This window comes from Achroia grisella, unplaced genomic scaffold (genome assembly GCF_030625045.1).
Source record: "Achroia grisella isolate CSIRO2021 unplaced genomic scaffold, CSIRO_AGI_Agris_v1 utg544, whole genome shotgun sequence".
NCBI classification, from domain to species: Eukaryota; Metazoa; Arthropoda; class Insecta; order Lepidoptera; family Pyralidae; genus Achroia; species Achroia grisella.
In genome coordinates, this window is record NW_026712929.1 from 322,423 (window position 1) to 394,511 (window position 72,089).

General features: G+C 30.9%; 2 protein-coding genes across 3 annotated transcripts; both read left to right on the forward strand.

Moving 5' to 3' along the window:
* Nucleotides 1–26,875: 26,875 nt before the first annotated feature.
* On the forward strand, nucleotides 26,876–31,748 carry LOC131847948 (odorant receptor 94a-like). Its single transcript, XM_059197677.1, has 9 exons — nucleotides 26,876–27,058; nucleotides 27,543–27,672; nucleotides 28,262–28,466; nucleotides 29,401–29,523; nucleotides 29,804–29,926; nucleotides 30,010–30,109; nucleotides 30,717–30,821; nucleotides 30,966–31,121; nucleotides 31,698–31,748. The coding sequence occupies exons 1-9, from the start codon at nucleotides 26,876–26,878 to the stop codon at nucleotides 31,746–31,748; spliced, it is 1,176 nt and encodes a 391-aa protein (XP_059053660.1).
* A 1,899-nt stretch (nucleotides 31,749–33,647) lies between these two features.
* Nucleotides 33,648–39,510, forward strand: LOC131847941 (trans-Golgi network integral membrane protein TGN38-like). Of its 2 annotated transcripts, none has more exons than XM_059197669.1 (4): nucleotides 33,648–34,965; nucleotides 36,766–36,939; nucleotides 37,302–37,435; nucleotides 38,164–39,510. In XM_059197669.1, exons 1-4 carry the CDS (start codon nucleotides 33,786–33,788, stop codon nucleotides 38,299–38,301), a joined length of 1,626 nt encoding a protein of 541 aa, XP_059053652.1. In that variant the 5' UTR covers nucleotides 33,648–33,785; the 3' UTR covers nucleotides 38,302–39,510. The 2 variants fall into 2 exon arrangements, with proteins under 2 accessions (XP_059053652.1, XP_059053653.1); XM_059197670.1 differs by having other exon boundaries at nucleotides 37,302–37,423.
* Nucleotides 39,511–72,089: the final 32,579 nt, after the last annotated feature.

Here is a 72,089-nt window from a genome sequence, read left to right on the forward strand (position 1 = left end):
TTAAATTCGTTAGGAAATAACTAACACAGCGCTATTCAGGCAGACTGTTATGTCATTGTAGAACAACAGCGGCTAACAAATTTAATGGATAGCTGAAATGAAAGGGCGGTTCCCCTTGGAATGTTTAACGACTTTAACTAAAAGGTAGATTTGACGTTGCATTAACAAACAATGGCTGCTGAAACTAAAACTAGATTCGCCTTTATCTTCGCAATTGTTATAAAACACAAAGCGTTTAACTGGCTAAAAGCTTTCTCAAGACGTTCACTACGACAGTTTGCGGTAACAATACGTACCTACTAAAACATATATTAGTTTTTAATATTCTTATTTTCATTTTAATAAATTAAAATAGCCTTAACATTATTGCAGTAAAGATAATCAAGTATTATAGAAATATTTAAAGAATAAAAATTTATATGGGAAAGTATCCGACGATGAACAACAAGAATTCAATTATAAATTCTAAATCGTTTATTTATATATTGTTATTTTTCACCACTATCATCCAACAACTAATGCAACTGAAAAGAACTGGCTAGAACCTGAACGATGTATATTTTTATTAATCATTTAAATTTTTTTTAAATACTCTTATGTAATAATAATTAAAATAATTACGGCTTGTATTACAACTACAAAAATATTTTAAAATTCCAACTACAATTCTTGGGAGAAGTTGCACTATTTAATGCCAACATATGCATCATTACTATGACAATATTTCAGATGGAATTTTAATAATGTTGTTCTTTACTTACTTTATATTGCTCAATGCATCTTACTTGCATTGCATGGAAATACTTGTAAAGCAGATTTATTACTTGAAACTAGACTAAGGCATCATATGCATTTCAAAGTTTGCTTCCTAAGTAGTTAGCGTTTAGTGTATTAACATTTAAGTACCGATCAGTACTTCATCGAACCGAATATTACAAGACAGCAGAAGTCTACAGCTATTAGACGATACTAATAGCTGAAGACTTTTGCTGCAACAACTACCGGCGTATCAGCTTCTTCATAAATTAATTAGTCATTTTATCACATTACAAACACGAATAAACATATTATCGAAATTTTGCTTTTATCTAAAGAAATCACTCTGTGTTTAAATATATTTATGAAGCTGGCTGTATTATACAATTACTAAAGCATGAGTAATATTAGAAATATTTCTAGGTTTAAATAATTTTGTTATTAGGATCACGAGTTTCTGTTTTATTCATAGGACAAACCTTCAACGATTGCACAGCTAACCCGTGAAAGTAACACATTGAACAGTCAATTATATTAAGAATATTGTTTATTTTTTTGTATATATAATAATAACTTTGTTCATTCCCTTATCAGTGGCGTCACCTAGCCGTCTTTGACGCCAAAAAGTCTGGTATCTTAATGTAATTCAACACGCGATTTCAAAGGCGTTGTTCACTGCGCGTCCCTAATTTGTTGCAAGAAGGGGGATACTCTTTGTACACCAACGAGGTCGTTGATTTAACGAGATATAGCATGACTAGAACATATGCCAGATAGTGATTTTTTGTGTTGGTTAGTGTTTTAAGTATAAAAATGCTAGAATATCGTCTAATTTTTCAAGTTTCTAGCAGCATGGTACCAACCATTTATAAAACATAGAAGTTATTGATATATACATATATATATATATATATAGTAAGTTACGAATATATTATATATATATATAATATATTCGTAACTTACTTAGCTTTAGAGAAAGTTACCGGCGTGAGGTAGAACTTGTTAGGTGACACATGAAGTCATCTCGTTACAGTACTCGTACAGTCCGGTGGAAACTTTCAGATAAACATAGGCTTATTATTATATTTTACCTGCCGGATCCTGTATTTATGTCTCCCTGCAATGTGACAAACACAACAAAATATATAAAAACAGAAGTGTATTACTTTTGACCTTAATTTCACTATTTTTAGTATTATTTTTGGTACCTGAAAATTTATTAACACTATCCCTACTATGTAGTTCGACTAGCTAAGTCAGTTGTTTACTGGCAAGAAACTCAATGGGAACATTTTTTTAATTAATCTATTAAAGACTCAATATAATATATGTGATGGTTAATGACGATACAAATCGCTGGAGCTAGAAGTTGGAAAAAATGTATACGTACTCTCATTTGTGTTTTTAAAAATCTGCGCGAGTAACAAACATGTCTTTTCGTACTCTAAACGCAACGCATAAGTGGTATCATAGGCGTTACATGATATCTATATATACCTACTGTGTAGTATATATAGCTACAAACGATATACATATATAGTTTCTGTTCATGTATGTATGCGACAATCACCACTTACCATCATGTGGACCATTAGATTGTTTGTTATTATAAATACATAAAAAGACATAACATATATTACCACAACATATATTTTTAATTAGATCTGTACAATGATAGTTAACATAAAGTAAGTTGCATTTCCAAGTGCGTGTCTGATTGAATGGCGTTCGTGAGATATACGAGTCTGGCCAGCTACGATTAATTCCTACGGCTCATCAATCATCCCCGTTAGATTCATAGCAGAGCTCGTTTACTTGGCAAAGCTCATTTAGTCTCCTTGGTGATACATATTCATTATTATGTTTGATTGGAAATGGAGATAATATTGAATTAATTTGCAATTTAAGTTTATTGAAATGCCAGGAAATCTGTCACGCATTTTGTATACTTTTTGTTGCGAACGGAAAGGTAAATAACATGTTACTACTTATAAAAATGCAGAAACTATATCTATATCTATATATATATATGTATATATATATTATATACATAGTTTAATTTATATAAATAAATATAAAATTGAATTTATTTACTTTTTCTACGGCTTGAGTCGCGAGCATAAGCTACTATTCTTATAAATATCATTATCCAATATAGAAATAAGAAACAATATCACGTAAATATGATTTATGATCGCTTGATAAATGACTTCACATTATAACTTAAACCATAAACGTCGTTATAAATAAATTAATTTTAAAGTTCTTTGAAATTTTATAATTTGACCGCCGCAAAATATCCAAGAACTTTAAATTAATTACTTTCACCTTCAATGTAAACCCAGCCTTTTCGGCAATATAACGGAGTCTTATTAAATGGAGTAAAATATGATACTAATGCTTGTCTCAAGTGCGCTAACCAGCGATGGAATGGAAGCTAGTAGCGTGTCAGTCAGGTAATTTGGAAGCCGCTTTTGAAATACACTTGTAAGTTATAAGAGGAAGCGTAATAGTAGCTATACCAGAGTAAGTTAGATTTATTATGTTACATAATAATCATTATAATAAATCCTCTTGACGGATAATTCTGTGAGTAGTTTTTGCTTATAACTATTTTCAGTACTTTTACGTTTTTATTTTCATTTCATATTTTTTTATTTTCTAAGTCGTAATGTGTATTGAGACTAAATATTACCTTAAAACCAAACCTTATAAATTATTGATCTTCTAGATTTATTGACTTTAATTTAATAAGTTGTGACTTAAATAATGCAATTATTTTAATAAAAAATATTAATTAATTTAATTTAATCGAAAATATTAATTCTATGTAGAGTATAATTAAAAATAATGAATAGTTTATAAATACAAGTCTGTATAACTATGTCTTGATAAAAATAATTAATAGTTTATTAAGACACAGTTATACAGACTTGTACTTAATAAACTATTTATTATTTTAAACTATTTTTTACTTATATCCTTCGACCTCGATAGCAGCGCCCTTAAATACGTTGAGTTGAAATATGTGGGAAGTAATTAATGCTGTATTCGCCGTTGCTTATGCCTTAAACGGACCTTATAGTCCTAAGTGCTGTGGGTGCAGGAAGCCACAGACGCTTCAGTATGGGCACGACATGGTGTGCCTTCTGCGTGGCATGTTACATGAACTTACATGCCCACACACCTCTGCACTAATTGAATCCACGTCTAGTACAATGTGTATTTAGCGTGCAACCTATATGCTGCTACGAACTCTGTGAATAAATAAAAATGTTGTTATTGAATATCCATATCCAAGCTGAAAAGACATATCAAATAAATTAATTGTTATTCTTAAAAATAACTAAACTTTAGATATAAATAATTTTTTTTTATTTATTCACATAAATGAACTAAATATAAAGGCAAAATAATTTTATTTGCTACATTTATCTAAAATACATTTTATACGATTTCTTGACAAATTGTTTGAATATTACAATTTAAATACACTAACAATTTTTTAACAATAAACGGCTAAGTTTAAGTAGGTTTCTATTCCCACAGAATATCTAGCGAGCTCATAATAATAATTCCTCTACATTTATCATAGGTATTTGTAAACAGAAACCAGTATAAGTAATAAATAGATTTTCAAACCCCATTCGAATATTACTTTTACTTTTCTATTTATAACAATTAGAAATTTATATATTAATATGAACAAAAATAAATAACAATATTCTAAATCAATAACTAGGTATAACTACAACAATTTTAACCTTATTAATCAGTCATAGTATAAGGAAAAAAAAATTCATGTTTATATTTCTATTTTATTAAGATTGTACCTACTAACGTTAAACCGCAACAAATTAATACTAATAGCAAGTGGAACATAAAATTAAACAACGCTATATAAATTCAAATGTAGGCGTTGTATTACACCCTTACACAAATATTAGAAGGCTAGAAAATCAAATTACGGAAGTGTGGACGCTAAACTATGTGCCATAAATTCTAAGGATAGACGTTTACATATGCAGTTAGCTGTTGAGTTTATAGCAGATAGAACTTTCGGAGCTTTAATAAAATTACAGTTTAACATGACTAACATATATATCATTATTTTTATTATATATATATAGTAGCGTATTAATACCACCTCCCTCTTTTGAACATGTAAAGTTCTTCTTTCGTTATACCACACTCTTTAACTTGTGGTAATCTTTAAATAAAACTAATCAAATTGAAGAACAAACAACAAGTGTATTATAACAAACAATTTACTAGTGTAAAAGATGGAGAATTAGTAGTAAAACCATAGGGATTTATTTAACAACATCTTACTGAGTTAAGCAATGTCGCATATGTACTAAATAAAATAAAGTAGATCTTAATTTTTTATTATTAAATCAAAGATCATAGAGTCAAAATAGTCTATTGCTCAAAACGTTTATGTTTTAATAAATGATTGTTATTATAACGTAAAAGTTATTAATTAATCACTGCTCATTTTGCCGACGACATACCCTCGAGCGCATAATTTGGTAGCGACGCAAAATGATCATATTTTCGTAAGTGCTACGAGTAGCAGTTAATATACTTTGTGGTTAACTTTATTTATCGAGTAACACTTGAAATGGGGTTGTAGTCTAGTTCTGTCTATTTTATGGGTGTTAATATCACTAGTTCATAATAGAAATATATGTATATATTTAAAATAAATGTTAACTACATTCCCTGCTACTTGAATGTTTTTAAGTTTTTTTGATCATGTTATTTAGTTATTTATCTAGGTAAAGAAATATAACTAAATTATCGAACGATTTTTATCTAAGTCAATCTCAATCACTCAGTTTTGTCCATTCCAGCTGCCAAGCACCTTTATACCTATAGCTATTTCAGCTGCCAAGCACCTTTTTCGGTTATAAGGTGAAAAAAACGCAGTGAAATTACAGGATAACAGGCGTGATATCTTAGTCATTCAATGAACCATTAGTCTGTTTGCTATTACATTTACATAAAAAAAACTAAAATAATTAAAATATTTATTTTACTGAGTCATATCGGGTACACAGCAGGTTTTATGTTAACGATTCATTTCTACGTTTACAGTATAATCAAATTGGAAACATTGTAAGTAATCAAGCTTATATATATCTATGACACTAGAGTTCATTATATTTTTATCAGAACCTAAATAGATATAACAGTATAGTAGTACATGGTAGTACTAGTAGTCAATTAGGTACTTACCTTTATATTGAAAGTGTCTTGCCTCATAGCTATTAACCATTTACAATTTGTTTACAACTCTATTCAACTACTGTATTTGTGGAAATACGGTTAAATAGGTACCCACATTTCACCTGTAAGCCACAGAAATTCGAGTAAGATCGCGGAATCCGATTTGTGTGAATGTGACTAATTATTTACCTTTAGATATGTACCTACCTAAGTCACTATGTGATCAAAATGTACTCAACCGCAAATCTAGAGAAGTGAATTTTGTTCATTTCGTAATGGGCGTTCTTTAGGCTGGTACTACATACTTATTTACATGTAATTCTAAAATTAGGTAAATAACTTTTCCATTTGAAAATTTCACTTATAAAAATCAACGAAAAACATTTTATTATCAGTATATATTTTTTTAACATTTCATTTCATTCAATTATTTATTTATGTAAAGTATTAAACAGCTGGACATATTTTATTGTTGTTAAAAGTGTATGTTATCACACTTTTAATCTTTTATTAACAAAAAAATATAATATCTGTAATTAATAGGTACTGTAAGAACAAAAATGGAAGTAAAATTTTTAATACTTAATAACATTTTTTTGTCTCCACATTATAGAGAATGACCGAAACTTATGATATACCTAACATAAAATGACCATAGGTTATGAATATTAACGTTATTGTGTGAACAATTACAATCACATTATATATATTGAAACACTAAAAGCAATCTCTCATGATTTAAAATTCCTATGAACTCTATTTTCTATGTTATATCTTGCACTTAAAATCAGAACACAGCTTGCAAACTAAGATGATAAATAAATAAATAAATAATGAATACATACTAAATATACACGTTTCATATATATATTTTTATGTTATTGTATTTCATTTTATATAGCAAGAATTTTGACTAGAGCTGTTAGATAAATGTTCAAATCTAACATTAGCCTATATAAAAAAATATATATTCCTAAAACTGTTTTTATAAAGGCCTATGAACTCCCTCTCTAAAGCTGAGATTCAGCCTTTATTTCCCTACTAAGGCTTTCAGCGAGTATTGAAACATTTGCGTTGAATACATTATCGGTATCGATTAAACCGTCTACTGTATTAAATTCATTAGTCACGTTGTACCCAAATTATGTATTACAACTAAATATATTACCTACTGTAAATTATCAAGACTCTATTGATCTAATCCGGTTTGTTAACCTTAATAATACAGTGAATAGTCGTATTGTTAATAGGAATTATAGGCATGCCATACAACGATAATGTGGTTGATTTTTTTATAATTGGTATCTCTATTGGCGAAGATTATTAATTGTCATAGGACCATTCAATATTATCAGTAATATGTAAAATAACACCGTTAATCTTCCTAAAGTAAATGAATTAAATTATTAACATACCATAATTATATTATCTTCTTATAATATACTTAAAAATTAAAATAACTATATCCTAACTTATATATAACAGGTAAACTGAGTTTAAAAGCAAAAGTGAAATCGCCGTCACAATTAAATTAAAATGCGATTATAATACACACTGTTATACTCATAATAGTTGACTAATTATATCTATCAATTAAGTGATTATTATTTCAATATAGAAATTGCATAACAAAGTAACGGTTGCAAATTGAGAAATTCAATAACTCCCACTCTTTAGATGCGTTAATTTAAGTGTAGTCACGTAGGACGTCCTACAGGCTTTGCCAAAATTATATAGGATGAGACATTTTCCTAACTCCAAAGAACAAATCCTTATTTATATGAATCGTTCGTGCTCGCACTAACTACCTTGTTCTAATCCTATTACAAAGCGCAACTGGCCACCAGAGGTCGCCCCGAACTTATATTACTTATGTAAACTGGATATTTTTCCGCAAACTCCCACAAAGGTACCATAACGAAGTGAAATAGCCAAATAAGAAGGTCTTAATGTCGCAGTTAGTTGAGAATTCTCCCTTGTGAATACCGAGTCATTAGCGCTATGTTATTGCGAATTACCCGTAAGACTCGGCAGGGTCGCAAGCAGTCACGTTTAATCTGAATTTCGAGTTGTATATATGAAATTTTACGGAACGGTTCAAGCGGCTTACGTATGCAAAATTAAATTACACTAATAAATTTCGTAACATTTTCATGTAAGTACAAGAATACAGCCAACGTAACGTCTACACGGAAACACAGGACTTACATGAATATATTTTAGTAGTTAAGGAGTACGGAAAGGATCTAAGTATTTAGTTAAAATTACCAGTACTATCCAGCAGTAAATTAATTTTCATTTAAAATCAAATAATACTCAAAATTATCCAAAGTTAGTTTACGTACATATATACTATAAAAATGTTAAGAGAAATTGTTAAATTATGAAGAATTGTTTGTAGTCACGGCTATTAGACCTTTTGAGACCTTTAGAGAGTGGTTGGAAGGATTGGCCGACAACCGTGGTTACCTTCCATCACTATTACGGGACCACCACGGGCTCACCTATTTATAGTAGAGTAATAAGTATTGCTAATACTTGATGGTAAATTGAAAGCGATATTGATATGACAGTGATTATCGTTATTATAAACTTTTGAGATTCAATCTTGTTTATCTATTAAACTAAAAAGTTTCTTACAGTCTATTTAATATCTATATTCTGAAAGCACAGCTAAAATTGAGATAATCTAAGTCTAAGACAAAATAAGCTTTTCAAGTATTATTTTCATTTACAGGAAGAATCTGTCACTAACTATATCTTATATACCATAAGGATATATAACTAATAGCAAAAAGATCTTCATTTTATATAATCTATATATATTGAACATTAAACCTTTTTTGAACGCACATCCATAAAATCGAATTCCAGTGAAAGCAAGTTCGAATTATAAAATCCTATAGCATCGGACGAGGGTCTTAAAATCCATCACGCACGACGCCGATCTTATTTAGATAAGTAGCAGGCGACTGTCGGAAACCCACCCTGCTTAGTTCGCTTGACTGATTGCTGCTAATGAATGTCACACTTTAATCTTTCCGCTAAATCCTCACTCTTAACACTATTTTTTCCACTAATTTAATGGCTAAAAGGCACTACCTTTTTTTCTTTGTTATGTTTCTTTACCATCACTATTGTTTCAATTGGGTTGCGTGCTTAACAAAACGTTGACCTTGATTCGCTTAATGCTGTTGTCTTCCAAATAGGAGAATTATATGAGGTATTGTTGTGACGGTTTCTAGAACAAGTAATAGAAAATTACTTCAAATAAATAAGGTCAAAACAAGTCAAAATATCTGGTTTCTAAGCAGTTCATAAATATCAAAGTTATATATACAACTTAAATACCATAAGTACAGAATATATGTAATTTCAATTAAAACTGTTATTCTCTCAAGAACAAATTTTGGGAACGATTTTTTTTTTTTTTTTTATAACACAGGGGACAAACGAGCATGCGGCTCACCTGATGGTAAGTGATTACCGCCGCCCATGAGCACCCGCAACACCAGGGGAATTGCAAGTACGTTGTCGGCCTTTTAAAAAGGAATAAGCTCTTTTCTTGAAGGTTTCAATATCGTATCGGGTCGGAAATACCATTGCTGGAAGGTGATTCCACAATGTGGTTGTGCGGGGCAAAAAGTTTCTAGAAAACCGTACTGTGGAAGACCGCCATTCATCCAGATGATCAGGATGGTATTTCAGTTTCTGGCGGGTGGTACGGTGTTGAAACTCAGCAGCTGGTATTAATCCGAACAATTCCTCAGAACACTCCCCGTGATATATGCGGTAGAAAATGCACAGAGATGCAATATCTCGCCGCAAAGCCAATGGGTCGAGTCTGTCACATAGACGTTGATTACCAATGATTCTGGCTGCTCGGTTCTGAATGCGGTCAAATGGAAGTAGCTGGTATTGTGGTGCTCCCGTCCAGAGATGAGAACAGTATTCCATATGCGGCCGGATCTGCGCCTTATATAATTGCAAGCGATGGGCCGCCGTGAAATACCGTCTCACTCTACTGAGCACACCAAGCTTTTTTGAGGCTATTTTAGCCTTGTCCTCCAAATGACCGCAAAACTAAACGTCACTGGATATATCAACGCCAAGGACCTCGAGATTTGGCTTCACATCAAGGAGAGTATCTTGAAACTGAGGAGATACGATAAATGGAATCTTTTTAGCGGTAAACGTGCAAACTTGTGTCTTCTTGGGGTTGAATTGAACACAATTTTTCAGACCCCAAACCGAAACTTGATGGAGTGAAGTTTCGATTTCAGACACAAGTTTGTTCCGGTACTCTATAACTTTTGCCTGCGACATATTAGCATGACCGCTGTACAAGGCATCTCCGGTACTGTCATCCGCATAGCAATGAATGTTGTTGACTTGTAACATGTCATTGATATGCAGAAGGAACAGAGTCGGAGATAGCACACAGCCTTGTGGAACACCAGCATTCACAGAGTGTGGGTCGGAGCAAGCACCATCGACAACGATCTTGATGCTCCGATCAGTGAGAAAGCTGGCGACCCATTTGCATAACTTCGCAGGCAACCCAAAGGATGGTAGCTTTGAAAGAAGAGCCTTGTGCCAAACCCGATCAAAGGCCTTCGCAATATCCAGACTAACAGATAGGGCCTCCCCCTTACTCTCTATTGAGAGGCTATTGCCTCTGCCCATTGAAGTGTCAAATACGCTAGAAGATCACCAGCCGACCGACCCTGGCGAAAGCCATACTGACGATCAGAAATCAACTGGTTCACTTCTAGGTATCGTAGGAGTTGACGGTTGACAATCGACTCCATGATCTTTGAGAATAAGGAGGTGATGGCTATGGGCCTATAGTTAGCTGGATCTGAGCGTTCTCCCTTCTTAGGGATCGGATGAACCAAAGCCGTCTTCCAAAGTTTCGGGACTACACCTGTAGAGTAGCAGTACCGGAAAAGACGCGTTAGTACCGGAGCCAACTCAGGTGCACACGTCCTGAGCACAATAGCAGGAATACCGTCAGGCCCACTCGACTTGTGGATATCTAGGGAGAAAAGAGACTTATGTACCAGCTTTTGGGTAAATTTTACCTCTGGCATAGAAGTCTCACACCGCGAGATGACCGGCGGTGATTGCTCCCTATCGTCCAGTGTCGAGTTGGATGCAAAAAGAGACCCAAGGAGATCGGCCTTCTCTTTAGCATATTGGGCCAACGAGTTATCCTCTCTGCGCAGTGGTGGAAAAGATGGCTGACAGAAATTTCCCTGAGCAGCCTTGGCAAGAGACCAAAAAGCCCGGGATCCAGATGGAAGACTGTTCAGTCTCCTACCAATTCTGCTGATGTGCTCCGACTTTGCTGTGGCTATAACTCTTTTGAAGGACCTGGAAGCGGAGTTATACTTCCTTTTATGGGCACTGGTATCTGGATCACTCGACTTCACAGCTGCAATCCAGGCACGGAAGCATTCCTGCTTATGGCGCGACGCCGATCTACAGGATCCGCCATACCAGGACTGAGATCTACCACCGACAGGTACCAGGGAATTAGGAATAAACATCTCCATTCCCTGAAGAACTACATCGGTGACAGATTTAGCTATTGCATCAGGATCGTCCAGTGCGAAGCAAACTCGCCCCCATGAGTAAGATGCAAAAAAGCTTCGCATCTCATCCCAATCTGCCGACTTAAAATGCCAAACGCGACTTCGACCAATAGATCGCGGCAAAGAAGGACGCGTGAGAGGCACTTCGCTCCGTATCAGACAATGATCAGAGGATCCCAGTAGGGCTTCCACAGAGATCTGATATCCGTCCGGATGAGAAGTCAGCAGAAGGTCCAACAGTGAAGGTATATGGTCAACAACATCAGGAATTCGCGTAGGCGAGGATACCAGTTGCGTCAAACCATATGCCAAAGCAAAGCCATAAACAGATCTCCCTGTATAGTCGGTGGTACGTGAACCGAGTCATTCAGCGTGATGGGCGTTGAAGTCACCTAGAATCACGACCTCAGCGGAGGGATTCTGCTTGCTGCCGCTTATACAGACAGACAGAACAATTCCCGACAGTCTGATACGACGCATACGACGGACGATTAGGAAAGTAATGTAAGGTAAAATACATTTTATTAATAGACACAGCCTCACCTTTAATTCATATCGACGATAAACAAACAATCTTATACCGATGACCAGTAGAATATTCAGAACTGTAATATTATATTCTGCATCATGTAGGCCACTGATTTACTACCCCAATATAAAGGTTATAAATTCAAATTTGACCGACAATTATAACATTGTGAATGTCAATTTAAATTTCTGGCTAACTGTCCCGGCCGCTGATGGAAAATACTGATAATAACCAAATAAATACGAGAGACTTCGCCTGCTCGCTCGGCCTATGTTACATTAGATTATTTGGCCAGGTAATAGTGATTATGATTGGATGACGAGGAAGGCGGGTCAGTTAGACTAATGTAGCTAATTTCGCAAGTAAAACCACGTTGGTTTCCAGGAAAAATCGGGTGTAAGTAGGTTCATAGCAATTAGGCACTATATCCCATTACTTACAATCCTTTTTCTTTTTTTGAAAGTATACAGTAAAAGTGTGTAGTATCAGCTAAAATTAAAATTGGTTAGTTAATGACACATTCACAAAATTACCACATTTCAATAAACAACATTACGACAATAAGGATGTACCTATACAGACATAATTTATTACTATCTTTTAATAATCAAGCATAGTAAGTAATTGGTCAAAAGTACTTAATTACGTAAGTTACTCGTATATAGTAAGTTTCGTCCTGGCTAACAAAGATACTGTAATTAATTAGTGATATTAGTATTCTTTATTAACAGAAAATATAATATATGTTTTTGTAGTGCGTATACCTTTGACGCTTAAATTATTTACCGGTCGTATCATATACCTGCGACATGAATACTCCATTACCTATTATGCCACTTCAATGCAATAGATACTTTTTATTGGTACTTTGACATTGTTTATTTTATTCCGTAGGTACCTAGTATATGTGTTCATATTTAAATTTTGTTTCTACTAAATAATGTGTATAGATATACTAAAATGTGACGGAATGGAAATATTAAAATGGAATAACTTAGAAGCTTTTTTAATTTGTTAGTAATTTAGAACGCATCTGTAATATGTATGTATTGTTTATGAACTAGGTGGTATGTTTGGACATATTTATCATTTTGTATACATACTCGTGTATAATAGTATATATGTGGTTTATTTTTATTAAGTCAATATTTGATTTGTTTTTATCGCCTGATTATCTTCGATAGATGTCATCTATAGATATACTTATACGTGGACAATGTTGCGTGAACCAATAGTTTTGATTATAAAATAACATTCCTTTATTTTACACGGGCCCTTTGTGTCATGTTGCGTTGAATGCTTACAGTTTACAACTGAACGCATAATAAAATGTTAGAAACATACTAACTACAATTACCCACAACATATTGGGCGGTAGTGAGTTAAAAGTTCGACAGTAAAGGTTTGAACATAATAAAATGAATTTTACCTCACTCTAAAAACTAGCAAGCTCTGTTTTATCTCCAGTTTAGTTTGTTTGCTTTATGAACTGTTTCATTTTTTACAATTCTAAAAGCGAACAACGGAACAGAGTGTCACACGAGTTTCCCAGTTTCTGTTTCAACCATTATTCTTTTGCATAAACGAACGACGTGAAGCATGGCTTCGTAGTAATTATTAAATTGTTTCTACAAAATACGAAACAAATATTTTGTCGAAATGCCGGCGATTTTTAACAGTATGCGTATTACACCAATTACTATTTAACAAGTCGAAAAATATTACAAATTTAACTACATTTAATGAAATTAGTCATAACTATCCCTATTATTATAATTATACTAGTTGTTTAAAGGTATTATTTAATTGAAACAACTTACCTATACCTACTTTTCTTCAACTAATATCTTAGTTGTATAGTAGTTAATTTGCAGTTATTTCGTACAATCAAAATCATATAGACCAGTTAGTGCTAAACCGTTAGAAGAACAAGAAGTCAGGAGACATAATTAGAAAGTTATGTTTGTTATCGAATATTTCAATGCATTTTATTAAGTAATAAGCACGCTTGCTTTAAATATCCCTCAAGGTGGGGTTGCTTGAATCTAGAAGGATAAAATCTTTAATTTTGTGTGATTTATGTTAGTAAATACCATTGTCTTTATTCATCCGTGAAACAACGCCGTTGCTTAAAGTCACAATGTTTAAATTAGTTTAATCGCTTAACAATAGTAGGTAAAACCGATAAAAAAATCCATGAGAGGCAATGCTCATGGATTTTTTACTTACGAAATACCAGACTTACTTTTTATCTTCTTTATGAAACTTTTTTAGTGTACTACTTGATATGGGAAAATAGAAATTGCAATTCTATACCGGAACATCTGGATTTTTAAAAATGTGCTAAAGAACATAGGTATTTAACATCTATATTTACTATGAATAGATTCTGTACAAATTGTTTCGTAAGAATTTATATCGTCCCCATAACCTGTCCCAGTCAGTAAACTGCACTTCGGTTTGAAATACTAGGTATTAGAAGTGAAATAAATAGTCAACAGTCTATGCGAGTGATAACGTTTAAAGAGTACTATCAGAATTACATTGAATTTGTGAAATAATGATCATATTATTGATTATATCTATCTATCTACCTGCATTAAGCGGAGTACTGAGTTTTAACATTTCGGCGTATAAAATAAATTATGATTGAGCAATTAACTTCAGAATTCAAAACTGTAAATGCCAATTTACCTCAAGTTAATCAATTTCTTCAACAATTGCCATAAAGCTAAATAAAGCTCAGCAGTTCATAAATATGATAGCTCTAGAAGGTAAACTTCCAGCTCTCAAGGGCGTAATAAAATACAGCAAAGAAAAAGGGGTAATAAAATTTGACTTAGTGATCATCTTGCCGCTCGTAAACATAACAATGTGATTGTTGTTGATATATAATAGTCGTTACACAAGTGTTTGTGTTTATGGATAGAAACAAAGGTCGTAACAACAATCATTCGTATTTCTTAGTGATACTGGCACAAAACTATACTTACTTTAATCGCCGTTTAATAATTGAAAAATAATATACTATAAACATCTTGTGAAGCATTATATTGTACCTTTAATATTATAAATATTATAATTTACAAAAACTAGTCGTCTTTTTCCGATCAAGCACATTAGTGAAACAAGAGTAGGTTGAATAGAACTAATTAGAAGATTCTAGATTGGAGTAATATTAAATTACAAAACTGCAATAGATTATAAATATGATTAATAATAATTGTAACTTCTCAGAAATTCAGCATTTTTATATTATTAGTTAATATGACTAGTCAGTAAATCTGGAAATTAGTAGTTACTTTTGCAATTGCCTTTATACAAGTAAAAAAACACACCGAAATCTCACATATTTCATTATTAATATTATTACGACATTCATTAGGGCATTTTACATTTTAGTGAAAAATAATAACATTACTTGTGTATCGATTAAAACGGTACATTGTGACTGAAAAACAATGACTTATTCAAATTCAAATTCAAATTCAAAAATCATTTATTCATGTAGGACATTTTAGCCGCTTATGAACGTCAAATTTTTACATTCTAATTTTATTTTTTTTCCCTACCGTCCAGTTCGGTATATAGATCCAATTGAGATGAACTGGCAAGAAACTCAATAGAATTACTTTTTTTTGAAAGCCAGTTTATTTACAATGTATATTTATATAGGTGTCTATGTCTAACATTAAATGAAAATTCAGTGCATGAACAACTATTGCCATGCACACTCGTCATTCAAGTAATCGTTTAGTGAGTAATAAGCTTTGCTCAGTAAATATGATTTAACAGATGTTTTGAATTTATTTAAGGGTAATTCCAACATATCCTTTGGTATTTTATTGTAAATTTTTATACCTATTCCCATAAAAGACCTATTAACTTTTTCTAAACGATACTTGGGGACAGCAAGTTTGTCTTTAAATCTAGTATTAATATTACTTAATTTGTTTAGAAATCGATTAAAAGCTAGGGTGACTAAGGGATATTTAATTTTACAGTTAAACGTTTTGATATCGTATTAAATCGAATTACTTTACCCACAAAATGTATTTCAACAGTCACCAAATCTCTGATTTCATGTAAGAGTTAAATTGGCAAACAAAATCAAAGGCATTTGTTCGGTTTTCGGTGTACATTGGATTCCTACGGGAACTGTTGTGTTAATTATTGGGCACCAGCCGCGACTAGAGTTACAAAAGAGGTATCTAATAGGTAGAGAACTGAACATAATTGCAATGTAAATAAACTTTTTAATAGTATGTTTTGTCAGTTAGGTATTATTATATCATACTAATAATTAGAAAAATAACGTGTCCATTTATGTGTCTATGTCATTATAGCTATTATAGCTCTCAAATTTATGGACTTTGATGCTATATTTTTTTTCCAAACTGACTGTATTGTAATGGTTCCTATTTATGATTCATGAAGATCTGAGAATCATCTATAGTTTTTGGTGATATTAACACATTTTCTTGTCGACACTTCAGAAACTTGTAATGACGGAATTTTTATAATTTTTATTGTTATTGCAGGTCATTACTTCTATTTCCTTTTTTAATATTATGAAATTATAGTTATTACGAATCGATTGAGTACCTATTAATTAATAGGTAATAGTTGTGTTGATTAGTTGACTTGTTAAACTAATCAACACAGTTTAACAAGTCAAAATATTTCTATTTTGTTCTATCAACAAACAATTTATAAGTAACAAGTGATTACATCGTGTCCTTATAAGTAACAAAAATTTAATAGTAAAATTAGAGAGAATATAGAGAATATAGATTAGAGAGAATAAATGTGAAATTTAATTCATAAAATTATCAATAAAAAAAATCATTAATTTAATAAATGTCCGGCAATAATAATTTTAATCTTTTAATTGTGCTGTATAAAGGTATAATCAGTAAGAGAAGATAAAACAAAGACTAAAGATAAAAAATACATGAAGAAAGGGTCAAAAATAAATAAAAACAAACTATGTGAAGAGGTTGTTTTCGGTAACTATTAGTCTAATATAATTATATGGGTACTGCACTACATTAGTTAGGTACTGACTGCTCGTCCAAGCATAATTAACTGATAATCAATACTTGCTACGAGTGTGTTTACTAATAATTAAATATTTAAACAGACTCTGTCAATGCTGGATTATTGGTTTTACCTAGTTACTCTCTGTATTTATAACCGTGGTGTTTACTTACCGTTTGCAACGGAAATACTATCCAATAATAGCAATATATTAGATATATATAATTATTTTTATACTGAATGACTTTTTATTTATTATAGAGAATTATTTATTTTATTTAAACACATTTACAGTAACTCTATTAAAATGATAGATACATTAACACTATATATTTTTCTAATTTTATGATAGGCGAACACATTTGTAGGAACCTAAATTTTATAATTTTATTTTATTTTTATATTTTATTTCAATGGAAATACCATAAACATTTGTAAACAAAAACTGAAGAACGTAGAATGTCGTTCCACCTGAATTTTCCTCCAAAGAAATATGTAGAAAGCACCGTCTCAAAAGGTAGATTTGTCGCTAGAATTCCAACTGCTGGTTTAATTAGCCAGTTTAATGAATGTCGGGGCACGTACGCTGTAAACGCGGCCCATTACCTGCGTAATTCACGCAATGATAACAATGAAGGGGCGCTCCTGACGCTTTGTAGCCAACAAAGATTCGCCGTAGATTTGAAAGAATAATATTAACTTGTTTGGTTTCTTCATTATTTGTTTATATTGTAATATATAGCTTAAAGTGTATAAATTTGTCTGCGTGGGCACCTATTTCATCTGCCAAGTAACTCCTTTTGAAAGCAATATTTATATATTTATTACAAGATGTGGCAGTATAATTACAGGACACTGTAGCATGATAATAATATCTTAATCCTTTAGAATTACATTACGAGAGTTATATGATGACGTGATACTTATTTTTGTAAACGTGACGGTTAGCACTTCACACTTTGGAACGTTGCTGACTTTACTGGAACTTCAAGGAACTTTTAAGGAGACTTTCCAGTAAAAATAATGTACTGTCTTTCTACACTAATCATCCGTTACTAAATTAGATACTACAGATACTACAATGGTCGTAAATGACGCGAACTCGTTTTAAGAATCGTAAAAGAGTCCTCGGTGAATTAAACCATTGTTCAAGATCCAATTGTAGTAGGAAGAGATTTCCCATCACTTCTTCATCTAAATTACGTAATAATAAAATCATGTAATGTACTTTTTAATTAAGATACATACTTATACAAAGAAAATATTATATTATAAAACTTTTTAAAAATATAATAGGTGCTAGTAGAATGCCGTGCGAACTCTTGGAATGACGCACTTACACTTAAAAGTGAGCAAACTTTTAGAAGATTACTCTGTTATGAGTGGAAATAAAATTTTCAGACTTCAGTTATATTAATTTTTATACTAAAACTAAACAAAAAGCCGCGTAGTTTAAAATAAAAAGTAATGTATGTTAAAAAATCTTGTATGTGTAAATTTCGTTTTTAAATTTAATTTTATAATTATTGAAATGTAGCATTCCTATATTAATATATGAGATAGTATTTTTAGTTTATAATACACAAAAGTAATATTTCATTAAATCTAAACCAAACAGATTGTTCTAGCCGCCTAACTATTAATCAACCACTGTAGTGTTAAACAACACATTAGTTTTGAAACGTCTTACCAAAACACTCACATACAGTAACCATGAATATTTAAACCATGTTTCGGATTGAAACTTTTTAGAAGCGCCTAATGAATGCCGATGGAGGAAAACAAAAGTTACAATTCGGCTTTGTGGAAGTTTATATAAAATTTTTATTGATGACAAGAAATAGAAACAACGTTTATCAGATTTTGTTCTTAATGTTTCTTTAAAAGCTTTTATATTTTTACTTATGCTAATCCAAAAGTCGAGAGTAATAATATGGCAAAAATATGACAGTCAGAGACACGGGTCTCGCTAAAATGGTATAAGCGGGCAAACTTGAAACATAATTTAGCCGTTTCCACTTCGCTCTCACCTAAGGGGCTCGCTTTTGCTTTCCTAAAACAACTTTATTATGAGGAAATTGGCCTAATTGATAAGATAGAAATCTCTTCTTTTTTAATAAAATTTGGAACTGATCTTTTATTTATCTTATGCATTTTAGTAAAAAAATTATGATACTGTAGAGCAGCGAATATAAATAATTTAAAACTCGGCATCGAATTCAGTAGTTATAAGCTCGAATAAATATAGACAATAATAATTTGGATATGAATTTTACACGAAAAATAAACAGTAGAGAAATGAAAATTGACATTGCATTATTATTAACAACACAAATAGATACATCTGTGAATTTTCACTGTGAACATCCCTTTTTCCGTTTATTCCCGTAACCATTTCTGGAATTAAAAAAAGTACTTATTCTATATCCAGGTCTTGACTTGATTATTTGTATGCTCAATTTTGTTCATGATTCTATTTGTATTTCTTTAGTAGTTGATGAGTGATTCAGTCTGGGAACTTATTGTTATTGTAGGTAGAGTAATATAACTTGTGGTTCTGTGTATTAATGTACCAGTATATGTATACAATATATTACATTAAATTTTCCTGCAAGTATGATTAGTAAATATTTCGTTTAGGCACTATTTTAATGACATAATTCAATAGTATATATTATTTGTCGTTAATTAGCGGATTATAGAATGAAGAACTTCTCAATTCCAATTTATATAATGTATAGTAATATTATTTCTTAATACATAAACTCAGTAACGTTTTTAAAGACTGTTTTTATTGTGTAAAATCGTAACGGAAAAGTATTTTTCAGATTCACGAGAATATAGAAAGATATATCCCACGGGCCGCCACGGGGTAACAAAAGTATTAGGTACAGGATCGCCCGTGCCATGCCAACTCTCAGTAAGTGCAACCAAGGGTCCAATTCAGTTAAAATATTACTGTTAACTCGTACGCAAAGTAGAGCTATCAGTTCCAATTCGCATGGTAAATAATTATTTCAATTGATCGTTTTGCTTAGTTAATGGTAAGTTGAAAACGCTCTTGGATTAAATAGATTGAAAAATTCATTTCACTCATTAATATTCTGACGAGCAATCGGCTGAAAGATTTTTGTTTATGTTGCAAAAAGTTTATCAAACTCTTTACAATAAATAGACAATGGATGGATTCGAAAGCATCATTCTCTGAAATAATAATTTCATTATCTCACAGTGAAATATAAAGTTAGACAATGATATGTTTTTTTTTATATTATGATATTATTAATCAGAGACATCATATATTCACGACCACATCTCATCTCCAAAACAGCACTTCATTCACTTTGAAGAGGAAGAAGGCTCTTAGACTGTAATTTATATATATACCATCTGACGACCTCGGTGGTCTAGCACACACATCCGATGGGCGCGGGTTCGATTCCTCGCACGGCACGAACATTTGTATTCATGAGTATGATTGTTTGTATCGGTCTGGGTATTTTCTATGTATAATATGTATGTATTTACGAAAAAAAAATCTATGTATTTGTATCAGTTGTCTAGTACCTACCTAGCTTTAGCTAGCTTAACTTGGTTCTACATGGCGCTGTGTGAATTGTCCTGAGATAATGATTATTATTATTATTACTATACCAAAAACTTTGTCGATTTTTAATCATCATAGTTTACTCTAAAGTCTATTTAGTACAAGTCGACATACGAATTTAGTTAAAAAGTGTATTCAAAAGCTGTAAGAGACATATCATATGGCTTGGTATATCTATATTGTAATGAGACTATGGCATAGAATATTTTATTCCTAAAACTCTGTCGTTTGTTCTAAGGTTACCTTAAAACAAACGACAGAGTTTTAGGAGGATAAAAAAATTATTCAGATACAGTAGCTCAAAAAGAACTAAGAATTACTTACCTATGTGTTTTTCAGAGTAAATACATAAAATATTTTCTGTCATATTCATTAAATATATTTTGTTTATAATTAAATTATATTTAATTATATTTTGTTAACCTTATATGTTCCTCTTACATGTAAATTAATATTTATCTAACTGTAATTTCTGTTATAAATAATATGTAGGCACTTACAGTAAGGTAATGTATTTCACTATTAAACTGGATGGTCTATTCTTGAACGTATACCAAAACAACGAAACGAATTATATACAACGTTTTAATTTCATATATTGTGATTAATGAAAAAACTAACTAGGTTTACTACCATAAGTCAACTACGACTAAGACGTTGTAAGTATAAATCTGGGCGTGACCAAAAAATACTTATGTATCAATTTACATTTCTGCCTGACTCTCCGGTGATGGCCGATACCAAACTAAAAAATAATCCAATACATGGCATTTGGCTCCTATTGTTATGACATGACGGTATGCATTTTTATGTGTAGTATTAGATAATTCTTTTGGTAACCCAGACTCTCAAATAAATAGAACTACCTCATACAGTAACAAATAAATGTTCACAAATAATTGTACAAGTAATAAAATATATAAGAGGGAGCGAGAGAGTTAATTTATGAAGACAAAACAGTAAAAGTTAACACCGCCTTTTAAGAAATAGTAATTTTTGTACGAGTATATGATAAATAAATGTTATACAATCATATTTAATTTTAATTTAAATACGAGTGGATATTCGGTTTGGAAAGGTTTTTGCAATTAGAAAGTGGTAGTAATGATCCTTAAAACTTACTCACAGTAACGTATGCTACTCCTATATATTAAATATATCAATACTGATATAATCCTATTATAATTGTCATTGACTTGAATAGGTACATTAGACGTATAATCGCCCCGATTAAGATCCTATTATAATGACAAAGCCGGATAAAGCTCTCTTAGGGAACCTTTGTATTACATGTTGTCAATAATAATTTAGCCGACCAAATATAGGTATATAATTTTAAGTAACGTAAGTAAAAGTATACTTAACTAGCGAGCTGTCCCGACTTCGCCCAAGCCATAAAAAAGCAATACGTCATAGCTTATTTTAATAGAAAAACGAACCTTTGAAATTGTAATAGAAATTTTCACATGCGTTGGTAGTGGTTCCTCGGAGTGCTCTCCACATGCGCACAAACTCACAAACGTTCACTCTCATTTATTTATTTATTCAAAATAAATAGATAAGACTTTCTCTTAATAGTAGAAGTATAGATTAAAAATATTTCGCATATAAATCCCGTTATTGTATTAAAAATACACCATATTTTAATCAAAGCAAATCCGGTTAGGACTTTGTATTTATTATCAGTAAAAATATTTACATTCTATAATTTGTATTTTTTCTCATCCTATCCGTAATTTGTTTGATTTTTTTTAACCATTACTTTGGTCTTAAATGTTTGCATGTATTAATTATATCGTGTGTTTATCTAAACACTGCTATACCACAAATATAGGGCAGTGGAAGGGTAGAGATTTGGAAATGTTGTTGTTGTTTTATTAACGAAATCGGAATGGGAAATACATTTACGTACATCGCATAACTTTTTATCGAGGTAGATTTTGAACAAAGTGATCTCCGTGGGCACCTCAGTATTACTTACTAAAGTCGCGTAGCAGATTGCTTTTGTAACTTGTAAGAATGAGATATGTAATAAATGAATAGGCATAATATATTCTCCGGAATTAGGTATACCAAGAGTATCACATGATGACATCATATATGAGGTTCTGGTTAATTGTATAGGCTATAGTTGTTATTTATGTTCAGATCAGATCTCAACTTATTTTCCATTCGAATTACATGAAAAAGAATCTGTAAATTGATATAGACACGAAGACAGGAATTAAGAATATCCACTAAGAAGTTTTTAAAAAATGAGCATTGCTAGTAAAAACTACTAAAACTATTAATTAATATTAGAAACCGCCAAAAACTTGAAGGTAAATACTAGTATTAATATAATCATTTTATTTTTTTTACAAGTGATGTTCTATGTTTTTTGCCGTAGAATATTAACGTCTGACATCGTATAAAACAAAGACAAATAGCATAGTTGTTGTACAACGTAACTTTAGTGGTTTTAACAGGCTATCCACACAATATGAGTTAGCGGAGTCGTTAACAACAGACCCGTTGTGAGATTTAAGTGAGCAATAACATATCGCTAACGACTGCTCATTTTGTAATCTACGAAGTAAACGTGACGAGGGCGCTACGCTGGCAACTTAAGACTCTTGAGACACTTCTCATCCCCTCTATCGCCTTTACTTGTATCATTTTAGTAGGGTTACCATTCCACTGTATTTACTTTAAACATCAGTTTAAGTATTTACTTTAATCAGGATAAGACTAATTACTGGTATTAGTCTTATTCTATTAAAATTACTCTTACGTCATTCACTTTAATTTTGCCAAATAAAAGGTTGTTTATGACGGCTTCGATGGTCTAGCGGTTTAACACAGCGCTTTATTTCTGATGGGCACGGGTTCGAGTCCTCGCACGGTGCAAAAATTTGTATTAATTAATGAATATGATTGTTTATATAGGTCTGGGTGTTTTCTATGTATGGTATGTATGTACTAACAAAAAAAATCTAATTATTTATATCAGTTATCTAGTACTCATAACTCTGTTTACCGTGGGACTAGATGGCGTGTTAATTGTTCCGGGTTGTTTATTATTATTATTATATATACATTAATATTTATTTATAGAAATAATATAATATTTCCTTTATGTTACCTTTTGATTTATTTGGTTTAATTATCGTAGTAAAACTGTGTCATCATCTTTTAGGGCAGGCGCGTCGATCCTGTGTACATACATCATTAAAAATAGTATAAATAAATATAGGCTACCTCTAATATATTTTTTTCTGGATGGAAGCAATGTTGAATGACTAGTGCACGAATAAATATTGAGTTTGCATCAAACACAAACAATATTCGAAGAAGCCTGTATAATGGAAAATAATATATGTAAATTTCGTATAGCAATAACATTATCATCACAGAATTTACTGTGCTGTGCCTACGCACAGTAAATTCTATAGTCTACACTACACTAATTTGACTTGAGAGCTGGAGCCAGAGTGAGAGCAACGAGCTCTCTCTCTGGCCTGCATCTCTGATGACTATTTTTATAAAACTGAGATCTCTACATTCATTCGGTTATTCGTGCCGAGAGTTTTACGTTGAAATTTTGATCTTTTTCTGTGACTATTGGTCTGTTATTTACCTCTCTTCTGCATTATGTTATTTTAGCCATTATAGACAGGAATGTACACATATTTAGTAATAGTGCAGTTTAGTTTTCAAGACAAATTGTGATTTTGCAATGTCTATAACTATGTAAGCCATAGAGTAAAATACCTATTAAGGCTATTTGAACCAAAATAGATACAAAGCAAAGGTTTCAGGACCGACTACTTGCTTCAAACTTATGGAAACTGATGGTCAAATCATGTTTAGATAACTAAAACAACATTCATCCTATACTAGAATAGAATCTTAATAAAAAGACTGCATAGTAGGTGTATATAGTAGTATTTAAACAATTTACATCTGACAAATAAATAATAACTATCTTTTAAGGGTCAAGCTTATATTTTTTTTTATTTTATTTATTCATTTATTTCAGGCAACTAGGCCCATATTATAAATACCTTATAGACTAACATACATATAATATAATATTTAAAAACTAATACAATAATATTGTCTGTGTGATCACGGCACTGAAGACGGCAATCTGCCACGGTAGCGCCGATACACCACACCTTTCGGCCAGTAGTCCTCTTTCATGAAGGTGGGCAGCAAGTCGGTGGGGACCAGGGCCACAAACGCTTTGAAACTCGCGTTGTGACTCGACTTCAGCCTGCGTCACCCTCAATGTCAGGTTACTCTTGGTACGAATATAATCGACAATGTCCTGCTCCTTAGTGGCGTAATGTAGACGGGACAGGTACATTGTCGTGGTCGGTGTAGCAGCACGCAGCAGAAAGTTGGGCCCAGTGAGTGCAGTGCCACAATGATTCCTATTGCCCCTGTTTGTGCGCCTCTTCTTTTGTACCACGACGAAGCCATCATCGTCGCGGTTCCCAGTGGCAGCACGCATAGGGTCAATGTTCAGTGCCGTTTTTGGCACACGCCGCTGTACTGAAGCAGCCGGTTTGCTAGCGACGACGGCGGCAAAATCTCGACGCTGTGGTTGCACCGAGAATTTTGTTAGCGCTGCTTCCACATGCAGCGGTATCGGCGCTCGCGAGCTGCGGGCGGGGAGCACGGGGGGCGCGGCGGCCAGCGGTGACACCACATCTGGTGACGTCAGTGTCGACGCCGAAACCGCTGACTCCGCCGTGAACGCATCGCGGCATGCCCCACGGCGCGTGTTGATGTTCGTAGCGTCAAGTGACCTAGTTTCTTTTCGCGAGTCGCGCAAACTGTCCACTTCCTTGCGCAACTCACTAATTATGTGCTCTGACGCATTGAAACGTAGCGTCACATCTGCCATACTCTTTTTTAAGGACACGATATCCTTGAGTAGGCTGGTAACATCGACGTGATCAAATGTGACTGGAGGAAGTTTGTTTAAATCCTTCGCCACAAAAGTCGGCACGTCGTCTGGATCGGTCTCCTTCAGCAGCGTTATAATGTCCTGTACGCTTTTTTGTGTCCCGTCACGTCTACGAGACACCATCTGATCAGTCTTATTTAGGGACTCGAAGAGCAGAGCCTTCGCTCTCGCGATGTCGTCCTGGCTGAAGTTGGACACACAGATCTGGACTGCACTTACTTCGTCCATTACGTCCAGCTTCTGCTGCAGGAACGCAAGGAGTTCGTTGGCCACAAGTTTGTCACACATGGCTGGAACTTCGACTAGCACGGCTTATGCCGCGCTGAGCAATTACGATATTAAATAAAATAATTATAATACGTGCACATCGGATCGCGCTTACACTGAGACTGACTGAGAATGACAACCCTATAAGTTATTAAAGTAAAACAATTATATGTTAATAAAGGACTTAGGTATTATAGCAGTATGCGACACTGATATAATTATATGTCATGATTGCCTGTCTATATATAAATATCTAATTACACTAATGAGTGACAGGGAAACTTGAATGAGGGTTGATATGTGTGGTAAACAGTGGGCGTTCATTTATAAATAAGTAATTCAGATATCGAAATTAATAAACACATTTTTGCTAAATTTAATTGAAATAAAATTTAACCTATATACAAAACGAAAGAAGTAATAATAATGTAGATTACTAATTTTCAATAACAAAACTAAATTACTTTTCACCTCTCAGTGTTAATATTTTAGTTAGTGTTACTATTTTACGAGTATGACGGATGAGCCAATCAATACTCAATAAACTCAACTATATTGTATTCCAACAACATACGTATAATTTAATGTAAATAAACAATTCATTCATTCAATCTTCAACGAATTTTTTTATATTAGGTACAATTGTACAACTAAAAATCCTTCAAACATAGTATAATAATTTAAATACCACCTATAAATAATTATACATCTTGCATAATAGTTCTATTAGACAAGCTTAATTGATTCCCTTGGAAAATAGTGAGAAGGTAAAAGTGACAACACTGCAATTTACTTAAGGAATATAAAACTACGCAGTAATAAGTCGTTGTCGATATTAACTTCAGTTGATTATTATTTACTGCTACAATAACTACACCACAGCTCCAAAAATGGAAAACCAGTTATCTTATGCTAGTTTAATACCACATGTGAGAATAATGAGAATGCTAGGTTTTTACCAATTAGATACGAAAGCACCAAAGGTGTATCGAATCATGCATTACATTTATATGCGTTTGATTCTTTCATTATTTGTATTGTATTGTATTCAGCAATTTTTGAAACTCTTGGAAGTGAGTTAATTTGTATTTAAAATAGAGTATTGAAGCTATTTCTAAAGATTTTTAACCTTTTGTTAGGCGGGAATTTTAGAAAATTTCTTCTTATAAACATACAATTCCTCCATATTCAGTTCAAAGAACTACCTGACCATGAAGCCAGGCTATAAACTTGGGTTGATTGTTATCCCATTACCAATGGGAACCAATAAGAAAGTATGAAATTATAATTGAAAGCATATTGCTATTATTATAATTTCAAGAATTAATAATATTATACATTTTATTATTCTCGTAAAAATAATTTCATAAAGAATTTTCATTCATTGATTATTTCCATTTTTTATAGTCCTCATTTACGTGGGTATATAAATAATAAGGACCCTTGTCCGAACTAAACATGTTTCTAGATCAATCAGTAAATTTTTTATTTTGGTATTTATATATTTACAATGCTGTATTTTGTTACATTTTTTGTTACTGTTGTATAAATTTTCAGGTGCGTGACGATGCCGACAAAGTAATGAGTACAATGTTTTTATTTTTAACATACACTGACTGTATCTTTAAAGCCGTCGTTGTAATGATGAAAACAGATGAAATCGAAGAGCTTTTTGATGTTATGAAAGGTAACTAACTACTTTGTAAATGGAAAATGCTGTTGATTCCATTTAGCCAACATGCTCTTAGGCGGTTTCATTTTTAACAAAATATTATAGAAAATGTACCTATTATTATTATGTAAGTGTTACATGTAAATATATAATATAAAAGCTGTTCCCGCGACATGGAATTTAACTTTATTTTTCTAAAATAAAACTAATATTCTAAAATAAAAGTAGTCTAAGTTACTCCATATTACATCAGCTACCTGCCAAAAAATCGGTCCAGCCATTTCGGAGATTAGCCGGAACAAACTGACAGACAAAAATTGTAAAAAATGTTATTTTGGTGTATGTACCGTATTCATATTCATATGCATGTAGTAAAAAACGGTTATTTCAATATTACAAACAGACACTCCAATTTTATTTATATGTATAGACTGTAGGTATGTACGCTTATACAGTTTTACATTCCATTATTCATAGTTTTTTCTTCATTTCTTTATTGTATAAACACAGCAATTATCATTGGAACAGCTTATTTATACTACATTTTTATTCTTATTAATTTGAATATCGAATAATCTAATTACTTCTATTTAACTTTTATCAGGATCTCTATATAATCAAGGTGATCCCGAACATCGACCAATCTTACTAGAAGCTGGAAGACAGGCACTTATTGTTCTGCGAACGTTTAACTACATGTGTATTATTACCTGTTGTCTTTGGGTTCTACATCCAACCATAAAGCACATTCAAGGAAAAATAATTGAATTTCCAGTATGGCTGCCGTTTGAATACAACTCAAACCCACGGTAAATATTTATCTTTGTTTTGGAGATGTATGTGCAGGTTTTGGTTTATATTTCAAGGAGCTTCGAAAATTACTTTTCCCTCAAATAGCCTAAATAATACCAAAGTCTGTTTAACTATGACGGATTATTGGATCTTCAATATTCGCATAATATAGTCCTATAACATGCCAATTTATTTAGAAAATATTAGCCCCATACTAACATTTTCCTAGTATTAAATAAAATGCTTTTATGATCAATCAATACCTATGATACGTGAAATAAATAGAAATAGAAATAATCTTTATTCAAATAAACTCAATACAAGCACTTTTGAATAGTAAAAGAAAGAAGAAGCAAGAAACTTGTGTGTTGCTCTTTTGAAGAGATGATTTTTTTATATAAAAATTACATAATACAATCTCATGTAATTAATAGTAATAATAGTAGTAACTAATTGTTAAAATACTTTCATAAAGTCGTAACAACCAAGTAATTTACTCTGTATCTAGTACTTAAAAGAGGTGGTAAATAACTGAAATAGAGTTTATAAATACGTAACATATTCTACAAGTACAGCTTGTCAATTTCAAGTGCATGTAAGTTATCAGGTTAATTTGTAAAGCCGACGCCTCACGCACTGTGACATCACATCACGAATTGGTCACGCTACTTTCGTATATTCAAAATATATATTTATTAAATATTGCAATATTCTAGCTATACTAATATACTTTTCTTTATAACAAGTTGTGCCCGCGGTTTCACCCGCGTAAAATTTCAATATCAAATATAGCCTACGTCTTATTTTGATGCATAAGCTATATTACTGTAAAGTTTCATCGAAATCGGTTCAGTAGTTTTTGCGAGAATGAGTAACAAACATCCATACTTATAAACTTTCGTATTTATAATATTATTAAGATTAAGATGAATGAATGTTCTATGTCGATAGATACTACTTCGCTGCTCTTTACATTATTACTCAGACAACGTGGGAGGGCTACGCGAATAGTACGATTGATGTCCTTATAGTCTTTTTATTGGTGCAGTGTAAAGCACAGATATCTATTATCAGGTAACCATTTTTGTATAATGATAATAAGTACCTAAATACTACTTAATCTCAAAATAAGCAGAACTTGCGCTATAGAATTGATAGAAATTCCTTATTTCTAAAATATAAATTAAAATGATTTCTTCTCTAGGTACAAAACATAGTATATAAAATATTATAATTTTTTTGTTGTTTTAATTACAATTATTAATTACCATTATATTACAGGTACATAGCAAAACAATTTATATAATTGATTTTCAGAAAAATTTAATGAATCTCATATATTAACCTTTTTCAGAGTAGAACTCCAAAGCCTAGTGTTGAGAAGTCAAGAGGAAGCAATGGAATTATCCAGCGATTTCGTCTCTATTGCTGAGAGACGTATTAAGAAAATATTAATACATCACAGTCAAATTGTGAAGTAATATTTGTTGTAGTAATTCTATTTACATACACAACAACTATCTAATAAATAAAGTTAAAAAACATATACTTATATTTCAGAATGGCCGAAAAGATTCAAGATATATTTGGTTATGCTGTCTTTTATCAGCTATTGGTAGCGGGCTGGATACTATGCACATCGGCTTATAGAATGGCCAGTGTAAGTAAATTTGAGCGCTGAGTGCCTACTTCACGTGGCACTTAGACACGGGAGATCGTGAAGGACACAACTCTTTGAAATCCAGCCCTATTTAAAACCGAGTTTAGGTCTTGATCAGAGCACCAGTTTATAAATATAACGCCTAACCCAATATCATCAGAAACTGCATTTTTTTTATTAATTTTGAGCTCTCCTCTATTTCTGTACGCGGGATAGGTCACGATTGTTTTGTAAAGTTTTATAGCAGGTACTTACTGCTTTAACAATTTTTAATAGTCCAACTGTCGTACTGATTTATGTGCATATATCGGTAGAAATCTTTAAGCAACACCATAGCCATAGTAACAAATAAAAGGGAGAAAACATTCTGCTGTAGATAACAATTTTTTATTTTTTCGATTTAATTCACTTTATAGCTTTAATATTCCAGATTCAAAGCAGTAGATATGGAGGGCCAAAAATATACTATGAGTTTACAAAAAAGTTCGAGAGTCCAATGATTAGGTATACAGAAGCTAATAATTGTAATTACCTGCTGGCTAGTGGTTTTTCCTATGAATGCCTATTAGTACTCGAAGTGACCGAGTGAATATAATTTCGATTTCAGGTTACACCCGTATCCGTGGAGTTTTTGTCTATGCTGATGTACATAAGTTGTATCTTATTACAAGTATTCATTTACTGTTATTTTGGAAGTGAAGTTACATATGAGGTGGGTGGGAAGAAGTTGCTATTATTTTTAAGATTAGCGAAATCGGTGTGGTCGTTTTAAAATGATGCTGTCTGACATACATTTAGCTATTGTTTGTTGTAATAAATATTATGTATAATAATAAACTTCGGAAATCGTTTACAGAGTGAAATATTAACGGGATCTGTGTACTCTATGAACTGGCTGGATTTACCAGTAAAACTACGACGGACCATTATCATTTTCATGGAGAGAATCAAACGTCCCATTACACCAATGGCTTGTTACATTGTACCATTTTCCAATGCCACATTCGTATCGGTAAATCTTAGATGTATCTATATTGTTTTTTTTAGATTTAGTTAGATATATCGGATAATTGATGTCATTTTTACGTATTTAGATCATAAATCAGTGGTTAATTTTAACTTATAATAAGAGCTACCTATAAGTTAATAAATAATAGGTATATCTAATAATACAGAAACTGAAGAATCTGAAAGCTGAACTGCTGTGACATTATCACAAGTATTGCATCAAATTTGGTATTTTACTTCTTTTAAAGGAATTTTGCTATAGGGAGAGATTTGGAGGGCAATCAAATTGACTATCTACCTGATGGTAAGTGGTAACCGTTACCCATATACTCAAGTTAATTACCTTATGAGGTCAGTGATATGTACAATTCAAGCTGCCATTCCTGGAGACTAAGAAATGACATCTCCTTATCCAGTTATCCCTAACACATACCTACATCACATAACTACTAAAACGTAACTCAGTAAAGCCACGCAATAGTAAAGACGATAATAAAAACATAAATAATAAAAAAAATATATCTTTCCTATTTATAACATTAGTAAGGATGATAATGAATTGAATTGTATTTTGTTACAGATTGTACGAAGTTCTTATACTTTTTACGCATTTTTGAAGAACTCAAACTAGCGCACTTATTTCTTTGCCCACACACATATTTACCACACCTACTACCGTTTAGTATCACTCACTTTCATGAGCAGTTTTAAAACCCACTATACCTACTAAAATTTATATAAGTAATAGTGTCTTCGTAATATTAAAGAATTAAAGAATAGTCAATAAACAATATAGTAGCGACGGTATTGGACATTTTTAAACATAATTCTGTATTTGACAAAATTTACAACAAATAATTATAAACTAAAAACATACACCTAAATATACCTAAATATTGATGAAGCGACCATGTAAATAGCCTCTACAGGATGAAACTTAACCGGACCTAACAGGGCGTTTTTCCACAAACTTGTAGAGTCTCCAATTGTGCGGCAACTAATAGCCAAAATGTTTGTTCTTAAGATATACCTATTTATTAATAATGTCAAAATACGGCGTATATTCTTTTTTTTATTATATAAAAGAATGTTACCTTTATTACCGGCCAGTTAGGTATAGGTAATATTTCAGAACCCCAGTGCGTATATGGACCGGTATATTCAGTCAATAGGAGAACGTTAAGTTATATGCATCTGAAACTAGTTAGTACCTATGTGGAAAATAAATTAAAATGTAAACGTTATATTTTCTTTAGATTTTACAAAAATACGGAATTACCTACATTTATTTTGTTACAAGTTTTATCAATTTAAAAAAATAATTCTCACATTTCACAACAAAAACCTAATTAATAGTGAAATATTGTGAATGATAGAAATCGAAAAGGTTATGGTAGTAGAGGTTTTAAGGACTTTAAAAGTCAAAGGATGGATAAATTTAAGTAAGAAGGCTAAATTAAATATAGATATGTACCTGAATACTAATTAAAAAGCAGTGGTGCATGTGAGTATCTAATATAGGTATAGCCACAATTAAAATAGATATTTCATAATAAAATAAAATTAATAAAATACAACAAAATATACCTAACAAATAAAATTATCTCATATATAAATTCTTATGTAGCTATACGAAATTTATTAAACTGTTTCAATACTTTTGTTGTTGTTTGTATTTTTTTTTGTGGCCATGTAAAAATACAGAAATTGTTTTTTATAGCTTCGCTAATAAATAAATAGTTCACCAGCGCAGTGTGCCATTCGTATCTAGCTACTCCGACGAGACACCAGTGGATGACATGACAGGATAAGTATCAAATTAGTTTAGTTAGCAAATCGTAACGTATTCCTAAATAATTGATGGTTTCCAGGGCAGATGACGACCTAACCCACAAAAACCTTTCCCCCTCCCACTCTTTCGAACAGTTGTACAATAACTCAAAGGTGACTGACGTAGTGATCTATCAACGCACAGCCCAAACCACTGGACGGATCGGGCTGAAATTTGGCATGCAGGTAGATCTAATGACGTAGGAATCCGCTAAGAAAGGATTTTGATAAATTCCACCCCTAAGGGGATAAATTAACGCGAGCGAAGTCGAGCAAAAGCTAGTACATATAGGTATTTATATAATTATAAAAAAATGTATTGGTACGAAATACCTGATTATTACAATATTTAAATACTTTGATGAGTTTTAATTAGAAGGCCCAAATTTAGCGCAAATTGATATTTCTACGGCGAAAACGTCTAAGTTTTCACCGTAGAAATATGCATAACAGGTGACAATCTTACAAAAGAATCTTATTAATATATGTACTTGCGATTTCTTTTAACTGCATAAGTTAAAATGCTTGTTTTAGTTATTATTTCATTTTATTGAAGATATTTTTTTAATAGTTCCTTTTCTTAGATACAGTAGTCAAGTAGTCTTCTTTGAAAAATGAATGTCAACATCAACATAAAGTGTCAAAATATGTTGTGTATTAGTAAGACTGACAGACTGACAGTGAAAGTCAGTCACTCGCTGTCTGTCGCAATTTGTTTTACATTTACAGTTTCATTTCGTTTTTGATGAAAGTCATAATACACTTTCCAGAATCCTGATTAGCTAGTCAGTTTATTTGATAATATATATAGTTTGTTTGAAAAGTATAGTGTACAAAAATGTTACGATATGTGCTACCTTTGTTAATCATAAACTCATATTTTGGAAGCTTGGGTGCACCACCCAATAACTTGGCTACTTTACTAACCGCTCTTGCAAAACGTTGTCAAAATAGTTTCGTGGTAACACACATTGAAAATCAAATTGAAGAATGCAATGAGTTGAATCCTAGTATGAAAAGGAAATTCGAATGTTTGATATTCTATGATATAAACAATCAGTTGTGTACAGCGGTCTCTCAGTTGAAACTAAACATTACTGAAGATTATACGGAAAAAATAAATAAAAAGCATGATGTCAAAAGTCTTTGCGAGGCAGCTAGTGGCTGGACTTTCTCAAATTTATCTGAAAAGTACTTGGCAGATGTAAAACTGGTTTTTCAAAATTCCTTCAAATGTGCATCTTTATGTGAAGTTGAAGATTTTAACAGTGATGACTCAATTTTCTATTGTAAATATTACAATTGGGGATGGGAAATGTTGAATCCTCAGCCAAAGTCTACACCACAAGTAAGCAGTGTGGTTATACCAGTTGTGAGTGATACCTCAGCAACTGGTGTCAAAACGGATGAAACACAAGTTAACAATAGTGATGAAAAAGATAAAGATATTGTTCCTAATTTGAAGCAGAGTGATATAAAAACTGAATTAACCTCAGTGAAAACTAGTTCCATAAAAACAAATGATGTAAATGCTGATTCTATTGGTCCAATTTCCACTCTTAACAAAGAGACACCTGAGGTTATATCTAACGCACCTGAAAAAGTTAGCGAAATAAACAATGTACAGCCTATTAGCAACATTAAGAAAGTAGATGCAAATGCAAAAGGTTCTGATGAAAATGTTATCAGTCCTAATGAAAATGTTAAAAGTCCTGATGAAAATGTGAAAGTTTCAAGCGAAAATGTGAAGGGTTCAGCTGAAAATGTGAAACCTACCAGTGAAAATGTGAAAAGTACCAGTGAAAATATAAAAAATCCTGGTGAAAATATCAAAAGTACTGGTGTAGATCTGCCTGTAAACATACCAATAAGTGTATCTGGTGATCAGCTTAATAATGTAGTGATACCTCAGCCTGATGTGAAGAAAGAGGAAGGTGCGAACAACTTGCTAAATCAAATTGAAATTCCTAAGGATATAAAACAAAGTGATGCTGATGATTATCAGGGCAATGAGTTAGGTAAGTAATTAATGATGAAACTCATTATACATGGCACATGTATGCACATGTGCATGTATAATGAGTTGGACTCACTTTTGTAATGCTACAAAAGTGAGTCCAACTTTTTTTATGTCATTGGAATGGCAAACAAGTTACCCTACCAGATGGTAAGGGTACGCCTTATATGTTACCATCCATACCATGCCAGGTATTAATTCCTGGATTGCCTCTTATCCCATAATTTCACTGCCTAACTTTGATTTGAAAGTAAGCAATTTTCAAATCAAGGTTAGGCAGCTTATATAGGTAAAACTGAAGTAAGACTACAGATTACTTCCGGTAAATAGTTGCTTACATAATCAATATTATAAATGTCTTAAATAATATTACTTTGCAGTATTTAAAATAAACATACAACTATGCCTTATCTCAGTTTATTTACAGTTGAACATTAAATAAGTGTAATAAATTTTGTTTGATACTGATATTGCTACTGCATTGACTTCTGAATATTATTGTATCAGTATAAAATCCAAGTTACAGAATGATATTTTTAAAAACATATATAATATAATATAAAAAATATAAAATCAACTGTATGTGAGTGACCTTTGATAATACCATAAAAAGACATCATTAATTACATGTCATCAATTTCCGCACAATTTAAATTTCTTTATTATTCAATTCTTTTTAACATATTCATCATATTATTTCCAATTGCTGCCCTACCTGCTGTAGTTAGTACAGGCTGTTTCATATTCATGCATAATAAAATATAATTATATGTTAAATACAATTATATGTTTCTAAATGATTTAAGTATAAAGGTATAAATTATCTTATCTAAAACAGTTAACATATCTTATAATCAGACTTTATTCTTAGAAATGCCCACTAATTTTATGTATAATGTTAGTTTTAAAACTTGATTTATATTAAGTACATTAAATTTCTACACAAAAATTTGCGAAATCACAGCTATGATCAGGAGCATCCTAGATTACCCCATGTATAAACAAGTTGACAGGGAGATTAATAACAATTAGAGGATCTCCTTAGCATTCCATGGATTCATTGTATGACAAAGAGGGATACTGTACAGGTCTCAGGACCCTCGTTTAGGTTTAAGAGGCCCCTTTGCCGATGTCTGTCAACACTTACCATCACCACTTGAGCTTCTCTTCCTACCCAGCCAAATCTATTAAGAGCCTGCTAGTGCTACTTTAGATACACATTCTGGTATAGAACTTACTGCAGACCTAAACAGTCTAATCTTTAGATCTAAGATTGTAGAGAGATTTCACTGGAATATCTCTCACTCCCACTTCAACTATATATAAATTAACCACATTACATTTTTTTTAAATTTATAATTGTATGAACATTTTATAAAGTAAGGCAGTGTTTTAATTGAATTTTGTTTTATTTTCTTTGTGAATGAAGACAAATAAAGCATTATAGAGAAGGGTTGAGACTCATTTTTTACAGAGGTACTTATATATTTACACTTACACATAGTTTGAATGCAAACTTTGTTATCATATTTAATTCTAAAAAATAATACAAAATTACATAATGCTACTAGTATTACCACTAAAACATTGGTACTATTTTCAAAGTATCTTACTTTTATTACTATTTTAGGTATTATTTTATGACATAAGTTTTATTATAATATATTTTAGTGGTGTTTTCTATACCTTATACCAATGAAAAATATCATAGAATACTATAGTATTTAGCAAATCAATTTTAAATAAGTTTTAAGAGTGGAAGTTATTTTGTATATTATCATAATAATTTAATATTTTGCAGATTCTGAAGAAGGCAAAGAAGGTCTTTCAGATACTCTAGGCAATGACGATGGAGATGATCCTGATTTGTCAGATTTGGATGTTAAACCTGTTCTGGATGAAAGCAAGAATATACCTAAAAGAATACAATCTTCAATTCAATCAAATTCTTTTAATGCTGATATTTCTCAAAGAGGTCATAAATATTTATATTTATTAAATAATTTTATAAATATAAGATCTAATCTCGTATTATTTCGCAATAAAATCAGATTTTTTAAATTTATTTTTCATACAAACCTTGTCATGACAATTAAGTAAAGAACAAAAAAACACATTCAGTAATTTATTTATACAGATTAAAAGAGTAGTTCTCAACTCACCTGTATTTATTTTGTTTGTTACACAATATTTTTACAGACTCTTAAACTATTGTGTAACTCATTTTCTTTTAAAGTATTTAACTTTTCAATCATAAAGATAGTTTCCTGTAATTGAATAAAGATATTTTCGATAATCCGACAATGATTTCAAATTTTTTTAATTTGCTATTTTCAGAATTTTATCCCAACACAATCCAGGAGGACTTCACTGAGGATGACGATCATTTCTTTCCATTCTTCTTGACCGCTATTATTCTAGTAGTTTTGCTGTATGTTTTATATCACAACAAGAATAAAGTAAGCAAAGTGGTAAGCATTTATTGTTAAATGCTATTTTCATATTGTATTATCTATCATATTTTTTAGCAAATATAGTTGAATTAATTGTCCAAATTGATCTATAAAATTTACATAGATAAAAATGTGTTTTACATACTCATAGCATACTCACATAGCCTTGGCATACTAATTATATTAGTAAAAGAATATTCTAAAACTTGTGTGGGTAAACACCATAGAATTCTATTTCGAATATGAAGTGAGCATCTCCTTTGCCCGATTTTCAAACATGAAGCAGTAATTGCAGCAAGTAATTGTTTTATATGTAAAATAATTTACAGAAAACCTACAAGCACAGTACATTTGAATGTATGTACATTGTGTTGGTCATATCTAAGTGATACTCGCCGTTTTCCATTGTATCACATCAGCATTTATTAGCTCTTTCGTTATTGTATATATTGTATATCTTGCGACAGTGTCTGCTTACTTTAGAATAAGTAATTTCACAAATATACAGAGATAACAAAATTCATCGGTTGTCCTCGAATTGTTTATGTAACATACATTCAAACTGTGTACATCTGTACAAACTTTCACATTTAAATAAACATACTATTACTAAAAAAAAAAAATTTTCGTTACATTATTTTTCGTCGTATCGTTTCGTTTCGATAATGAGATGAAAGAAAAATATTTTGAATAAATCATAGGTTGCCATGACAAGCAAAATATGATGAAAATAATTAAATTTACAGGTCCTTGGTTTAATAGTAGAAGGAAGGCAACCTGGTCGCCGCCGTAACAGCCGTGGACATGCGTATCGACGTCTGGATACATTAGAACAAGCGATGAGTGGTAATTTAGCTGCGCCACCCAGCAAGATTATTTACTGAGAATTTTGAAAGTACACATATAATTTTCGAGGAGTATTGATGACTTGATGGCGAAAATATATTTGCTCGCCGGTGCCATCCACTTTAATATATACCCTTTTAAAGGTAAATTTGTATTAATGTACATCACGAATTTCTGTAATGATTCGACGGCCTCGGTGGTCTAGCCTTCAGCATACCGCTTTACTTCCGATGACCGCAGGTTCGATTCTACGCACGGTGCAAACGTTTGTATTCATAAGTATGTTATTATAATTTATAATTGTTTATATCGATCTGGGTGTTTTATGTATGTAATTACAAAAAGCAATATCTAAGTATTTATATCAGTTGTCTAATACTCCTAACACAAGCTCTGCTTATCGTAGGACTAGATGGCGCTGTGTTAATTATCCAGGGTTATTTATTTATTACAATTGTTATTGGCATTTTGGAGATGTACATAACAATACTTTCTTACTACTTATCGTCAATACTCCATGATATAGTGACAATTGCTTTTGTCACAAATGTTGAAAAGTTATGTTGTAATTTAATACATTAAAAATTGTATGTTATCTAGTCTTGTTCATATTTCAGGTAAAGCTACTTATTAATAATTATGGTCCAATTCTAAACTATGCCTTTTACATTTATATGAACTTATTATAAATCTATAAAGGTCTATGTTTTTTCTAACAGTTCTTTTGATTGAATCAGGCTGATTTCAACAATATCAATTTGTTTAACATATAGCGTCTCGTCTAGGTAAATTATTATATATATTTTTTATTACTTGTGTAATAAGTTCTTTTAGTGGGATTGTTATATGAAGCCAATCTGGAATTTTCTAAAAAAGTTTTGTTATCGCAAATAATATTTAAATTAACTTGGCATTCTATACAACAAATTATTATTAGAGATTGATATAATAATATACCCAAGAAGCATAGTAATGAGCCAGAAAGCTAATGTAGACATAGAACTTATATAATTAAGTACTGCACAGATTTTTGTACCAGCCAGAATCTGCTGTGCCGATTTTGTAAGAAACTTGCCCGATTTTGTAAGAGAGTAGTAGTTATAAGTTCCATATAGATGACATGTTTATAATTATGTTTGAATATTCCGATATTTTTAACTCATTTCAATACTTAAACGCTGAACTGATTTAAATGATTTTTATCATACAGATTCTAGACCTAGTCTATTCAAGACCTATCTTACAATTAGATAAACAAAATGGTAGATTTTTATTGTAGGTATTTCTCGCAGTTTAAACAACACGATATAGTTACTAATTTATGAATTTGTTCATATTGTATTAAAGTTTAAAAAGCAGCTTATATTTTGGTCAATTTAAATTTCAGAATATCAGTAATATTGTAAAATTTATATTTCACAATATTATGAATTTACTTTAAAGTAATTTTTAATCAGTAATGGTTTAGAAAGTTTTACTTTTATGCTGAAATATAAACTTGGGATTTTTATGAATAATAAAAATATATATGTGCAGTTTCGTAGTAATTAAAAATCGGTTTATTATTAGAATATCGGCATTCATTATCACTTTCTTTATTGTCTGTAGCATCATACATATTAAATAATGGAGTAGACAAGAAGTACAATATTAGTATAAAATAGAATAGTTATGACGTAAGAGTATACGTTATTTAAATGCATTAATTGACCTTAAATTATATTATTTTCCAAACTTTTATACATTTTTATAAAACAATTTGAATGTGTTGCTTTACTTAACTAATAATAATGGTTTTGTAGATTATATGTCACGTTTTGTTTAAAATGATAATTAAGTTGTCGTTTCACCGAATCGATAGTGGTACTCTAATGTATACAGAACACCACAAACTTCATAGAATTATGTTATGACAATATTAATTGGTAAAATGCAGTGTTTATAATTTTCTTTGGTTTTCCATCGGAATCAGAAAAACACCGCCTATAAATGTTTTTCGACATGCTGGGTTCCGAAACAATTCTCTATAGTGGAACGAATAGTTCCACTGTAGTGGTAGTGGTATCGCATTAGTAAACAAAATGTATTAACAAAATTCTTTTTGGATCAGCTCGGTGAAATACATGAATATATTTCATTAATTTATAAAATTGTTGTATTAGTTTGAGATCTCATTGAAATCATATTTCATTATGTTTTAATGTATGTCATATTGTTACTGAAGTCATATGTGCAAACAATTTAAATTTATCCATTGTATTATACATTATTTGACACAATAATAATATTTGCCGGGCATGCTGAACAATTAATTATCATTAAATACTATTATTTTCATTCCGGTTGTGAATGGTAGCAATATAGTAAGTATATAGTATATGATTAATGTTATTACGACTGAGTACATGGCAGGTTCATTTTAGTATAGTAAATGTGTCTTAAAACTTATTTTTGTCATATTACTTTTTTTCAGCTTTACTGTCATTAAAATAGTCATGCTCTTTAAGGGTAGCTACAATAATGTTTAGTTTATATCTCATTGTATTTAAAATAAATTATAAAATTCATTTTTTATATTGTTATTTACCTTTTTAATGCTATTCCTTAGTATGCTAAACGTTTTTATGAAAAATTATTCATATTCCATTAAAATTGATAATGGAATGGTGTACCCGCCTGCGCTTTATATAAAATAATATTTTTACATTTTAATTAGTTTAAATTTTTTTCTAAATAATATTGAAAAATATATTTTTCGACTTTGTCAATTTGGATCCAGTTGTATGAAATTTTACTGAGTCCGTACCTGATGTTTGTCCTTATTACAATTTAATAGGACTTTCAGTCTTTAAATGTTTAAGAAATAACAGTATAGGCATTAGAAAATAACCGAGAGCGCTTTTGTAAAGGTACAATAAGACAATTTATCAAAAAAATTGTTTTCATGTTAACCACATTTTTATATGAAGTCCAGATTTAAAGTCTCAAGTAAATAAAATTAAAAAAAATGCATTGCTATGATTTCCATTGCTTTTTTTTATTGTTTTATAAAGTGTTCCATGTTCGAGTACAATATTTCTTTCAATCAGAGTTTTAACCTCAGCATTTGTTTTAATTTTGTTATAGAATATAATATCACACCAATAGCGCCATATTGGCGTTTAGATTGCTCACGTTTGAGTTCGCTAGAATAATTTTTTAAATACTTTAAATTACTATTTTGATTAGAATTTACATAAAATCATAATAGGGTATTGTGACTTGGAGAACAAGATACATATATCTTGGCCGGGTAGTTTTTGTGAAATTACATCATGTCTTTTTGTTGTGCCTAAAAAAAAGGCTTCACCAGTGCTACCCGTAACTATTATTTACACGGACACTTGACTATACGACTGGTCCATCGACTCAAAGTCGGTTAACGATCTATGGAAAGAGATATGATGGAAATTTCACGAAGGGATCATATCCGAAACGAAGTAATACGCCAGAGAACTAAGGTTACGGCGCATAGCTCTACGAATTTGCCAATTGAAGTGGCAGTAGGCTCGTGGCATATGTGTCGCAGAACCTATGGTCGCTGGAATATGTATATGTTCTACAGTGGCGACAGGGAATTAGCAAATCCGTTATTTATTATTTTGGTGGTAACTAGTTTTTTAAAAAATGAGTAAGTATATATAATATTGCATTAAACAATCGCAGATATTTAGTAAACAAATAATTTGGATTTGTTATTTAATTCTTTGCTGTTTATAAAAGTTAACTTTAGTTATTTGTCTTTGTATGTATTAAGTAATAATACAGATAACATAATATTATATAGTAACAATAAATATCAAAAAGAAACAAAAGGTAATTCTGTAGAGTGCAGGCCATCGCCATCTCGCGGTTAACTTGGATTTTAAGTTAATGTCACGGCGCGCCCTCTGTCTTTGTTTTATATGTTCAAGTAAATTCTATCGTAGGTTTTGTCGAATCTACAAAGTATCTAGAAGACTACCCGAAATTTTGTTGCTCATTTGTTACCCGTAATAAATATAGATGGCGTTATAGTGCTATTTCCTATATACCTATACCTAATACTAGAGAATTACTCGGGCCTCGACACGCGCTCGATCCAGTTTTTTATACTACGATGGTGGCAAACAACAACAAGGCTTATACCCTTGTAAGTTTCATATACGTAATAATGTGTATGTTAGTCTACATCGCATTGTAATAATGATTATTTAAAACTGAAATAATTCCTTAAGTTGGTTCAGTTCTTACATTTCTCATAACAAAATCCTGTACAAAAAAAAACTTTATATGCCAATTTAATACTGACTTACTCACATTCATACTAAAGGATACATAGAAATAAAAAAAAAATGCGAGAGACGGTAGCGAGCCTGCCATGTTAGAGTTAAATATAGTGTTTGTCACAACATCGGCAGTTGACAATGGCTCTCACTACCCCATCTGGCCTACAACTTTCCGCGTGTACAGATTATGTAACTACTCATTAAAAAGTAGTCGTGACGGTTTCTTTTTGATAGTGGTCTTAATAAATCGCTTTCGTACTTTGATAACAAAGCATATAATTGACATATTATTTAGTTGTTTGTGCTTTATATTATATACGCGAATAACTGTTAGTTGTTATTCAATAAACAAACATTATTTTCTAATTGTAAAGGAATATATAGGTATTGTATATTTAGGGATTTAATCACGAAATATATACATTTATTTCATTTATATTGGTAATACTAGTATGTAGTACTATGTATAGTAGAAGTTCTTAGTGTTACAGGAAACCTGAGAAAGATAATATTAAGTAGCACAACCCGTATTTTTTCAGACAGATTGAAATAAACACTTCTTTCTTCGAATTTTTATATGGCTGCATCTTCAAACATTCCTGAACAGTGAATTTTATCAGGCAGCTACTTGAGAGGGCCGTCTTGTGCGTAGTTAATTAAAAATATACTAGCCACATAACCCGGTTTTGCTTGAGCTGATTATATCGTTACTGCGAATTTTTGGATTTTATGCATGTATCGGTATACCTACATTACTCGCTCTACGTACTATATAATAGTAGTGTAGATAGGAATAACAATACAAAAAGGAAATTCCTTAGAATGTATAAAGATAATAATTATTATGATGTGTAATATTTGTTACTTCGTACTCTCTAAGGAATATAAGCTTGAAAGAATTTGTGCTTATACTACCGACAAGTGACGAGGGCAGTTTTTAAGTATTTTTTTACAATTACTTATATTTGTAAACCTTCCAGAGGGGATAAACACTAAAAAACCATCAATATGTACCTACTAAGTAGTTAATTCCTTCTCGTAAAAAGTAACTTCTTAAATAATAATGATGACCTACACGAATGAATAAATGATGGCAACACTGGATTTCAAATAGGAGTAGTGAAGTAGGGACCTGCAACTACCATTATTTTAGGAATCTAAAAATGTTATCAATATTAATAGTTAAAATAAGAATATGAGTTCTATTAGCACAGTTTATTTATTTATTAGCTAATCATAATATTATATATTAATTTAATTTGTATATTTTTCAAATTACAAGTGGGAAGATGGCTTCAAATTATCATTATGCGTGGATTTTATGTAATAAATAAGTTTAAACGAAATTCAGGTGATCAATATGTGTACGACATTGTGACAGTTGTGTATCGGGGTCTTTCGTTAAGTAATCTAGTGATAGTAGTTAAACAAACTACTGACATCAACCGACTTTGACACTTCACACTCCAGTAAGTTCATAAATGCCTTATTTGGGTACCATAAACAGGCTGTCCACCTTCATGAAGGAAGACTACTGGTCGAAGGCAGTGATGTACCGCTGATCCCGTGGCAGATTGCTATAGTGAGTGTGGTGACCACAAAGACAACTTTATTATTTTATTATTATATACCTATGTGTATGCTAACTTACTTGGTAGCCCGTGAGGTATAATATTAATTCACATGTATGTATAAGTCTATAAGGTATTTATAATATGGTCCTAATAACCTAAAATAAATAAAAAGTATTAAATTATTTATAATGATTAATTCAATGTTATTCAAGCAAATAAACTCTCTATTAGTTTTAACTGGTCTAAATAAGTATGAAAGATGAGGCGTGACCTCCCAAGTGGTCCATATCAATAACCATAGGCTTATAGAAATTTATATCCACTACTAGCAGTTAAAGGGTAGCTATCGTATCGCCCCTATTTATCTTGGCCGCACATAAAATAATACTGTAATCCGCGATTATCGATTCCATATTGGGGAGGTCGAGAAATTTTGTATTCTGCTTTACCTTTCTGCCTGCATGTTCGTCAGTTAACTTGTTATTTATGCTTATTAGCTTTGACAGCCTACCGATGGAGGCGGGTTCGATTCTTGCAGAGTAGAAATATTTTGTGTTTATGAGCATGTTTATTTGTGTATATTAACATTTTATTTTATTATTATAATTTTATTTTATTAATATTTTTTATTCACAATAGGACATATATATAATTGTTTATCAGTTATTTAGTAGCTACACATAGAACATCGGGATAACATCATAGCATAAAATTGCAGACGATGTTTTATAGCTGTAATTTATCATAATTCAAGAAAACATGTGTACTTATTAGCAAATACTTTAGAGTCGAAGTAAAGAAACATACATGTATCTTTGATATTAGTCGTAGTAGTAAAAAGTAACTGCTTTCCTTTTTAATTAATCGATTATTATCTTGGCACGATATGTTATCCCAATTAACTCCCGACGAATGTTCACACGAGTTGGTAATCCATTCTGTTTTATGCAAATTTCTATACACTTACTCGGAAATTTTATGTATTTTCATTCAAGCAGTATTTAATATATCTATCGCTATGGCCACCCTTAAAGCCCTTTGTTTGGTAGTTATCGAGATTGGAACGTCGGTAGTAAATTGATTTCTGTTCACGCTATCTGAACTTATAGTGAATTTATACGCAGTATTTAATAATAAAATTTAAGTATAATCATCAGTATTCGGGTACGATAAACCCACACGAAATACAGGTGCTGAAATAACCGCATTAGGTAGGCATCTACAGTCTATAAAGTTTGGCTTCACGAAATGCCTCAACATGTAATAATATTATTATTGTTTACATTTCATTTGCATATCTGATCATGTGTAATTAATTTCACAATAGGGAAATTCATTGTTACAATCTAAATTTGGGTACTTAAATAATATCTTTAAATATTAGATAATATAACATTGGTAACTCAACCTACACAAGTTGAAAGTTAATTCTATGTGGTTGGTGAGGTATTTTTGATAAGTTAAAAACTCGGATTTCATTGTATGAAACACGGGTGACAGGGAGCTTGAAAAAAATCAGAAACATTATATTTTACCACTTTATATGAACAGAGATGAAATAAAAGAAACGGCCCAAGAATGTTGCAACTTTGTCGTCTCTGGACACGTTCTGCACCATCACTAGTCGTAATCGTAAGAGATACAGAGTTTTGTACATGTAATACACTAAAATTAGGTATATGGTTTTAATAACGTTTATTGATTTATTTACATAACTGTGTCTGTTTCAAAATTTAGTTCGTTCCGCCTACACAAGGCAATTATACATTGACACCTATGTAGGTCCAATACCTACATATATATATGTCGCTGTGTAGAATTAACTCAAAATAATGTATAACTTAATATGTAAGCATGTCCAATAAGTAATTAGTTCATGCAGGTTTATTATCATAAACGTAGTTACACAATGGTTATTAACAATTTCAAAATTGAAACTGCTGTAAGAGATTTACGTTATTGGAAATAACGCAGTTTACAAATATCTGGCCTGAATAGAATGGGAAATGTTATAAATACTTTACCTTTAATATAATTACTTCGTTCATCTATATGCCTGATACGACCCTGAAATCGTGAATTGCTGATAATTTTCCGCAATATGATGGCTTGGTCTGGTTTCATTAATTTAATGTTACCTCGTTTTAATTTAGTCGACTCTGTTTCCAATCACGGTAAGGGCTTTGAGAGCGGAGATGAATTGGTGTCATTCATCTTTATCTTGGGCAGTCTCTTTAATTTAATTTCGTCGTTACGATTGGTCGGCGTTATCCTACGAAACGTAACCCCTCATTAAATGTCAATTTCAAACATCCGCCTGAATTAATCGCTGATTTTGGTCCCTCAAGAATGATGGCATCAAAGATTATTTGTATGAGATTGCGGCGAAAGCCTATAAGAAATTTAATTTCGTGGGTCCTATTTAGTATAAAAAACAACAACTTTCAACACGAACATTATTTTAATAATATTCATTTTAGATAGATGCCTATGCGGGTAGATAATACAAGTAGAAGGAAGAATGTTAGTAATATCACAGGTAATGTGGACTATTACCCTTTATTGTTGGCAATGCAACCTGTCAGTCAGACCTTCATACTGTCTTCTGTGGATACTATCCTGATTAATTCTCGGTGAATTCGTCGTGATGGGGCAAGTGACCTGAATTTATCCTCATTTTTCACTAGTAGATCACCAGCGTACCTACCTATACCATTTTACCTGTGGGATGGCCATTCTATCATCATGTAATAAAAATATAAATCTTTCTCGTTTTTATTTCGATCTATAAACTTTCGAATGTTGAATATATTTAACAAAAATGCATGGTTTTGATCGTAAATCGAAATTCGTGATATCGAAGATCGTAAATAAAAGTTTATCAATCGAACAAATAAACAAGAAAGATTTATATAAGTATATATATTACAGCATAACTTTGCATTGCCAAAATTAATAGATTTTAATATTTATTTTAGTACTATTGATAATTGTTTTTTGTTATATATATATATATAAGTATAATATATATTTTGTAAATAATGTTATCTAAAAGCAAGTATGAAAAGTGTTATATAACCTGTGGTAGAGATGTGTCTTAAAAATAATAAAATAAAATAAAATTAATTGTTCTAAGGTATTAGTTATAATAAATGTCTGACCGTATTTTAACTGACTGACAGATATGACTCTATTCTGGTTAAATAGACTACTGGGATATTTAAAAGTTATCTCGGATATTTATTTTCAAGCTTCTTATTTTCAACACAGCTAATAATAAATTGTGACTACAAAAAATCATTAATCATTAAAACATATATTAAAAGAAAAATGTCAGCGTTCAATCCGAACAAACATTTATAAAACCCTATGATTCTTTGTTATTTTAGTAATACATACTTATGTATAGGAGGAAAAGTTCTTATTAGTAATGAAAATGTCTTTCTACTTTGTATTAAATTCAATCAGATATATAGCTTTACAACAGGAAATAAAAAAGTAGGCATCTATTTTTATACTGAGATAATTTATATTGAAAATATATTTAGTTACTTAATTAAACTAAGATTACATCGTGTTTTATGAGTAGAATGTAGGTATTTACTTCTATGAAATTAGTCGATAAAAGTTACTTTTACAAATAGGTAGGAACGATATAAAAACTGTACCTACTTTATAAATTACACTAATTACTCACTTGTAATTTTACTATTTATATATTATACATATATATATTTATAAGTTATTTTGTAATTACTTGTAATTATTAGACTTGTTCATCATTTAGTGCTGTCAGTTGAACAAATCAAACATTAATCATGTGTCATCATTAATGTTATTTTGTATTGTCTGGTCTATTTTTGGTATGTCTGGTATTAGTAGGTATTTACATAAGAACTATGCTCGTTGTATTCATCGGACTAAAAAAGAACAAATGATTTACAACTACATTTAATTTCTTAAGAAATCACTACATTGTTAGTAACTAAATATAACTAAAATATAAGTGACACTATTTGATGCTAGAAGGAATGTGTCTCGGAAGTAGTAACGCAAACCACAGTTGCGACAAGAACAGCGTTTTACAGATTTAATATGAAATTAACAATATTCCAATTAAAACTGGACAACTACTGAAATTGTTACATTGCGGTCTCGTTCATTACTCGGTGCGTGTAATTTGTGCTCTTCAGCACTTTTCTATAGGATTGTACCTACACTGCATATGTAACACAAGGAAAGTATTTAATAACTATCTGACCCCGTAAAGGTTGTTTTGGCTTATAAATTAAAATTGCTTTTAAAAAATAAGGGTTGGTCATAGAAGGATGAAAATTTAGGGTTGTATGTATTTCTTAATGCCACAATAGAAAATATAAAAAATAAAAATAAAAGTTGATAAGTGATCACTTAGGGGTAAGAAAAATAGTTGCCGATCCTCAAATCTACTGAATATGCATATGAAATTTCATGTGTGACTTGAATATATATATGTTTTCTATTACTACCTACTACTGTTTTAGTTAGGTACTACACATATTTCTTAATAGAAATTTGGGATGAGTTGCAAGATGTTTCTTCCTCACTTATACAAAAATAACTATAAACCATTTACACTTTTTATTATAAAAGATATTGCAATTAGTGTTGTTAATATTGGATGATGTAATCAAGTTAAGGTCATCATTCATTACGTATTATTTATGATATACCTAATTAATATCCAAGAATTTAGTAATCGATTTACTTATCCACACCGGTTCAGAATTAACTTGAGTTTTCTTGGAAGCGATCTTTCTATTTTGTTAGAAGATTCACTTCGGTTATTTCTGTATGTACTTTCTGTACGTAGGTATATAATTGTACAATTTGTACGCAATCAATCTTGGATCCATCTGTCTCAACTAAGTTGTCTCTCGTTTTGTTTCCAGAATCGTTCGCCTCAATGGTTCTTTCAGAATGATTTCCTTCTACTAGATTAACATTAACATTGCTATTAACTAACTAGGGACTAATTCAACATTATCGCAATTATTTGTATTGGTTGTTTATTTTGCTTTCTTCTAATTAGGTGTTTATAGTACCTACATACTATTTTTTATGTACTTCATTTCGTTCTGTATAATATACGTTTGTGTATATGTTGTGTATAGTTAGTTATATTACTATATAGTTTTCATTATACATAAATTATAAATTACAAATTTTGTAACTTAATGATCTTTCATTCATGATGATATCAAAAATTGCAAATAATCAAAAGATGTGTAAAAGCTGCACGTATTGGACGTGTCCACGCCTAAAATGGAGATAAGGTTAACAACACTGAACGAGTGTTGTCTTTTTTCTGCATTGTTGTCATGTCTCTCTGAACAAACTCTATGAACAATAAAAGAATTATATAAGGTCAATCCTTACGTCCAATATACAGAGTTGTCGTAGACTACACAACAATAGACACAAGACCTAATTTAATATGATATGGCCTGTTCTTGTCGCCTGCAGATGAGCTGGCAACTATTTACCAGTATTGTCTTCTTCAATTCATTACTATTCTCATTCTTTACACATTACATATTCATCTTACATCTTATATATAAAATTCTCGCGTTTTCGTTCCCATACTCCTCCGAAACGGCTTGACCGTTTCTCATGAAATTTTGTGAGCGCATTGAGTAGATCTGAGAATCGACCAACATCTATTTTTCATCTCCCTAAATGTTAGGGGTAGTCCACCCCTACATTTTTTTTTAAGGCAAAACAACGTTTGCCGGGACAGCTAGTTTATATATAAATATGTGTGATATAAATAATACAAAAGAATTACGCATGTAACACCGCTTGTACATTAATTGTACCTATTTTCAAGCTGCATTATTTTAGCTGCATGGATTCTCGCTTACATGCTTTTAATTTATAGTATTCGATTTCACTCAAATTTAGTAACAACTGAAGTCGATAATAAATACTAAAAGTATGGAATTAAATAAGAAACAGATGAGAAAAAAGTTAAGAAAATCTTTTTAATTATAATAACTAATGAACTAATTTCTATTTGACAATAAAGTGCATGTCAATTCATTTCATAAAAATTCCACTACTTCCTAAAAAATGTACGTAGCACATAAAATACTACATGTTATAATATTAAAATAAACTTAAAATTAAATCAACCAGTCAGTCAGGATCTGATCTGCTCCGGTACACCTGACAAGATGCATCTAACGGATGAGCCAGTGGTCATTGCGCTCAACTATGTACATTTTAGTGAGCCCAATAACCCAGCTCACCGCGCCATCACCTGTCGGGACATTTTAGTGAGCATCAGTGAATCAAGACACTCATCCCAATTTAAAAATAAATCTATTATAAGTTTTACATGTCACCCTCCCTGTGCGTCTGTCCAGCTTCTAAAAGCATGGGCCAATTATGATACAGTTTATTTGTAAGCTGACACCACCAAGATGTCCAATTTATTAAAGATTTTTTTTGATTCGTGATTGTTTATTTTTTTCATTTTATAAATAAAAACAGAGTTAAGAATTGTTACATTATGAGTTAACCTATAATATTGTAATACATTTATGGTATTGTTTAATTAATAATAGTTACGTAAGTGTTTCAGGTTGTGATTCTGGAAGTTGAAGAGATTTATGCGCGAGTAATAATTGTGTTTTCAAGGTAAATCTTAATATCGCGAACATCTCAATCGTTTTATATGGCATTCTACTGAAATGTATAGCCATGTAGGAAACGCTGTTTCATAATAAAGTGTATTTATATGTTATCATAGATACGTATCTAATTATATTCCCATAACACATGAGAGGTATCCAATATCACGCACATATCTTCTTATTATATCTATATTTTCTGATCATATACATAAATTACATCTATATTATTATATAGATACCACTGTGATACTAAATTCATAAATGACCGTATTTACATGGCAATAAAATGTAATATCAAATTTTATATATTTTACCATATAATAATTGATATTCTAAATGTGGCCGGACAAAGTCTTAAGTCTTAAAGAGTTTTTGAAACCAGCGTAATATAAGATGCACTATAACAATTAATAAATAGGAGTTGGATATAAGGATAAGAGATAATGGCAATAGGTTTTCCCTACCTAGTTCGTTAGGGACCTCTGGTCTGAAGATTGATATATTAAATTAGAAAAAATAATTAAGTCAAACTCTGGAATAATGTCTATACCTATTTATATCTAGTAGGACTAGACGCCGCGGTATTTATGTAAGTACTAAACAATTTGTAATTTCTACTTTACACAGATTCTAAATATAAAATTCAGCTAATAAAATTAAAACTATTAGATGTTACACAGTGTTCTTAAAGTTTGTAAATGAAAGTACGAAATATCGAATTTAGAATTTTCTTTTTTTACAATTACCTACTGCAAGCTTATACTTTATTGTACATAAAATATTCTCAACATGTACAGTAACGAAAACTTTTCTGTGTAGATACAAATAAATGTTTATATTTGTCGAGCTTGCGATATTTGCGAGTAAACATTGTCGATATGGCAGTTCTGTAATAACATTACAAACAAAAAAATTAAACAAACCGTTGCTTGGTTATTTAAAGCAAACAAGTCAAAGTCAAATCCAGTAACCAACAGTTTTTGTTATTTTTCGTAGTTAATACTCAGGTTTCAGAAGTAGTTAGCTCTTCTTACGTATAATATTTAAAAACCTCAACAAAATAACACAGATATAATAAGTTTAACTTGTATATATTTAATGTATTTATGTCTATATCTGATTGTATAAATGTGTATGTCTGTGACATCATATCTCCCAACAGAAAAGGTCGGGATTGTTCTAATTTATAGATATTATAGGGTCTCACCATGTTTACAATTAAAAATGTATACGTTTCGATGAAATTTCTTTTCATTACTAGTTGTAAATCAATATACAGTTGGCGAAAATATCTATGCTGAAACCTGTTTTCGTAGGAGTGTATTTTAAATGAGCTCATGAATAAGTAGGTAGGTAAGTATTATCAGTAATAAATGACTTAAGCCCTCTCATAGCTTACAGCAACCTTAATGCAGATCCCTTCCGTAACCAACATATACTAGTATTATAATCACTATGTCCGTTCATTAATCTTATATTATATGGACTGATAACTTGAGTTTGACGTGTTTTCGACATGTCCCAGAACTCTGGGATCTGAGTTTCATGTAGGTAAACTTAGTGGTAACAATAGCTGGGAGCCATTAATCCATTCAGTACATGAAATGTATGTTTAGATTGTATGATTTTCAATGTCATCGTGTTCAAGCATAATACTGGATATAGATTGAGACTTAATAGTCTCACTCAATCTAACCCAATGGTTAGTTTATCAAAATTTAAGTTTTCAAGTATCTACACGAAGCTTGAAACATCATTACTCGTATAAATAAATGCGCATGTTTCTCTATATTTTTTTTTATTCATGAAGGAAATTAAGTAGTATGTATATTATTACACATAAAAGTTTAGGACATAGGTCAAAGTTTGGAGTTATGAATAAGTAAATAGAAATTTTCCTATAAGCAAGTATTTGGTATTTTCAGTCTATTTTGCTTGGGTTTAGGGTTTGTTTCACTATCCGATTATCTCTAGCACTTCATGACATTTATAATATTCATTAGACATAATTAGACACCTACACGTCTTGTCTCGTTAAATCAATTTGTATGAACGAGCACCCGTCGAAAATAATAACTATAATATTGAACTTCCATTACCACAACCTGCTTGGTTGTTTACTATAACCCTATAACTATGGGTCGATCTGTGATGAAGACGGTCGCTAGTAACTACGTCTTAATAATTATTGGGATCTCAGACAATATATTTTATTCAAACAAAATGTAAAGCGTCTGTCTACTATTCCATGTGAGGTTTTGGGGGGAGGGTGTATTAATAATATAAAGTCAATCAGATCAATCTACATGTGGAAACTATCATGCAGGGTATAGGGCATAGGAAATTGTTATCATAAAAATAATTCAACGTTAAATTATTACAATTTAAAAATTATATTTTTCATACCTAATAGCTCTTCCCTTCAGCTTCGCCCGGACATAACCATTTGTTTTCGTACTCATGGGAATTCTGTATAATCGTTCCTTATTGCTTTCATTAGGCGCGAAATTTTATGTCTTCTTTAAATTTCTAGAAGTATTAGCTACGTGGTGCATTCAAATTAAAATTAGGTAGGTAGTAGTTAGGTTGTGTGTTCTACGCATTTTCATTCAAACTTATATTCTTTATATTTCACGGTTTGTTGACATTTTGCACATTTATGTAAGATCGGTGTTATGATAGACATAAAATCAGAAAAAGTGTTTGAGGTTATTTTATTGATTCTTCTTTTTGATGTACCTTATTAATTAAAACATGTTTTAAATTAATCTACTTACTTCTTCTACATATAAGATAATATTATATACTTACACAAAAAGTCATAATATGATTAACAATATACCATAAAAGGACGTCATTTCGCTAAGGCTGTTTATAGAAAAGCTTAAAATCCATACTTAAAACTGTAAATGTGTTTATCTGTCTGTTTATTTGTTACCTTTTTATGACTAAATGATTGTAAATTTTTACGGCCATAAACCATCTTAAATCTCACGAAAGTAAAGTCGCGGGCAATAGCTAGTTATTCATAACAAATTTGAATTGGTACATCCAATGTCACCGCAGATATTATGATGAGAGCTCCTTTGATTTGGTACTTTGACTAACTCCACTAAAATCAATGCACTTATCCACCCACTCATATACCTAAACGTTGGTACTCCAACTAACTCCACTAAAAGCAATGCATTTCTTCACCCACTCGTATACACATAAGCTGGCATAGTCAATCATGATTTGACATACGAAAGCACTTTCGTCAACGGAGTTTCCATTATTATAGCCATGATTAATAGCTGTAGGCTGCTTTTAATATCATCGTTTACCGTCACTACATTAAACTGTTTATATTGCATTTTATAATACCAGATCTCTATTATTATCAAGTACCTACATAGTAACTGTAACGATGATGCATACGTTAATATGTACTTTCAATAATATAAAATTTCTCATTCATTTTACCTAACTCTGAAAGTGAAGACAGATAACATAATATTACATTTACTTAGATATGTAATACACGGTGTTACTTTACCATAGTAAAAATAATAACGTCGATTTTATTATGGTAGTATTGTAATCACTAACATGTGAATTAAATAAACAGGTAAATCGTACCTATGCATCATAAATTAACACTTCGTTGCATGCTTTATTTAACCTTTGTAATTTTCTGCCATTTGATTACCTAGCTAACTAACATCAACTATTATGTACTCTCCTTTTTAATTTTGTAATCTTGTGGTTGTACAAATAAAGCATTATAATTATTATTAACTGTTTAAGATTTTGGAACTATGTCAAATCCGAAACACATCATGTGTACCCAGTATGTCAGAGATAGCATGTCTCTTCTGATGCAAAGACATTTACTTATAAAAAGACACGAACTGACCAATCTATCATATAACCTTATAAGAGTTGAAAAATCTGCACCTACTTATATTTTATATATAAGTAGGTGTAATAAAAAATTACATTAAAGAATTATGTTGAAGGGACGGATTACTATAAGCCGAACCAAAAAGCAGTTAGGATTATTAGACCTTTTTTTATTTTGTTATATTTACTCATCTAAAAATATATATAATACGATTCACTGAAATTGGTCAATTGAATTGAGTACATAGTATATTTTGATTGTAAGTCTAGGTAGGATGTTTCTGAAGTTTATGCATAGAATTAACTGTATTAAACTAATTACAGGTCGTCTGTTCGGCAAACGTCAAATTTTGGCATGTAATGAAAGGGCAAAGTCAACCTTAATGTACTGGAGAGTACATAATTAGATATTCTAACACACCTATGTTATAAGTCAAATTATAGAATTCGCCGTGTATATATATAAGAACATATAATCAATAATTGTATTATATCAACAGAATTATCAATATGGCACGGTACGTAATTCTAAATACACAGCTATGAAATCTTAGTGAAGGGTTCTATGCTTAAAATGAATTCTAAGGTGTAAAACGATTGAGGTTAACCTTGGGTCATCCTAAAATACAGTCCATTAGATCTTTAGACATACAACTTTTGTTAAAAACTTCAGAATTTAGCCTGAAGCATTACCTAATACAATGCAGCATACGCTTGTTCAGCCTTAGTACAAAGATAAACGTTGATCCGCGTAATAAAAAATGGCGCCGTTTATTTACGTAATACCGGCTGGCCCCTACATAATGCGGCAAATTTACAAATTGTCTGCCTATTGCGTACCTATGTAAAAGTAGAAACTGGCAAATTAACGCACAGCCAAAATCACTGAAACTCTTGTAATTGAAATATTAAACAAAGTTTCCTTTTTTATGTGACAGTTTACGGGAAACGGACGTAGCAAACTCGCCCACAAAATTTCCTTAAAGTACAATTATTTATAATAACACAAAATCCAACCATTAATACAATTACTCATTAGCGTTGCATAATAATATTCCTAGTAAAATTTTCACACAAAGGCCAGAAATAATTAGTTCTTAAATAAATAGTTATTTATATTGTTACAGGATTACATTATAATAAAAATTAAATAGATTTTATACTTTTAACTGCATGCCGTGAGACTTTCTGCTTCATTTCAGATCCTTATATATAGATGAATATCCAGTATCATAAACTAAAGCTATTCTAATACATTTCTGGGTCTATGTGCCGAGAAAATTGAAATATGAAATATTGATGGAATAAATAAACAAGAGTGTCATTAATAATTGCATTAAGAAAATAAAGTAGGAAGTACGTATATATTTTTAGGTGCAAGTACATTTAACATTTTAGTAGGGCAAGTCCGGCTTTTCGGCTTTTATGAAAGTAATGCCACTGAGTGCAATCTCTGACCTGACATGAGCGTCATCTAAATACTTTAGTCCCCAGAGACGACAGCATTGTATGAGCATATATGTTTGTAGACTATTAATTTGTTCGGACCTTGCTTTTTGTTACCACATATTCTTAATTTCGTACAGTGAATAAATATACTATAATATCTTCAAATTAATTTTACAGTCTTATATTAACACAATTAATAAGAAATCGAAGGTATGGAATGAATTGTTCAATATAATAAAATAATTAAAAAATTTTTTTTTGTTTGGACTATTATTACATCCTGTAATCGTGGAATGTTTATGCCTAAACAAAGACGTTCTAACGATAAATCCTAAAGTTTAGTGAGATCATTACCATATTGTTATCTTCTTAATATCATATAGAAATAACCGAAATTTTAACTTAATTAACTGTTAGTAAGTGTATATAGATGATGAAATGGACTGCAATAATGAACGGATAGTAACACATATATAAGTCAACCAGTGTTCACCGTGAGGCTTTATTACCTTTGAGTATTGAACTGAAAGATTCCAATATGAAGAAATAAAAAAGGTTAGATATTAGAACGTGCGTTCGACGTGTGATCATATTCTCTAGAGGCAAGTCTCGGAACTAACTTATGATAGATAGAAATTAAGAATCTGGATCAATCTTGATACTATTATTATTCTTTGTTAAACTTAACAATAAGTTTTATATGTATTACAATAACAAACTAGGTATAGACATGGATAAGAATGAAAAGGAATTATAAGCAAACATAATTCCTTTTCATTCTACATTTTCATCATTCAAATAAATGTATATACAGGTATGTATAAACGTCGTATTGTTTATGTTATATTTACTCATTAATTATGAATAAGAATTTTAAGTGCAGTGATTATTGTTATTTAATGTCATTGAAAAGGATCAAACTGCAAGAATTACATATATTGTACACACCATTAATGTAATATCTTATATTATATCGATAGAACTTTATGCCATGTATATTTTCCTAAGCAATATTGATTTTAGCAAGAAGCAGAGAATCATTTTCATTCACCTTTTTACGGACCCACACATTACGGAAATTTTAGGGTGAGCTTTATGCAATCTTGATGTAACTTCAAGATTAAAATTGGAATTTAAATTTATGGTTATATATTGATACTATACAATACCAAGAGGCACTGCTTCAAAATATGTTAAAATTTTCTTTAGTTAATATTTTAAATTTTTACGATCATAGTAAAATCTGTCTTTATAGAAAGTAAATATTACAGATATATATGCAACATTTATTAGAAGTAATATTGCTAGAGCTGTATCTATATGTATTATATGTCGAATATAAAACATTTATGTTTTATATTCGATATTTTAGTTTTAAATTGATTGTAATATAAAATAACCTTCCTAAAAAAATATAGGTAACGAATGAATCCCTCAAAAAAATTGTAAAGAATTGTATACTAGAAATATACAATCTTTACTTTCTTGAGATACCACGTATACCTCGTATTTTAGGAGTAAATATTGAATATTTGATATTACCTGCTGCTTTAGAATTTAAACAATTAATAAAAATAGGCATTCAATTGTCAAGTGTTAATCGAGTTAATTAATCGATTGAAATTAGTAAAATATGGAGACAAGAAATAAAAAATCTCGTTTACAATTCAGTACGGTCAGATTTACGTGATTGGTATTTTGATGCCAATCACGTGAATCTCGGGCCGTTGTTAATGTCGGTTCAAAAGCCTTGATTTAAGATTGGATTTCGAATACTTTCTTTGACTGTTGCTGTTATTTGAGACGTGACTGAACTGTTTTCCGGTTAACTTTTTTACCTGTCTTATTTAGAATTCACATCCATTGCTTTTGCCGGTAAATCATACAATATGTCAAGGGATACATTATGTACCTATATTTCAACCATTATAGGAAAATTTGCATGAACCTGTACAAATACTTTTAATATATATAGTTTGTAATGAACGCTGACAGGGCTCCAGTGGTGTACCTACATGTCAGTTACTCAATTGTAGCGAATTTATAATGAAATATATAAAAAAAAACATGTTAAATCCGTTCCTTTTAGAAGTATAAAATTGTCTTTAGTTTATTTCGGAATATATTAGACCCCATCTGTTCTATTTAACTAATAGAATAAGGTCCAGCGACACTGAGCCTTTTTACCAATTTTACCGCGTTCAATTCGAATCTGCTTTCAAGTTCATTCCATTTTATACTGATAAAACGAAACAGTGTTCTTTGAAAAGTATACTTACGGGTAATAGGTACATATTGATTTGTTGACCGAGGTTCGATTGCAAATTGAATTTTTCCTGTATTTTTTATATCAAAAGCAATCTAGTGAAATGAAATTGAATTAAGTATAACACTTACGAGTGCTTTTCCCTTTTACTGACTTTACCCGGTATGCGTTGTAGTATATAAAATAAAAGTATATATTGATATGTATTAATAGTTCCCATCCCAATCCCAGTTGGAATAGTCAGAGGCAGTCAACTGTCGATATTGTGGTGAACGCAACATGCAATATTACGAGTATTCCTCAGAATAGTTTGGTGTTTTGGTGGTCCTATCACTGAAATGTCAGTCAGAAACATAAATAGACATTTTGGTGTCTATCTAGTTTAAGTCGTAGTTTCTTTTTTATTTATATACCTAATGCCACAGCGCGCTCCAACGTCATACTCCGGCAAGGCACAAGTGAAGGATGATTGTATGCGCACGAAGTCAGGTGCGTTAACACATAGTACCGAAGTCATGAGAAATTAGCTACGATATTTTGTAGATGGCACTGCGTTGAGATCAACATAATATAGTATATTGCTAGGAATGGGGTTACATATCCCCATTACTAGCATTCCCCTAAGTTCTTTTGATAAGTCCGTATAATAATTTACAAGGAGAAGAGACTATAAAAAATCAAATACCAACTAGTGTAATTTGATAATACCCATTCTTTTGCAATACTTAAGGTCAGCTTTTGTAATACTAGATACTAGCATTGTATGAATACCCATATAGTTCGCAACAGAATGGGCACTCATACAAACTATTGTGAAGAATATTGAATTAGTGACAAAATTACCCACACCTCATTTTAGAGTTTTGGAGACTTAAAATAAAAATCTTCAAATTATGTTCTGAAGCAAACATATATTGTAAAATGAATACCCACAATTGGACATTAACTAAACCTACGCAACCAAAATATATAATATTATGGCTAACATATATATGAAAGAAAACTTCTTGTTTTGATCGTCGTTAATGTGATAAGTTTGGGTAATAAAATACTGGTGTTAAAGATGCCTGAGTCGCCTATATAGAGTTTCTTCTTTCCGGCGTTGAGCAGCCAGCAATTAGCAAGTAAAATCTTTAGATATTATTTCAGCATAAAATACCTTCCAGAAATGTCTGCATGCGGATTTCTATCTCACTTATTTCTAGCGCAATGTATAGCTTGTTTAGTACATTTTGTGGTATCGGTATAAAGGATGATATTTTGGATATCAATTTGTTAAACATTTGCAAAATGTGCAATAGAGGTCTGGTCTATATTAATAATGTATCTACGCTAAATTAAATTTTTAAAAACTCGACCCAAATAATCATGTGGTACCACAAATTAGTGTAGTCTCTGCTTTAGCTAAATGTAATTTATCTTAGAATTCAAAGTAAAGGTTTAATTACACGTTAGGTAATAGTTATATTCAATTGTATCAAGTTACGACATCATTAATTCACAACAATATTAATGGTATTATTACACTTTTTGAGGTATATAAATGAAAAACTAAATTGTTAACTTCAAGAAATATACAAAAAGAAAAATACATTATTATTATCGAACACAATGAGATATCTAACAATAGGCGGACTTATCGCTATGAACAATCTCTTCCAGACATCCTTAGGATGTAAAGAACAATTAGGCACATGTCTGGTCGCGGCATAGGTACCTAACTATGATACGAGTATGTCTAAAAGATTGTTCAGATAAATTATGATAGCAATTAATGCGATCATAGCGTAGACACGAATTAATATCTAATATTATTATTTTTTATACCTACTCACTTATACATATCGATACAAAATATTGTATAGGTATATATGTATGTTATCACAGTCTTATTTATTACTTTAACAATATGTATTGTTTACTTAATATCAAAATTATCTTACATTAATATTACATAGTGTAAGCAAAGTCTGTCCCTATGTATGCTTAAATCTTTAGAACTACGCAACGGATTTTGAAGCGGTTTTTAATAGATAGATTGATTCAAGAGGAAGGTTTATATATATATAATACATGTACACCCGTGCGAAGCGGGCCGAGTAGCTACTCATTTGTTATAAAGGATAGATATAATATGGATTAGCATAACCTGATAATCTTGTAATTATAATAAATGCCAGTCTGATGGACAACTCAGAAGGAAATCTGCTTTAGCAAATATAGACTGTGAAAGGTAATTCTATGTCACTCTACCTGTCTTATCTATTTCAGCTAATAACAGCTAATAACAAACCGAAACTGACTTAACCTTTCAGAACTAACTTTAAGTTTTACTCGCAAAAGTAGTCTCATGTAATATATATTAACACAGATTTGCAGAAAATCTTACTAAAAAGGAAGGATAACAACGGATCTAGCCCGAGGACTGAAACAAAGTTCCTAGTTACAATATGTATGTGTTTGGTTAGGTAAAATAGAGTAAGTATTTATATAGTGGTGAATACTTAATGTGCAAATTAACTAAAACATTGAAGATACTACCTTCAAAGAATGCTCGCAGAACCCCAGTAATCTCCTGTAATATAGATTAGCTCGTTACATTAACGTCTTCCTAACACGAACAGCCTTAATATATACCTAAATAAGGATTTATGTGATATGATAATTCTACTGCGAGAAAGGTGATTTTTTCTTTAAATGTTCCTTTGTAGAACAAAGCGTCATATTGCCATGACAGTCGGATGTCGACAAGAGCAATGGAAGTGGTTTCGTTATTAATTTACGAGGCTATGTCCCCTTATTTTATTCAATTACACAATCATATTTGGAACATCCGGTCTCGGGTGTGGATTGTCTTGCAGATATATATACTTGTATGTTATAAAAAATATTAGTAGCAGGTTTCACAGCTTTTGTTCCCAATATTTGTCTAATTTTCTACGTAATATTAACGTAAATAGTCGTTTTTCAAGAGACTGTAAGCATATTAACAAAATAATATATATATATTTTGTAAATACGTATATACGTATTTAATTATTTAATTAAATACATATATATGTATTAACATAAACCAAACCGATACAAAAAAATCATCATTCATGAATACAAATGATCGTGCCGTGCGAGGAATCGAACCCGCAACCAACGGAAGTAAGGTGGTGTGCTAAACCGCTTGACCACCGAGACCGTCACTATAGACCTTAATATGTTGTACTTAAAAAGAGTATTTTTTTTCAATAAATAATAGCCATTTTCGATCTATCTAGTGTGCGATATACATGATCAGCACTACGGTTACTTTAGCAGATGACGCCTGAGACACTATTTATGCGTTGCCCATCTAAAGGACTAACAATAAGAAGAGGATATGGACGCATGACATCTTAATACTCCAAAATTGTAACGCTTAAGTATAGTACCTACTACGAAGATCGCCTGATGTCGTGATAGCCGTATTATAGTATAAAGGTGACGGTTGCCACTTACGATCAGGTGAGGCGTTATCTTGTTCACTATTTTAGCTATAGTACATAAAAGAATTGTTTAGTACATGCAATTTACATAAATATCTAATTCAAGTGCAATACATATTATGTTATTAGTTTTAATTAATTAATCCTATAATCAATTTATCTAACGACAAGTAGTAAATTTTTATGTGACTATTACAACGTAACAAATATGAAACTGATAACAAGACATAGCTCCATTTGATTTATATCTCAGATGCTGAATTTTCTGTAGGGATATGCAAATGATTTTGGTGTTAAAATAAATATGTGTTTGTCATCGATATTTATGTACATATGGTTGCCTACACTATCGGTATATGCTGGCTGGACACCAGTGGAGGAACATAGAATGAGCCTGAAGTTAGATCAGTTTTTATCAATGAATTTACCACAAATTAATAGAGATGGTTCCTAGGGTCGACCGCGTGGAGGTCAGCCTAGCTCAACTAGTGGACTCATATTTGTAATGTATCATACATTGCTGGCTATGTGTGCACCAGTTCCCATTGCTAACAATCTCTCCCCCTGTAATAATGATTGAAAATAATGTTAAATAAAAGCCGTAGTATATATAGATGTTTAAAATTATCTGAAAATAAAATCCCTTCTGCAGTAGAAAGAAATTCACATATTATATATTAAAATAATACATTCTGATAATAATGAAACTTCTTAATAATGATCCAATAAAGAATATAATGAAAGAAATATTTTTAAATAGTTAAACTAACATCAATTAAAAGAAAAAATATATTCAATTTTGTTGTTTGCTAATTATATGACGGAGTGATCAAGTTGAAAGAACTAGCATTAGAACTGCATCTATTCTCTTACTGAATTATCATTCAATTTCATAATATATAATTAAAAGGCTGTATAAAAATTCTCAATGATTTTAGAGAACGGGAAAGTATGTAATTGGTACCTAAATTGTTACAAAGAAGACTTTTGAAGTCAAATACCGCAGCCTTTATTAACAAGACAATATTTTCTTACTTTGAAACTTTTAATGAAAATCTAGGACGCTTGAAAATTTCAGAATTAGATGTGTATCTAGTACTGTTTACTTATTTCATATTACTCATACAGAAAACTTACTATATAACAATATATTTTGTTTTAGTATAAAAAAATATTTTTAATAACATATTATATATCAACATATTATTTTTAATAAACAAAAATAATTTATTGTATTGTATTTATAAATTGTTTAGTATTAATTTAAAAACATTTTTATCATTCCTAATCACATATTAATATAAAACTAGACCCCTTTAATACTTTGTTTAAAAAATAATCAAATGCTGCAAATACCTATATCAATTGCAATAATAATCATCGTATTGGTATTGAACTGGAGAAGATTTTGTATAACGTATATATAAAAATGTAACATGGGACTGAAATCGCCTTTATTTTTCAAATCGTTTGATAAAAACATTCTCTTTTGTCGCGACAAAATATACGTAAATGTTACACAATGTCCATTTTATCTCACGTTTTAAAAGAAAATACAGACTTAGGGTTAAACAAACAATTTTTTTTTGTATGTCCGTACGTGACATTGCCATTGTCTATCTTATCAAATTAATACATTCAAATTGTTGGTTATGTTAAACAGAATTTGAGTAAAGGACGCACCCTAAAGCTTGGTAAAGTTCAGTCGAGTCTCGCTCACTGTTTCGCTTACACGCACCATGGTGAACCGCCTATCGACATGTTATCAATTGAATAGTAACTTAATAAACTATCTAAAGTGTTGTGATCTAGGGAACATTGTATTTTATATTTGAAAAAGTTATAAAAAGTTTGACAAAAGTTTTTTTTGATGATTTGTTTTTATAGTGTACCGAGAAAGTTTAAACTCGTAAACATATATTTAATACGTGTAGTGTGTAAAACGAAATAAGTGTTAATTAAGTAGTTATAAAGTAAATTGAGTGCGAATTTTTTTTAGTAACGCGTAAGTTTTAATTTATTAGTCTTTCAATTAGAATAATAAAACACTTTAATCTGTTATGTATAAATTACCCAGGAGAATTTTATACGCGATTATAATGAATTGTTTAGTTTTTATGATAATTAGTTTTCAGTAAATATTTTATTATATTACATAATTTAGATTTTTTCTATTAAGTATTCCATATTGATATAGGACATAATTGAAATATATAACAGTACTATTATTCAAATAATATGTGAATTATTCTTTCATACATAATTCGTAGTAATTATAGATTTTACTAGCAGCATTCTTTTAAATATACGGTTTCTATTTTCGTGCTATTGAAATGAAAATAAGATATAAAGAAAATTAGAGATAGCATAGTGGAGCTGTAGGATATGCGTGGCGATATAGATAAATAGATAACTGATAAATGAGGTATGAAATCATAATTTACCGAATATACCGTTAAGATAATAATTAAATAAATAATGTATTCTTTTCATTCCAATTCTTTTTTAATTATCATAAACTCTAGTGTATAAATAGTATGCAGAGTTTTATGTGCATTGATTGGCTAGTGGATGACTTATAAAATTGTATAATGCTTGATATTTAAATAGTACATAGGTATTGAAATATTATCTCTTATTCATTTGAAAAATATATTTAGATGTTGCAAAATGTGATGGGGATATGTATTTATTGTATACAAAACAAATACACTAATACATTTATAAATTTTGAGCCGTACCGTAAAATCAATTACGAATTTTGTTTCACAGGGACAATATTAACAACTTCGCAAATTAAAATACTTCCCCTGTAGAAATTTTATTCGAACTGACAGTAATTAATTAGCTGTTATTTGAAATAAAAATTTTATGGATATCTATAGTCTGTCGATGTACATTTGTATTTTTTATTTTATTAATTTTCCCTCCAATACTTTGTACTACTTCTTTACAAATGAATAAATGACAAAAAATATATTGGCCGGGTTTTCCTACTTTACCACATCATAATTGGGTTTTTTAAAACGTTATCGGGTCTTTCAAATCGTAGTAACATAAAACTATAAATATAGTTTAATATATGGATTTTGATGGAATGGTGCAACCGCATGCATAATGGTTTTTGTGGGCGAGGAGCCAGTGAAGGATGATGAGATGAGGTTCATCAGATCAGAAATCAGATCTATTAACCCAGCATGAAGAATTCACCAGAAATTTACGACGATGGTAACAAAGGGTACGTGGGAGTCAATAAGACATGGTACATTACTAATAATAATTTCTTTGACTAAGTAGGCAGTAGTTGAATTAAATTTATATTGAAAATATCAATGGATATTACCTGATTTCTTTAAAATGTTTATTTATCGACTACATAGAAATACGTGACGATTTATAATTAAAATTTATTGAAACTTTACTACTAATACACTATACTTACTTAACCAGTATAAAATAAAAAAAACTACTATATATGCTGTTATATGTATTTGTTGAAAGTTTCTAGGCCGAATAAAAATTACATTTACTGCTGCAATAAATCACAATATATCTTCTGAGGACTAATAGATCGTGTGATGGTCGAAATACGAACGAGGAAAGCAGGACAATTTATCTGTGTAACGCCTATATCCCGTGGTTACTCGTGTACATGTACAATATATATAAATGTGAATATAATAGAACAACCGAGGAATGTTTTGTACTAAGTCCCTCCCCTCCCTTACATATTTAATTAGAATAGAAAATTATTTATTCTAATAAACTTACATTAAAGCACATTTGAATAGTCATAACTTATTTTATTAATCTACCGCTCATTCGTAAAGTTTTTCATGCGATGAGACTATCACAAGAAAAACGTCAATTTTCTTGTAACTTTAACTTCGCCTGTTTAATTTGAAATGTGTGAACACAACTACATAGTTGATAGTAGCACTATTTATTAGAGTCAAAATAATGAATATACAACCAACTGGTTGAGTAACTAAATAAGAATAAATCAGTCGTAATGATTAGAATAGACCAGTCCCTATAAGCAGCACTTGTTTATGAAATAAGATGTCTTTCAGTTTAAGTGTGAGGTAAGGCAATAAAAATACAGGATACGAAGGCATGGCATCATAATCTACTGGGGTAGTTATTGGCAACGCATGAGAAGTAACACGGGAGTTACATGACTACGCTTTTTCCATGTTCTTTTCTGTTATAGACGTCATGTCTATAGCATCTACTGTAATAACTTCGCAACGAAATCATTCAATTAGTAGTACATATGTTTCCTATTTCATAACAAAAATAACAACAATTTATTACACTATAAGATAGCTATGAAAAACAAACTGACGATGCACCTGGGGAAAGGTCGTGACCTTTCTGCAAGTGACACTATGGGTAACAGAAAATGTGTTGCGTTGTCATTCCTGCGGAAATGTATTACATCTTATGTACGAGTACGTAAGAGAGCTCTACAATATTTTCATTCAGAGTAGAAATATGTAATAATTTATATTGACATGTATCAACAATTTTGCAAGGATAACCTCTATTCAAATTTAAGTAACCAAAGTAAGAGTTTGTGAAAAATATGAAAACAGAGAATGCAGTTAATCTCCTAGATAAGAGTTAGCTGGCTTATAAAAGGATGACACTAAAATCAAATTAGTGAACGTCAACTAGCAATTAACCACCTTTCCAGTGAAATCGTGTAGTAGAGTAAATATATCTAACAATGCCAGCAATAGAACCTAATAATACCCATTAGCTATTTTCGAAAATACGGTCCAGGTTTCGATACCCACACAGTGCGCATTTGTGTTTATAAACATGCATGTTTATATTAATCAAAGTTTTTCTATTCAACTATAGGGTTACATGACTAAATAGATATAAAATAGGTATCTAACCATAATCGGAAGGACAGAAAACTGAAATACGTTGACTTATTCAAAGTCTACACAACACAAATTTTAAGTCTATAGTATCTTTAAAATATGTACATGTAATTTAAAAATTTATTTACATTACGCATTTCTATATTGTTTCATTTCTAGTAGAGACTACAGCGTGGTTCATATGAATAGTTTTCATTAAGCTCGACTCAAAGTAGTAGCAAAGCGGAATGTGGACAAGCTACTAATAAATTCAGTCTGAATATATTCTGAAACATGAACTATTTACATGGAATATTTAATTCGACGTAATTAAGAATTATTTTCCTGCTTAACGTTGTAGTATATCTACGTGGTTGTAAATTTATATTAGACTTTTTTTTAAAGTCAGCCTTAAAAGTAGTGCGTAAATTTTATTTTACAGCATCATCAGTAAAATAAAATTTACGAATCAACAGGGTCATCTATTAAGTTTTGTGTGAAAATAACGACGTAAATAAAGGTAGTAAACTTGTGATTGTTTGATAAGTTTGTTTGGGAGAAGGTGATATTTCAATGAATTATTAGAAGGATTAGAATATTACATCTATAACTAATGCATGCTATGCTAAACTAATGCATATTTAAAATTTATAAACCTAATTAAAAAAGTTCATTATTATTTAATTTACAGTTTTTTATTGAGTTGTACATATTTTAATTTGGTTATTATGTGGAAACATTTAAATATGATAAACATGTATGCAGGATTTTGGGTATTTACTATAGTTATTAAATTTCATATCAATTTCATAGTTTGCTACAGGGGTCGACGTGCTATAATGTCAAATGAAGGGTAATGAATATCTTCTCACATCCACTGTTCAAAATCATGTTTGACACCCTGGAAATTCATTGTCTCATCCTACCCTTAACGCGTCAATATAATAGCACTTTACGGGTCAATGTATAACAACAACATTTGAAATTCCATCTAACACGAGTTAAAGAGGTTAACAAGTTTAATTTACTAAAGTCGGGTTGGTTAATATTCGTTGCGTGATCCCTCTGGAATTGTTGAACAAAAAGTTTTTAATAGGCCCATCAGTTCCTATAGCTTAGGACAGCTGTCATAGATGACAAATTGTAGAGTTAGTAATATCCTGTTATAGTCAAATCTAATCAATTAATTTAACTGAGACTAGCCCTTTAGAAATTTTGTAGGTATACGTTAAACTAAAATATTACAACGCACGTGTCGCACGCATATGTGTGTCTATTTGTCAGTTCTTAATTGAACGAACGAATGAATGATAATGGATTTTCACTTAGAGATATATTATATAGCCTATCTTGTAATTAAAAAAAATGGACTATGTCAGGGCTTATTATGTTATCTGTGGTCAGGGTAAACAGTTTATAATATCTAGTATTTGATATGCACTGTTTCCTATTAAAGTAATTTGCATGTAATCATTAAGTCATTCTGTTTAATTTCTACTAATTTTATTCTAACAAAGATATTTTTCAACTTTGTTTTTTCTTAATTTGAAATGATGGGAATACCTGAATTGGGATGGAATGATGGGAATTTTACTTTATTTTGTATGGGTAATACAGAATAAAATAAAAAAGGGGATGGACCCTTTTATTTTTCACAGTTCATTACGTTAAGTACAAACAAGTGTTGGGATGCTATAAAATTTATTAGACACCTCACTACAGCTGCCACGAGTGAGGTATACTAGTACTATAAGTAAATCTTTGAAATAAAAGAACGATCGCAGATCTAAAACTTAACACTAAAATAGAGTCCATAAGTTTCTTTTAGTAGCTACCTATATTTTAAACTATAAAAACATTTAAAAGTACTCTATAATGTTTTATGGGCAGAAAAGACCGCCGTTATTTTCGTGCGAAAGCAGTATAGAAAATACGTTTTGAATCGACTTTCCTTAGGTACGTTAATATTTTTTCCTTACAATGTTGCCCTAGATGTTGAAACCCGTGATAAATTTCAGGAAAGTGTTGCGTTTTTCACGGAAAACAAGTAGACTGAATTCGTGAGCGATAGAGCGTGAAAATTGTAATGGATATCGATTAAATTTAAGTCCACATAAATTTTATATTTATGGAAAAGTAGAATAATGTGATAGAATTAAAATAATCTCCATTCTATTATAATAGACTTACGTTAGGCGCCAGTAATGACTTTTAGAATAAGAAAGAATGTACAAGAAATATACCTGTTCCTCGTTAAATAAATATACTATAATGTTATGTTTTAAGTCAAAATATGTGTGAATATAAAACAAATAACATGAACACATTAGAATCAAATGAACTAAATATTTTAGCAGTAGGGATCAGAGTTGATTAGTCCCTACAGGTATCACCCATTAAAAGTTCAAAACCACATTTAGTTAATTAATAATGTCGCACATATTCTTACTTGTTATTATTATTCTCTATTTATTTATTTCAATTAGTATAGCAAAATTGTAATAAAATTATATGCATTGTAATAACTATAGATGTGTTCACATTTTTAAAATTTAACATAATTTAAATTATTTGTCAATCTGGCTGTATTCGTACATTTAGTGGGACTAGGAGAGAATGCTATCAGTCTACCTTTATACTATATTTTGTTGATCAATATAGCAAATGAATAAAGGATATTATAAATGCAAATATTTTATATTTTCACAACTAAAAGGCTGTCTCTGACATACCCTATATTTTATCTATAAATAAAAATACGAAGTTGCGGCAAAGCAGTTTATAAAATCACATCATATTTACTACACGTTAATATCCGTCTAGATACGTCTAGTCTACGTTAATAATACTTTTATGGGGGACAAACCTCAACCACCCATAATAGCCATTTTTGGAAGGTCTACCGATGTTATGATATGGAGTTACGGATCTAAACTATGCATCATCAGGTACTTAATCGATTGGAACTGACAAGTCTAATAACTTAGGTAATCTGCGATATAATGTTGACAGATCGGATTGGGAACTTTCTACCACTAGGGTTTGGTGAAATATGTTAATATCTAAACTCAAATTACAAATTCTAAAGTAGGTATGACAGTCTGTTAATATTTTTTTCAAGTCTAAACAAGTAAATAGTATTTAAAGAAAATTGACATGAAGATATATTGTATCACAAAAATAAATAATATTTTGACCGATCGATTTACTTTCGTGTTTATAATGTTAGGATTGGTTTATACACAAAACAAATATGACGTTTAAACTGTTATTGACGTTAAAACTGAGATAACGAATATCTAGTAGTGAAATACATAATAGCTTAAGCCAATTTAGTAGCTTAATAAAGTTCGTTTCATTAATTACGTTTAAATTATGCATGTCAACGTGCATCGCGTTAATTCTAGGAAGGAAGTTATTAAATTATGATCACTGCGTAGTCACCTGTAATATCATAATATAAACACCCCAATAGTTAATATTTATATTAATGTAAACAAAATTCATTGTTATTGGATCAAAAGAAAACATCCATTTTGTATTACACATCCAATTTATATTAATTTTTTATGTTAACTTTTACTGAAAGCTACAAACACATAATTTACATACTTTTAAAGATTTAAGTACATAGACAGTTTAAATATATAATTTCATTGTCATATAACCAACATATCAATATGGTACAGGTATTATAGGTGGCCGTACGCTTGTACCGTATTATTTTTTAGTAATAGTATTAAAAATATTCACCTAATTAATTATATTTTCAACATTATTTTTCTGAGCTTCCTTTAGCCTTATTTCAAAACATATTCCGTAAAATATATTATAATTATTTCAGTTTAACACAAAATTTAATAACATAGACAGTTTTTGGCTCAATACTTTTTTGCTTTTTATTATAGGTAAAGAAAATAAGTGGGTCTAACATACAGATACTAGAATAAGATAGACTCAAGAATGTAATTTACAGTCATTACCTATTTAATGTTACGAAAGAACAGGAGCGAAACCCAACAAAATAGTTGACTTCAGCGTGTATACAGAGAAAACTTTAGATATATACGAATAAACATACCTTTTTGTTTAGTCTGTCCCCACAGTTGATTAAAACAATAGACATAGTGGCAACCATGAGAGCCCGAGCGAGAGTAGGTAGGCAATTATTAGGAGCCGGGCTTACGACATAGCTTTCTATACATCTCTATTTTTTTCTATGTGCATATACCGAAAGTTTTGTTAAACTTTCGGTGTGTTTCGCGGAATATGTAGAGAATGCTTTGAATACATTGGTATGCACCATCGGAATTATATTATCTGCAATTAAATAAATATCTGAAAACAATTTGCCAAAATTCTTTACATTTTACTCCTGTTTTATACTATTATTAAGTAAATACTGATGTTTACAAGAATATATATTTATTGATCGCTGTTATTTGCTAGGTCTTTATAAAATCTTAATGTAGATTCAGACTGTCTACCCATATATCAGGCATACAAAACAATGCAATCTTATTTTCATTATAGCATAATAATAAGTGATTAACATTTATTATTTTTAGTCACAATATTATAGTAATTCTATATATATAATGTATATAAAAGATCTAGTTTTCTGTAATATTATTAGAGATCAATAGAAATTGTAATAATGTATAATATCAGAAAACAAATTGAAATCTTTATTGTTTATATCCTGAGTCGAGTTTTCAAATAAAAAACCTTTCCGGAAATCCTGGCGCGATCCTTTTATATTGCAATATCTGGTAGAGGTCGCTGGATATACGATTTACCGTTGTTTCTTTTGTATTTCACTCGTAAGAATCTTACAGGATATATTTTTCTTTTAAATGTCTAGAAAAGCAAACAGTTTATCTGATCAAAGCAATTATTTCGGAATTTTACATAAACACCATAGGATACATTGTGCTTAATGATACCGCAGATAACATAATAATGATACATAACACTTTTGCGTTGTTATGGTAGCTTCCTGATTCCAGAAAATGAGGACATACGATACCTCTGTAACCAATAATTTCACTGTTCTGTCCCATCCTTCAAACCGGCCTCATATCCCGTATAATCTAACGATTCACTGTAACGTGTTATATAATCTGATTTTGAAATGTTAAATGGTAGCGGCCCATCCCGTCTTTACTCATATGGAATAATATGTAGTCTATGCCTATTTAGAATAATGTACCTTTTAAGAAATTGCACGCTGACACAATTAGAGTTTTTATAAATTATGTAAAGCTATGTCGCTGTTTTTGTATGTCTGTTTCTTCACTTGTTTCTTTTAAAACACT

Bases quoted from the DNA above. Each gene is read 5' to 3' on its own strand.
- LOC131847948 (XM_059197677.1), top strand. From the start codon at position 26,876: ATGGAAAACCAGTTATCTTATGCTAGTTTAATACCACATGTGAGAATA. The intron at 30,110-30,716 runs GTAAGTAAATTT...TTTCGATTTCAG, and splicing joins CGGCTTATAGAATGGCCAGT to GTTACACCCGTATCCGTGGA. The intron at 30,822-30,965 runs GTGGGTGGGAAG...AATCGTTTACAG, and splicing joins GAAGTGAAGTTACATATGAG to AGTGAAATATTAACGGGATC.
- LOC131847941 (XM_059197669.1), top strand. From the start codon at position 33,786: ATGTTACGATATGTGCTACCTTTGTTAATCATAAACTCATATTTTGGA. The intron at 34,966-36,765 runs GTAAGTAATTAA...AATATTTTGCAG, and splicing joins TTATCAGGGCAATGAGTTAG to ATTCTGAAGAAGGCAAAGAA. The intron at 36,940-37,301 runs GTCATAAATATT...TGCTATTTTCAG, and splicing joins TGCTGATATTTCTCAAAGAG to AATTTTATCCCAACACAATC.